Raw genomic sequence first — 72089 nt, forward strand, 5'->3', positions numbered from 1 at the left:
CTTCCATCCAACCACAGTTATTTCTAGAGTTAAACGTGGAGTTCAGAAATCTGTATATCAGACAAGGAATGAAGAATCTATCAGGCTTTAAGAAATAAAGAAACCAGGGGCTTAATTCACCTTAAACATTAGGTTTCGAAAGGGGCCATATCAACATTCAAGGGTCCACATATTATTAGAAAAATTATTTGATATTACACACTTAAATAATATCATGCTCTAATTCTTACTTCTTTACCAGGCCTACAGCAGTCCTGCAAAGCAACAGGAAAGCTAAATCCTCTGACAGCCATATCTTGTATTTTACACTAAGAAGAGAAATGGTTAACAAACCAATCATCTGTCATCATAATGTCAAAAGATGCTGCTGACTTGCCTGACTTCAAGTGTTTATATATTTACTAAATTTAAACTGCCAAAATGATTGCATTTCCATTAGCCATTAGTCAGAAACACTGCAGTGATAGAGGTCACAATGTTTGCCATGGTGTGGACATGTTAAAAAAGTGTCCTTTCCCTTTTCACTTAGCCACTCAGCACACACTTAAATGTATCATGTGGAAAGCTTGGAGTTGTTTGCAGTTTCCCCAGTTTAACATCCCAAGACGGTTCTCAAAATGAGGTCATCTGTAGAACTGCTAAAATTATTTAGATAATAAACCTGAAAGTATACAGAGAAAGATTTCCTATTTCTGCTATGGGTTAGTAGAAAATAAATTATTCTAAAGTTGTAAAAGATATGAATTACATAGGCTATTTGGGGGAAAGTTGGAACTTTGCTATTTTTTTCCTTATAAATATATAATTGGTATTCTACAATTTGACAGGATCAAGTTCAAGATGTTACATTTAATTTGCTTGTTTTTCATACTACTATATGATGCTCCTACATTTTTATGATGCCAGAAGTAAATACAAGTAAATGAGAAACAAAATCTCATCTGTCACAATAAAGTGTTTATCTTTGAACCAAACTGTGTATCTTCATTCCAAATCCCTTTCCTCGACTTCCCGCTTTTGCCTTCAGTTCCAAGAAGAGAAACATCAAGCAATACATAAATGTCAGAGATTAATTCACTGTTTGATTAAATATCCAGTAGAAAGTTTTTGATAAATCATAGAGCAAATACAGCAAAAAATTTAAGAATTCCTCCCTCTTTCTATATATGTGTGTGTGTGTTCAGCTATATAGAGACAGACAGGTAATGGATAGGTGTAAAAAAAAATAGATATAATTTACCTATTGATCTTGTCTTGTGTGCTCTTACAGATCTTCAAAACTAGTTTTGCCAAGCAATGAGAATTCTTGACTACTTTGGGAATTTTGTTTGTTTGTTTGTTTGTTTGTTTGTTTCTAAAGTAAGAAGGTAAAGAGGCAATACCACAGAGTCTATTTGAAGTATAAGAAAAGCAAAAATGAAAAGAGGAAAGATATTTGTATTTTACACAAAGTTTAAGAGCTAAAAAGTAAACATTTTAATATTCACAAAATTCATCATCATTGAAAGAGGAAGTCAAAATCTCAGAACAAATTAAATAGTTCCATTCTTTCAGTGTAAATTATCCCTACATTCTTAAGGATTATGTTGAGATCTCTGATTAGTGAGAACAACACAGATTAAATAAAGTATTTATTCTATTATTTTCTACCACTTCCAAGCTCTGTGACCTTTCTGTAGAGTGGCCAGTAAATGGTACCTATTTTCCTTCTCCTTCTCCTCCATCTTCTTCTTCTCCTTATAATTTCTTGTCCACCCAAAAATCATATTTTGCTCCCCACTTATCTGGAAGAAAGTTCATTTCATACCAGAAAAATACTTGACTGGCCACAACATGCCACAGAATACCTAACAAAGATCACTAGGTGAAACTTCTATGTGTGTGGCAGGGAGGTGCGGGAGTGGGGATTCATTTTTACTGGACACCTTTTTCAACTTAGAAAAGAAGTATTTGTTTTCCAAAATCTACTGATTTATCTGGAGCATAACAAAAATTAAAGAAGACTCCAATTCTTTTTTCATGTTTCAAAATGTAAATGACATATAAACATCCTGCCACTTCTACCTTTTCACTTTAGTGGTACGGTTTTGAGTTAGCACGGCTAGTGTAGGAATGCTAAGGCTACACTGACCCTAATTCTTTGTCCAGAATATATATAACCATGTTTTGAGATTTTGGAAAAACTGCAAACTTCAGTCATCCACATTAATAGAGAAGAGAGATATAATGGGTTGCATGAGTGAAACCAATGTTTTTGTTCCTACTGTAATAGGTCAACTGAAATTATAATTAGAGACTACCCAGGAGTTCCACCAGAATTAAAGACCTGTCACCATGTTCACCGAATTTCCCTCTTTTCCAGGGGTTAGCATTTAGCTATTAAAAGAAAATAATCCTTCATACATCTAGTAAATATTCCAAGTGGTTTTAAATGTCATCTTCTCTTTGACAAATTTGGTTGGTGCCACATTGATCACTTATAGCATGTAGATAAGTGAGGTCAACTTTTGCATTAAGGGCTTTTTTGTTTTTCTTAACTATGGCTAACACTGCCCTCCCTAGGTAATTCCAAGAGTATTCACAAAAAATATGCCAAATTATTATTCGTTTAGTAAATACTTTCTACCATAATAATATATATACTATAACCATTATAAAGTGAAATTTTGGAATATAGACTAAAACATAAGTGTATTTTTTAATGTTTATTTATTTTTGAGAGAGAGTGTGCAAGAGAGTGGGGCAGGGCAGAAATAAAGGGGGACAGGATCCAGAGCAGGCTCTGTGCTGACAGAAGTGAGCCAGATGTGAAGCTCAAACTCACAAACCATGAGATCGTGACCTGAGCTGAAGTCGGACGCTCAAATAACTGTGCCAGACAGGTGCCCTATATAAGTGTATTTTTGCTTCTTTTTTTCTCATTTTTAGTTGATCATCATTTAGTTTTAATTTGGTATTTTGTAAACAAATTACAAATAGAAACTCCATTCCTTTCCCCTTTCTGAATGCATACTCTTTGAAATGTAACTTCAATGTTTCTTCCATTAGAAAATGTAGTCTATTATCCCAATTCTAAAATCTGGGTTGGTCTCCTGACTTGCTTTGACAGATGGAATGTGGTAGAAGTCACACTGTGCTATTTCAAAGAAACATTTGGGGCCTGTCTTGAAACCTTGCCCCAGCCACAAGAACAATCAGAACTAGCCTTCTGAAAAATGTAGAACAGAGACCAGTCATCCTAGCCACAGCCACTGTAAGCCAGTTAGCCCCCAGCTAATTTGCCAAATAATCATAAACCCATGAAGAAGCCTAGCTGAAATCAGAAGAATTTCTGAGCTTAGCCCAGGCTAAATTGATGGCCTATAGAATTGTGAGCCAAGTGTTTCTTGTTTTCAGCCACTAAGTTTTGGAATGGTTTGTCATGCAGCAAATGCTAACTGATACAAATATAAATATTCAAAACAAGGTGGAGACAATTTTAGTAATGGATTAAATCAAGTTACAGCAATCTTCAGAATTCATACCAGCACTGATTTTACTTTTATCCTTAAGACAAAGACTAGAAATTAGTCCATCAAAACTGGAAACCAAAGATGAAAAAGAAGATTTTAGAGTTTCTAATAATGACAACAAATACCTGATTTATTGTTTCTTTGTTTTTGCATGTAGATGGTAAATAAGTTAACAGATCTAGGATATTCATGATCTTATGTATTTTATACTACTTCATATATAACAAGTTTCTTACGTTTAGCACAGAAAATTGATACTGTAGTAGTATCTTCTCCCTTGGTATGTTTCATTGTAATGAAATCCTATAGTTGTAGCTTGAGTTCCACCAGAAGACAACCTTGAATCTAAGTGCTGAATGGAAATATTTTAATTTTGAGATCAAGGATATAGCCGTACAAGAGTGGGAGAATGAGATAGGAAAGGGAAGTTAGCCAGATAAAGGGAGATTATTAAGCTAACTAGTAATGTGGACGAATGGAGCTTATTTATCCTAAAGACACACATCTCTTATCCAAACTGACTGATATGGAAGTTGGGATATTGATACTCTGACTCTTGGTCAATTATTGGGTTAGGCTGTTCCTGGGAGTTATCAATTGCCCATCACTTCTGCCTGCTGCCTAACCACAAACCAAGCCTCAGAGGTCAAATGAACAAAAGACATAAATTCAAGAGCTGGCAGTTTGAAGTCCAAAGGTGTGAACTGAGATAGCAAAGGTGTGAGGATGCAGGTGGGATGCCAACAGCGTCTGCTACTACGATCACTTTACAGATTCAGCCTAGGGTTTGGTTGAACCTATTCAGGTTAAAAAGAAATCAAGCTTTGAATTAGTGTTTTTGTGTTCTTTGGATAAATACAAGTAGTGTGATGGCTAGATTGTAAGGTAGTTCTATTTAACTTTTTGAAAAACCTCCACACTGTTTTCCAAAGTGGCTGCACCCCTATGTTTATAGCAGTATTACTTACAATGTCCAAGATATGGAAACAGCCCAAGTGTCCACTGATTGATGAGTGGATAAAGAAGATATGTTACACACACACACACACACACACACACACACACACACTGGAATATTATTTGGCCATAAAAAGAATAAAATCTTGCCATTTGCAAGGACATGGATGGAGTATAATGCTACATGAAATAAGTCAGACAGAGAAAGACAAATACCATACGATTTCACTCATATGTGGAATTTAATAAACAAAACAAGCAAAAGGAAAAAAGTAAGAGAGAAAGAGAGTGTGTCAAAGCAAGAAACAGATTCTTAATTATAGAGTACAATCTGATGGTTATCAGAGGGGAGATGAGTGGGGGGGTGGGTGAAATAGGTGATGGGGACTAAGGAATGCACTTGTGATGAGCACAAGGTGACATATGGAAATGTTAAATCACTATATTATACACCTGACACTAATATAGCAGTGTATGTTAACTAACTGAAATTAAAATAAAAACTTAAAGTAAAAAAAAAAAAGAAATCAAGCAAGCAGTTTTCATTGCATTGGGCTCCTCGAATCTTTTCTTAACCTTTTGAAACTACTATAGAATCAGCATGTATAATGCAAGCAAATCTATATACAGCATTGATCTCAGATTTCTTATAGAGTTTCTATTACAAAGAAAATGCCATGAGTTCATGACCTTTTCTTATGAAAAGGCACATTCAATTTAAACTCTTTATTATATTTTGCTCCACTAGCTTTGCTTGAAATTACCATCACTTTGCACATTTAATCTAAAATACAGCTCTAAGGGTCTCAGTTTAGGCCCTAGTCCCCTAGTCTTTCTCACACAAATCACTGTGTCTTCTTCCTCCTCACTCTCCTCAACATAAACATGAGCCTCCCATTCAATTTCCATTGTCTTTAACCAAACTATTTTCTTCCCTTAATTAATTGATTTCACCATTCCTCTTTTCCTGGCTACACTGTTATTTGCTGAGGAATTACTTTACAGTCCCTTTATTTCCTCAGGTCACAAAGTTATGGACATAACGGCAGCAAAGAGCCCAGATATCTAGGAAGAAGAGCTGGGGAGGGAGATGCGGGAGACTCTTCATGGAAACAGGAAGTGAGAAGGCATGTAGAGGGGAATGTGATGCCACCAGCTTTCAAGATAGTCAAGGTAAATGATGATGCAATTGTCGATGACGTTTTGCTTCCTGAAGCAATACTTTTCACTACGCTATATGTGAGATCCATGATTCTGAGTTTCTGCTTCAACTGATTTTACCAAAATAAACCCAGATTTACTCATTTCTTTGATTTTCCTTCATCTATTGGTCTTTTTCTTCTCATGCTTGATGCATATGAAAAGTAAAGCTTCCCAAGTACTGCTCTCTAACTCTACATTCTCACTTCCTGAAACATTATCAGCCTAACCCAGAAGGTAAAACTTTGACCCTCGCTCAAATACAGCATGTCGTTTGCTATCTCCATTCCCCACACCATTAAACAGACTGCTTCTCCGGCTAGAATATAATATTCTCCACACCTTTATGGTGAACTCTTAGTTTTTGACACCAACATCAGTCATAGCTTCCTTGGCAGGGCCTTTCTTGACATTGATAGGTTGATTATATCACCTTCTTTTTTTGTACTTCCTCTGTATCACATGTTCTACTTAAATTGTAGAATCTAGTTTACTGAATAGTATAGATTTGTTTTAGTATTAGTCTCCCAACTAGACTTGAAGTTCCTAAGATCCAAAATTGGGTCTTTTCTTTTAACACCCAGAAGTAGGAAACATCTGTTACATGGTAAGAATACCATCAATGGGGTTCATTTTTGAATTAGCATTTTATTTGCTTCTCAAAACTTTTTATGACTCTATGACTTTCTACTTTGTAAAATTCACACAGAAGTCTCCACTTAAATATTTTACTCTCCTTTAAAAGGGCATATTCAGCTTCTCCTCAACCTCATTTGATTCCTTCTCTTTCAAATTAAAGAAAACCTTGCCACCTATTTTTTTTAATAAAGGAAATGATTACTTTCCTGATTTGAAAATATTACATAATTAGGTCCATTTCTAGAAGCTATTCATATAATAACTGTGACCATTTCTTCCCTGTAAGTTACTATAAGATAGCAATTGTATCTGTTAAAGTGCTTTGTTTTCTGTCTATTTTAGTAATTTGGATGAGAGAAAGAAAAAAATGGCATATCCAAGCAGTTGCTTAGTAATATAATTATCATGATCAACATAACCTTAATTCTCTTTTTCAAAATATTGTTTCATTATACTGTTACTATGACAAATTATGTAGGTAAAATCATTGTGGTCTAGTAGCTAAACACCATATGACACTCAAGACATTAATGTTCCAATTCAGTGCTTGCACTTTGTTGTGTATCCTGAAGTTTGCTTAACTTCTCAGGTCTTTGATTTCCTTACTAATAAAATAAAATTACTGGTACAGACAATCTGGAAGGTTCATTATAGCTCCTAATGATATCTAATCCTAAGACACAATGTGTATTCCTTTGCCTTTTCTGACAGCACTAGATCCATATGCTGTATATATAAATTATGTTGAATAAGTGACTTTATGGAATTGGAACTTAAGTTTCTTTGATTTTAGAAAGAGTATGAAAGTAAAGAAGGCTGCTTTTATCTACTTAAATGAGAAAGAAAAATACCTAGGTGTATATAGGCCAAATAAATGGAAGCCTGGAAGAGGACAGCTTTTAATTTGGACTGTATTTATTTAGGTTGTGGCCATGCAGATGTCAATGACATCTTTATTTTAGTAATTCTTATTTTTAAATCTATGTAAAAGCCAAGGGTAGGATCTAGATTCTTTAAATAACAACAACAATAATAATAGTAAATAACAACAACAACAACGATGAAGAAATCCAAAGAGGAGGAGACGTTAACAACTGCCTGAAAAGAAAAAAAAAAAAAAACAGGTGCCAATTTTCAAACACCCATTAATGTGAAAATAAGCTGAACAATCAAGAACAAGTTTTTCTTAAGGAACAAGTACACACAGAAGTCTAGTAAATTATAAGAGTTTATAAAGATCTACGATCATGAATACCTACAAAAGTCCTTTAATTAAGGATGCAGCAAATACCGGGATGCTATCAGGGTAACGAGAAATCTAAAGGTGACAAAAGATATCTAAACACTTACTTTGTTTTTGTTTTAACATAACTTTTTTTGTAAATATTGACTTTCTTCCAAAGCCTTCAGTTAGCTACTTCAAACTTAATAATATATAAGGATCCTAAAACTTGCATTTCAGAGATCAGTAAAATTATAAAGAGGTCAAAAAGACCTTTAGATAAATTTTTACCTTAGAAAATAATTTGAGGACTAACCTAAAGTTGAAGAATTATATATTACATAATTTGGCACATTTAACATAAAAATAGAGACATCGTGCAGAAAAAAGCATTACTAAATTTACGGAAGATATTCTGCAAATGTTTATTAGTGGACCAATACATATTTCAGTAATATTTGAGAAAATGATAAACATAAATTAAATTTTGTCAGTTCTTCAACCGATGAGAATTTCCTTCAGTATATCACTCCTTAATCACAATCACAAATGTTAGTACAAAATGAATTTGGATGTACAACTTCTATCTTTCGCTCCACATATGGTCTAACGGATAAACTATCAAGTAAATTCTTATGTGAAAAACACTACTAAGAGAGTTCTTACTGACTCATCCTGTCATGGTCTCGGCCTATCTTAGACAAATGTGTAATTGTTTTCTACAAGAAATGTCAAAAACAAACAAAAAAAAAAAGTTTCCTAAGCAAGTATCTTTCAGATGTCTTAAAGTCAGTATTTTCTATTTACGAGAGACCTGGGGAAGATGGCGGGGTAGGAGGACACTGGGCTCACCGCCTCCTGCTGATCACTTAGATTCCACCTACACCTGCCTAAATAACCCAGAAAACCACCAGAAGACTAACAGAACGGAGTCTCTGGAGCCAAGCACAGACGAGAGGCCCATGGAAGAGGGTAGGAAGGGCGGAGAGGAGAGGCAGTGCGTGCTACACAGAGGACTGGCGGGAGGGAGCCGAGGCAGAAGGGTGGCCCACCGGCCAAGCAGAGCCCCCGAGTCGGGCTTGCAAAAGTGAAGAGGCCAGACGGAGTGTGTTCCAACAGCAAGCGGGACTTAACATCTGGAAGGTTATAAGCTAACACATCTGCTCGGAGAATGGGAAGGCTGGAAGATAACAGGAGGGAGAGTTGTTGAGCCCCGGGACGACAGAGCTCAGTTTGGCGGGGAACAAAGGTGCTCGCCAGCGCCATCTCCCTCACCCATCCCCCAGCCAAAATCCCAAAGGGAACCAGTTCCTGCCAGGGAACTTGCTTGCACCGCACACACACACCCACCTCCATGCTTCGGCGGATCCATCCCTCCAGCGGGTCTGACTCCCTCCCTGTGCCACAGGGCCCCTCCCGAAGAGGATCTCCAAAGGAAAAGTGAGCTGAGCCTACCCTCCCGCCCCTGTGCACCTTGCCTATCCACCCCAGCTAACACGCCAGATCCCCAGCACCACAAGCCTGACAACGTGCAAGTAGCCCAGACGGGCCACCCCACCCCACAGTGAATCCCACCCGTAGGAGAGGGAAAGAGAAGGCACACACCAGTCTGACTGTGGACCCAGCGGTGGGCTGGGGGCAGATATCAGGTCTGACTGCGGCCCTGCCCACCAACTCAAGTTATTCAAGACAGCACAGGGGAAGTGCCCCAGAGTTCCACACCACTCCAGGGACTATCCAAAATGACAAAATGGAAGAATTTTCCTCAAAAAAATGTCCAGGAAATAACGACAGCTAACAAACTGATCAAAAACCATTTAAACAATATTAACAGAAAGTGAATTTAGAATAATAGTCATAAAATTAATCGCTGGGCTTGAAAACAGTATACAGGACAGCAGAGAATCTATTGCTACAGAGATCAAGGGACTAAGGAACAGCCAGGAGGAGCTAAAAAATGCTATAAATGACCTGCATAATAAAATGGAGGCCACCACAGCTCGGATTGAAGAGGCAGAGGAGAGAATAGGTGAATTAGAAGATAAAATTATGGAAAAAGAAGAAGCTGAGAAAAAGAGAGATAAAAAAATGCAGGAGTATGAGGGGAGAATTAGAGAACTAAGTGATGTGATGAAACACAATAATACACGTATAATAGGGATTCCAGAGGAGGAAGAGAGAGAGAAAGGTGCTGAAGGTGTACTTGAAGAAATCATAGCTGAGAACGTCCCTGATCTGGGGAAGGAAAAAGGCACTGAAATCCAAGAGGCACAGAGAACTCCCTTCAGACGACACTTGAATCGATCTTCTGCATGACATATCATAGCAAAACTGGCAAAATACAAGGATAAAGAGAGAATTCTGAAAGCAGCTAGGGATAAACGTGCTCTAACATATAAAGGGAGACCGATAAGACTCCTGACGGATCTCCCTACTGAAACTTGGCAGGCCAGAAAGGAATGGCAAGAGACCTTCAATGTGCTGAACAGAAAAAATATGCAGCCGAGAATCCTTTATCCAGCAAGTCTGTCACTTAGAATAGAAGGAGAGATAAAGGTCTTCCCAAACAAACAAAAACTGAAGGAATTCATCACCACTAAACCAGCCCTACAAGAGATCCTAAGGGGGATCCTGTGAGACAAGGTACCAGAGATATCGCAAAAAGCATGAAACCTACGGACATCACAATGACTCTAAACCCATATCTTTCTATAATAACACTGAACGTAAATGGACTAAATGTGCCAACCAAAAGACATAGGGTATCAGAATGGATAAAAAAACAAGACCCATCTATTTGCTGTCTACAAGAGACTCATTTTAGACCTGAGGATACCTTCAGATTGAGAGTGAGAGGATGGAGAACTATTTATCATGCCACTGGAACTCAAAAGAAAGCTGGAGTAGCCATACTTATATCCGACAAACTAGACTTTAAATTAAAGGCTGTAACAAGAGATGAAGAAGGGCATTATATAATAATCACAGGATCTATCCATCAGGAAGAGCTAAGGATTATACATGTCTATGCACCGAATACAGGAGCCCCCAAATATATAAAACAATTCCTCACAAACATAAGCAACCTTATTGATAAGAATGTGGTAACTGCAGGGGACTTTAACACTCCACTTACAGAAATGGATAGATCATCTAGACACATGGTCAATAAAGAAACAAGGGCCCTGAATGATACATTGGATCAGATGGACTTGACAGATATATTTAGAACTCTGCATCCCAAAGCAACAGAATATACTTTCTTCTTGAGTGCACATGGAACATTCTCCAAGATACATCACATACTGGGTCACAAAACAGCCCTTCATAAGTATAAAAGAATTGAGATCATACCATGCATACTTTCAGACCACGATGTGATGAAGCTTGAAATCAACCACAGGAAAAAGTCTGGAAAACCTCCAAAAGCATGGAGGTTAAAGAACACCCTATTAAAGAATGAGTGGATGAACCAGGCAATTAGAGAAGAAATTAAAAAATATATGGAAACAAATGAAAATGAAAATACAACAATCCAAACGCTTTGGGATGCAGCGAAGGCAGTCCTGAGAGGAAAATACATTGCAATCCAGGCCTATCTCAAGAAACAAGAAAAATCCCAAATACACAATCTAACAGCACAACTAAAGGAAATAGAAGCAGAACAGCAAAGGCAGCCTAAACCCAGCAGAAGAAGAGAAATAATAAAGATCAGAGCAGAAATAAACAATATAGAATCTAAAAAAACTGTAGAGCAGATCAACAAAACCAAGAGTTGGTTTTTTGAAAAAATAAACAAAATTGATAAACCTCTAGCCAGGCTTCTCAAAAAGAAAAGGGAGATAACCCAAAAAGATAAAAATCATGAACGAAAATGGAATTATTATAACCAATCCCTCAGAGATACAAGCAAGTATCAGGGAATACTATGAAAAATTATATGCCAACAAACTGGACAACCCTGAAGAAATGGACAAATTACTAAACACCCACTCACTTCCAAAACTCAATCAGGAGGAAATAGAAAGCTTGAACAGACCCATAACCAGCGAAGAAATTCAATCAGTTATCAAAAACCTCCCAACAAATAAGAGTCCAGGACCAGATGGCTTCCCAGAGGAGTTCTACCAGACGTTTAAAGCAGAGGTAATACCTATCCTTCTGAAGCTATTCCAAAAAATAGAAAGGGAAGGAAAACTTCCAGACTCATTCTATGAAGCCAATATTACTTTGATTCCTAAACCAGACAGAGACCCAGTATAAAAAGAGAACTACAGGCCAATATCCCTGATGAATATGGATGCATACATTCTCAATAAGATACTAGCATATCGAATTCAACAGCATATAAAAAGAATTATTCACCATGATCAAGTGGGATTCCTTCCTGGGATGCAGGGCTGGTTCAACATTCGCAAATCAACCAACGTGATACATCACATTAATAAAAGAAAAGATAAGAACCATATGATCCTGTCAATTGATGCAGAAAAGGCATTTGACGAAATTCAGCAACTTTCTTAATAAAAACCCTCAAGAAAGTCAGGATAGAAGGAACATACTAAAAGATCATAAAAGCCATTTATGAAAAGCCCACAGATAACATCATCCTCAATGGGGAAAAACTGAGAGCTTTTTCCCTGAGATCAGGAACACGACAGGGATGTCCACTCTCACCGCTGTTGTTTAACATAGTGTTGGAAGTTCTTGCATCAGCAATCACACAACAGAAGGAAATCAAAGGCATCAAAATTGGCAAGGATGAAGTTAAGCTTTCACTTTTTGCAGATGACATGATATTATACATGGAAAATCCGATAGACTCCACCAAAAGTCTCCTAGAACTGATACATGAACTCAACAAAGTCGCAGGATACAAAATCAATGTACAGAAATCAGTTGCATTCTTATACACTAATAATGAAGCAACAGAAAGACAAATAAAGAAACGGATCCCATTCACAACTGAACCAAGAAGCATAAAATACCTAGGGATAAATCTAACCAAAGATGTAAAAGATCTGTATGCTGAAAACTATAGAAAGCTTATGAAGGAAATTGAAGAAAATATAAAGAAATGGAAAAACATTCCATGCTCATGGATTGGAAGAATAAATATTGTCAAAATGTCAATACTACCCAAAGCTATCCACACATTCAATGCAATCCCAATCAAAATGGCACCAGCATTCTTCTCGAAACTAGAACAAGCAATCCTAAAATTCATATGGAACCACAAAAGGCCGCGAATAGTCAAAGTAATTTTGAAGAAGAAGACCAAAGCAGGAGGCATCACAATCCCAGACTTTAGCCTCTACTACAAAGCTGTCATCATCAAGAGAGCATGGTATTGGCGCAAAAACAGACACATAGACCAATGGAATAGAATAGAAACCCCAGAACTAGACCCACAAACGTATGGCCAACTCATCTTTGACAAAGCAGGAAAGAGCATCCAATGGAAAAAAGACAGTCTCTTTAACAAATGGTGCTGGGAGAACTGGACAGCAACATGCAGAAGATTGAAACTAGACCACTTTCTCACACCATTCACAAAAGTAAACTCAAAATGGATAAAGGACCTGAATGTGAGACAGGAAACCATCAAAACCCTAGAGGAGAAAGCAGGAAAAGACCTCTTTGACCTCAGTCGCAGCAATTTCTTACTTGACACATCCCCAAAGGCAAGGGAATTAAAACCAAAAATGAACTACTGGGACCTCATGAAGATAAAAAGCTTCTGCACAGCAAAGGAAACAACCAACAAAACAAAAAGGCAACCAACGGAATGGGAAACGATATTTGCAAATGACATATCGGACAAAGGGCTAGTATCCAAAATCTATAAAGAGCTCACCAAACTGCACACCTGAAAAACAAATAGTCCAGTGAAGAAATGGGCAGAAAACATAAATAGACACTTCTCTAAAGAAGACATCCGGATGGCCAACAGGCACATGAAAAGATGCTCAACGTCGCTCCTCATCAGGGAAATACAAATCAAAACCACACTCACATATCACCTCACGCCAGTCAGAGTGGCCAAAATGAACAAATCAGGAGACTATAGATGCTGGAGAGGATGTGGAGAAACGGGAACCCTCTTGCACTGTTGGTGGGAATGAAAATTGGTGCAACCGCTCTGGAAAATAGTGTGGAGTTTCCTCAAAAAATTAAAAATAGACCTACCCTATGACCCAGCAGTAGCACTGCTAGGAATTTACCCAAGGGATACAGGAGTACTGATGCATAGGGGCACTTGTACCCCAATGTTTAATGCAGCACTTTCAACCATAGCCAAATGATGGAAAGAGCCTAAATGTCCATCAACGGATGAATGGATAAAGAAATTGTGGTTTATATACACAATGGGGTACTCCGTGACAATGAGAAAGAATGAAATATGGCCCTTTGTAGCAACGTGGATGGAACTGGAGAGTGTGATGCTAAGTGAAATAAGCCATACAGAGAAAGACAGATACCATATACTTTCACTCTTATGTGGATCCTGAGAAACTTAACAGAAACCCATGGGGGAGGGGAAGAAAAAAAAAAAAGGTTAGAGTGGGAGAGAGCCAAAGCATAAGAGACTCTTAAAAACTGAGAACAAACTGACGGTTGATGAGGGGTGGGTGATGGGTATTGAGGAGGGCACCGTTTGGGATGAGCACTGGGTGTTGTATGGAAACCAATTTGACAATAAATTTCATATATTGAAAAAAAATATTTTCTATTTACATGGTGTCATAAATCTAATTAAATATAACCCCTGAAAAACGTGTTTAAAATAACAATGGATTTTAAAACTATGACAATGAGGCAAAGCAGGGAAGTTTCTTCCTATTTGGTACCACTAATTTAGTTGAATTACAGTGTGGTTTCTCTGCTCCCTGCCTAGAGTCACTGTACTGTCTTCTCAGCTGGAGTGAACTTTTTAAAATATTTGATCACATCAGTCGTTTTCTCAAAATCCAGAGGTCTCTGATCTCACTTACTAGTCTCTTGATAGCCTGTCCCTTCAACTGTCTTTCTTCCTTGACTCAGCACCAGTGACATTTCTTTGCTGTTGCCTGAACACACACACACATTGTCCTGCCTCAGAAACATTTTACTTATTCTTCCCTCATTTATGTGCTCTTTTTAGGTGTCCTTGTAGTGTACTCTTAGCTTTCTTCAGGCCTCTGCAAAGACAAAAACAAAACCAAAAGCCCTTATATCCCCTTCCTGACACATTTTTTCCCTCCTTTTCCTGCTTTGGCATTCAACATTGTATATGTCACAGGCTGACATCTTACCTACATTTTAATATTATTTTCTTTTCTATTCACTAGAATGTCAGCTTTCTATGGGCAGGGACTTTATCCATTTGGTTCATCACTTCTTCCCAACCTCGAGAATGATATTTGTTCAAGGAGTGAAATGACACTAGACTATGCATTGGGTATTAAATATATCAATAAGTATTAACTCTGTTGGCTCTTTTGCTCTCAGTCAAGTCATTTTCCAATTGGACCAGTCAAGAGTACATTTAATAGGGCTAGATTATATAGCCTAACGTTTGATGAAACCTGAAAAGTGTGAGTATGTTTACTCTTTGGTCTAAAACCTAAAGTCGACAGTATCAATATATAAGCTTTTGAGAAGGCAGCATAGAGTGGCAGGACTGGAGATGGCACCAGAGAAGCTGGATTCGAGAGGCCTTGGTTTTACCTCTTCTTAAAAGTGTGCAGTTGGACAACTCAACTGGACTCTCTGCGTCTTATTTTCCTTACCTACTGAATTGGACGAACAGAAATAATTGCTTTTTGCTTACCTCATAAAACTGTGAAATTCAAGTACACTAAAGCATTTTTATACATTGTGTACACTTTTTCTGGGCTAAGCATGCCTCAGGTTTACAAGTGTAAGAGAAAATACAAATTAAAAAATTAAAACAATCAGTTCTTCATAGTGCACGCAGGCTCCCCCCTTTGCTTTCTCAAAGCATTTACTTTCACAATTTTGTAATTATAAGATGTTTATCTGCTCTTTGAAATGTATGTACATCTTTTCAAAAGCTAAATGAGGTTTTGTCAGTTTTACAAACCCAGAATGTTTCCTCAAACCTAGGAGCCAGATCTTGGAAATGTAATCATGAAGGAAAATAGCACCCCTATCTCCCAGTTTCTAAGAGAAGATAAGAGCCTAAAATGTGGCTGGCATCTGGCTCCAAGTTGCACACCTGACTCTTGTCATAAAGATATGAGAAATTTATTTTTCTGTCGGATACAGACAATTACCAAACACAAATGGTCACTCCAACTACCAGGTGAATTTAGGATAAACTATGCATGAGAAAAGGGTGCTGTCATGTTCTCTTACTTAAGGTGAAGTTTTTATTTATCTTGGGTACAAATATACAATGACTTGTATGTGCATGGCCATACAAAAGGTGAAATTTCTTGCCGTCTTCATAGTCTCTTTTGATTACCTGTGATGTGTACCACATTCCAATTTATAGCATATTCAGTAGCACAATGGTTTTCTTTCTCTTCTTCTACCATTGGGAGAAGCCTTCTGGGATGGCAGAAGATTTTTGGTTCTAACTGTATTTCCACAACATAGGTAAATGAAAAGTCATATAAAAAAATAAAACAGAATGAGGGGAATTCTGCTCTCCACTTGGGAAGTAGCTGGCAGGAGCATTATTCCATCCTTACAACAACCAAAGCTGGACACATACAAGTTTACAACTTTTCTCAAATCTGTAAGACATTTTTAGTCACACGGTAACCAAGTAGGCCAATATCTAAAAAGCATTTAGCTGAGTTGTTAAGAAATTAGTAGAGGACCAGTGGGGACTAGGAAGAGAATGTGGATCCACTGAGGTTCATAGAGGAGGAGGTCAAACCCACTCTTAGGATCTAACTTTCTCCCAGGGCCTCACTACCCTCTCCAAAAGACTGGTAAGGGACCCGAGACAGCAAAGCACACTGTTACGAGAATGAAAAGACAAGCCACAGACAGGGCAAAGATACTTGTAAATCACACACATGGTAAAGAACTCATTTCTAGAATATATAAAGAACTTTTAAAACTCATCAAAGAGAAAATAAACAACCTAATAAAAACATGGGCAAAAGGTTTGAACATGCATTAGATCAAAAAAATGGATGGCAAATAAGCCAATAAAATGAAGCTCACCATCCCTGGTCATTAAGGAAATTCAAATTAAAAACACTATGAAATACTACCACATATTCATTACAATGAGTAAAAGAAAATCATTTGCTGGTGAGGATACAGATCAACTCAAACACTCATGAACTGCAAAATGGGACTGTCACTCTGGAAAGCAGAAACAGTTTGGCAGTTTCTTATAAAGATAGACACACATATACTATGTGATCCCAAAATACTACCTCTCCCCAAAAGAGAGAAAACTTATGTTCACACAGAAGCCTGTATGTGGATGTGTATACCAGGTAGCTTTAACCATAATCACAAAACACTGTAAAGAACCCAAATGTTCTCTAACCAATGAACAGATAAACAAACTGTACTACATCCATACAGTACAATATTATTCAGCAATAAAATGAAACAGAAACAAAAACTATTGATACACGCAACAACATGGATAAACCACAAATGCTTTTTCCTAATTGAAAAAAAAGGCCATATCAAAAGACTATAAACTGATTCTATTTATAATGACATTCTGGAAAAGGCAAAGCTATAAACATAAAGAATAGATCAGTGGTGCTATGGGTTGGGAGAGGAGTTGACTACAAAGGGATGAACAAATTCTTTGAGTTGATGTAACTTTTCTGTATCATGACTTTGGTTATAGATACATGACTCCACATTTGCCAAAAGTTACAAAATGGTACACCACAAGTAGTAAAGTTTACTATATGTAACATAAAAATAAATTTAGAATGAATTAAATATAATACTAATTTATCATCAGTTATTTATATATCTCAACTGTGGCACATTGAATAACATAAAAGTTTCAGATTTAATGAACTTAACTTACTTGCTTTTAGTGCACCAACAATGGATCAAAAAAAAAGCCATATCATTTTCAAACTGAGGACAAAATGGAAAAAGAACATTTTCAAAGAACATTTGGTTATAATCAAATTACTAAGTCTGACCTATTAAAAGGAGGTTGTATCCTATTTGAAACATCAGGCTTACCTTCAGTCTCCTTAAGCTAAGGAAAGGATAGTAGAGATTGAAAAGGTTGAGTCAGAAGGTGCAGAAATAGTTTTGGGTTGTGGGTATGAATTATAAAGGCAGATTAGTCAGAGTTGACTGATGGAGTTAAGGAAACGAAATTGTAAGACCAACATATGGTACAGAGATTTGAAAGAGAAAGAAATGGATTGATTGTAGTAAGCTGTTTGAGCTAGTGTAATAACTAATTAGAAAAACAAGAGGTTTATCGATCAAATTTGAGAAGGGGATTATTCTTTAAGCGATTCAAGCGAAATTTCTTTACAAAATGGTACTTAGGCTACAGAATTAACTGTCAAAATGTCTTATTTAAGAGAAAAAGAACTGGATAAATGTGTATCTGTTACAGCAAGGACTTCAATGAGAAAATTATTGATAGGCAAGGTGAAATTATCAATAATTAGAAATAGGGAAGTGGAAAATAGAATTCAGCAGAAAGCAAGTTACAAGCAACTGATGGGGAGATTGTAGAGTAGTTCTTCAGACAATGGCCAGGTTTCTCTAGCACATACAAAGGTCTGTAAAGCATGTAGTTAATTTGATCAATGTAAGCAGCTTAGTTCAAAGTAACAAAGAAGAGTGCTGAATTATCCCTTGGAATGTAAAATTTAAGCAAGGCTTTTGCTTTTGACTATTCAGTGTTGAACTGTATTTTCGTTATGAATAAAAAGCCAACACTCTCAAATGAAAATTCATTAATTTCATTCAAATTATACCCACACAAAAATCAAATGGCTATTCTGAAAGGCCATTATAATTTTCCCATTTGTCAAATGTTTACACAAATTTTTTGTCTACTTAACCTGTTTCAGCTCTCCAAATATAATTACATTTGGCCTTTTGTTCCCCCTGACAACATGTAAAAGTTACGTATTAAAAAAAGCACTCTCACACATTATTGGTGGAATTTTAATTGGTACAACAGACAAGGGGCTACCATTAAAAATATAGATTTTGCCCTCAAATATCTTCTCAGTACAGGAGTCAGATGCATTTAAAAAAATATGAAATGATACCTTAAGAGTTTATAACAGAAGTAAATATATCTAAAGCCTAGACTGTACTTTGATCTTACAGGTATAACAGAACTTTGAAGCTGACAATGAAAACTGGCCATATGAAAACAGTCTTTAAGAAGGAAAAAAGTGAAAAAAAATTACTAGAATTTTAGTTTTTTTTGGCGGAAAAATTCTTCCCTGTCCCTCCTGCCACCAGCGGCTCAGCTTTCAATTATTACTTCTTCTAAAACAAAAATTCCTACTCTGTTGGACTGTTTATTTGGCAAATGTCTCCTCAGTGTCTTCAGTGAGTCAAATTCTGTTTTAGACACAGGGGATACAGTGATGAATAAGACAAAGTCCTTCTCCTAATGGAGTTTACTTCACTAGAGGAGAAATCCTTAAGACAAATGAATCCTTAAACAAAATGAGATATTTTAGAGTGCTATGTTTAAAGTTGCAAGTAGAATTTAATGTATAAAATACCTAGCAGAGAGCTCAAAACTTAATAATCATCCCAAGAGTATTGGTTCCTTCTTTCCTGCCACCCTCCTTCCTTCCCTCCCCCCTTCTTCCTATATTCCACTGTTGTTCTTCCTTTTCTTTCTTAACTTTCACTGTTTTTGCTATGTATAACTTCTACTATGCTATGTATTCTCTTGCAACGTATAACTTTCACTGCGCCGATCCGCTCCCTGTAAAACACTTATTCTTCCGTGATTTGTGTTTGGAGGATGACTGCAAAAAAACAACTCCAATGCAGCAGTACCAACACTTAAAATTCAAGACTTTTCGTTGTGAAAGTGAACATCAATGGACCATCCAATTTCATACATCTATTATTAACCTCCATTATTAAAGCTGACGCTATTCTCAGTGATTAGAGTCTATGTGTGGCCTGACCAATTCTGACACAAGAGATTTAGGACCAATGACTCTCCACCCTGAGGGCTGCTGAAATCTCTCTCTATTCGTATCTGTAAAGCTGTTCTGTGGAAAAGCAACAAATGATTTAACTCTCCCTCTTAACATCTCAGTTATATTTTCACCTTTTTTCAAATAGAGAATCCCTTGGATTAAAAGTCCATCAAGCAAGAGTGCAGATTACAGCGGTTTCCCTTCCATCTACAGTCATGTCATACCATGTGAGGTGTAATATGTGGATATGAAAATCAATTTGGGGGCCCTCTCTGCTTGATTATGTCATGGTTTACGCACCCTGAACATTTATTTGTCACACGTATGTAAAGAGAAGATCATATATGGATGCTGCGATACTGAGGACAATGAAAAGAAAAGTATATATAAAATTACTTCTTTTCCTTGAAGTGCTTATATTTTCATGCTCTAAGTAAACATCCATGTTCATAGATAGAAATGAGTATAAATATTGTCTTGTTACTGTCTTGTCTTTTAAAATAGTTTATATCTTCCTTTGAGGTATCTTACCAACAATGTCTGCCTTGACTGATTTATAAAATATTAGAGAAAAATATTTCAAAGAATTTATCCTCCTTTTACTTCTTTCTAAAGAAGTTGTAAGTCAAATAGTTTCATGCATTAAAGACAGAAGATTGAGAGTTAAAGAATGATCTGGAGGGCGCCTGGGTGGCTCAGTGTGTTAAGCGGCCGACTTCGGGTCAGGTCATGATCTCGCGGTCCGTGAGTTCGAGTCCCGCGTCGGGCTCTGTGCTGACAGATCAGAGCCTGGAGCCTGTTTCAGATTCTGTGTCTCCCTCTTTCTCTGACCCTCCCCCGTTCATGCTCTGTCTCTCTCTGTCTCAAAAATAAATAAAACATTAAAAAATTTAAAAAAAAAGTTACTTAAAAAAAAAAAAAGAATGATCTGGAAACAAACGTAAGGAACAAAGCCAAGGAGAGACCGGCAAAACAGGAATCTGTGTTTACAAAGATATTACAATTTGCTTCAGAAATAGCCTTTGTTTAATGCACTGTGCCAATCCACATAATCCTGCATTATCATAGTCTTCTCTAGGACTGCTCAAGGCATGGATCACCACAGCAACTTATCCTAAATAAAAAATACCATGGTAGTGGTTTTAGGGGGAAAAAGCTCTAGGTGCTGAACCCATAGCTCTTCTCCCACACTGAAGCTAACTAAAAAGCTGAGCCATTTTACAGGTGTAAACATTTAAAAACATCCATATTAGTGTCTCAAGAGTTTAGCTGATTAAAAGTGATTCACAGCATCAATCCCCATTCCAGCCAAAGCCCAGTTTGTTCTCTCCACTATGAACATTAAAATCTCAAGCCTCAACCTCAACGTACTCTCACTCACCTCTGAACAAGTACATATACCTTTTTCTGACCTTTTTTTCTATAAGCCCCTGTCGTTATGTTCCTTCAAAATTTTACTTAAAATGTATCTCCTGTTTATGGCTTCTAAGCCAAAACCTACTTAGGATCTATCACTCTTACATTTTAATGATTCTCTCCACCCTCCGCTCTCCTCCTTATCCCTCCATCTTCTCTCTCTCTCTGTATCTCTCTCTCCTTTCCACTTCATCTTATGTATGGCACTTAGTTCCTTCTTGGGACAGATGCATACAGTTGGTGATGTGCATGCTTATATGTTCCTGTCACTTGAGCTTAAAGACATTTTTCTATATATCCCTTGTCACCTACTGATTGATATGGATAGCAGATGGCATTTTTAGAAGTATTATCAACTGCACAAAATATGCTGACATCTCCAGTAGTAAATAATCCAAGACAATCACAGTTTAGAAAGCATAGTTCCTGCTTTCACAAAAAAAAGAAAAATCATACTTAAATAAGGTAGATCTTAATTTAGAATGTTCTAGAAAATGATCCTGGTACTTACAGTAAGAATTTGCAGAGAATATTTTTCTTTCTATCATTTAAAAAAAATATTTGCTGTGTGCATTCCAATCACTATCCAAGGTATTCAGGAAGTGAAGGTGAAACACAAGGACCTTGTTTTTCTGAAACTCACATTCTTTGCGTAGACAGAAAACATACACAAGGAAGAAAATATGTAAATAAGGTAATTTTGATACTGATACTGAGAAGATTTAGGGACGTGCTAATAATTGACAAGCTATATGTATAGTGAGTATGTGTGTTTGCAGGACGAGGTATGTGATGCTATTACTGTCCTGCCCCATAACTCCTTGGCCTTTGAGTTCACCTGCAACTATGGTAGATCACCATCTGGAGCCTCAAGTACCTGCATACTTCTGCATCTCTGCCTGGGGCTTTCTGTGGCAACACTACAGTGTGCTTGACCACGCACAACTCAGAAGTGTAGGGGGCAGGGTTCACTTCAATCCTCAACCAACAGGGCATGAGAGTTAATATATAAATACCATAGGTGGCTTCCCCCCTGATGGGACAATTCTAAGGTGTGTCCCATAGTTTCTTAGTTTTACAAAAGGATTTACCTTGAGTTGCTCACAGTAGCAAGCTACTGATTAAGACATATTATAGGGATGCCTGGCTGGTTCAGTTGGTAGAGTATACGACTTTTGATCTCAGGGTCATGAGTTCAAGCCCTGCATTGGGCATGGAGCCTACTTAAGATAAAAATCGAAAAAGACGTATTTTATAGGTTTTGTTCACTTACCTGACTTTCCTCATTCTTTGACTTGTTTTTCCAGAAATCAACTCCTAAATAAACTACCTGTGCTCAAGTCCTTGTCTCAATATTTGCTTTTGAAGGAAACACAAACTACCACAGTAAGAGAGGGAAATTGAAAACGTTGAGTGATTAAGAAAGATCACACTAATGTAGTATTATTAGAAATGAGATCTACTCACTGTCTCGTGAGTTCGAGCCCTGTGTTGGGTTCTGTGTTCACAGTGCAGAGCCTGCTTGGGATTCTCTCTCCCTCTCTCTCTGCCCCTTCCCCACTCATGCTATCTCTGTCTCTCTCCAGATAAACTTAAAAAAAGATATATTAAAAAAATAAATGAGATCTAAATGACAAGAAGTTACCATCCATGGGAAGATCTGGAAAAGAGAGTGCATGGTGGAAACGAGAACAACAGCAAATCCCTGAGGTAAGCAATGTTCAATGAACATGAAGAAGACCACAGTGGCTAGAGTCGAGTGGTAGGCAATGATGTCAAAGGGGAAAGTAAGAGATCCATTTTATAAGACTGTGTAGGTGATACTGAGGAGTTAAGGTTTATAATTATAATCAGTCTTTGTAAGGTTTTAAGCAAGAAAGTGATATAATATGATTTTTGAATAAACCTCATGCTATTGTTTTGAAAATAGATTTTAGGGAGACAAGAGTTACAAACTAACAGGAGAAAACCAAGAATACTTATTATGAACTATAGTACAAGGCTAGATGACAGAAAAATGTATAAGATTCTTTTAATGAGGAGAAATGGAGATAGAAAGAAACTTCATAGTCAAGATACATTTTTGAGGAGAAACCAATAGGCTCACTGACAGATTACATGGAAAGGCAGTACAGAGAAAAGAAAGAAAGCAAACTCCACTAAATATGAACAGCCACAAGGAAATGAGGATATGGCAGAAGATATACGTTTGGGAGAGAGTGCCATCTAACAATTTAAAAACATGAAAGCAAATGTGACCCTCCAGAAGAAAGTAGAAAGCCTGAGAAGAAAACCTGAGAAAGAGTTTAAACAACTACAAAGTAAATTTAAATGGAGAAGTTGGCAGGGTACACAGAAGACCAGAACTATGGTTTCATGGACACACACAAAAATGATACATATCAAGAAATACCAGGAAGGGGGAGGTGTCCAACTATGTGGAATGTTGCTGGGAGTATGAATAAGAGGACAGAAATTCAATCATTTGCTTTGTCAATTTTCAGATCATTGATAAAAGCAGTATAAGTTAGTGGGCATGAAAAATATATTGCTGAATGTTTAAGAGAAAAAAGAATTGGAGGATGTTTCAACAGGGAAGAGAGGGAGATCTTTTTTAAGAACTTTGTTCTTAAGAAGAGCCGAGACATAGAGCAATGGCTGAATGGGGCATGTGGGATCAGTGTGACTATGCCAAGGAAAACATTATGCATTCACATTTCCTCTTCATGGGCATAGGAAGAGTACATTTCTCAGTATCCCTTGCAGTTAGGTTCCTACCATGAAACTGCATCTGGACAATGAGATGCTGGTAGAAATTATGTATGCAATCTACAGGCAATGATCTTTAAAAACATCTCATCAGTCTTATACTTACTTTTTCCTTTCAAGGGCAACTTGAAAGTCCTGTGTTCCATGCGGAGCAACCAAAGAGCGAAGGCAACCTAGTTTTCTGGGTCAGTCTTGAGGAGAGCCTCCAAGAAGAGCCATGCTACTCATCTTAGACTGCAACATGAAGAAAAGATAATTGTTGTGTTTAGCCACTGAGTTATACAAGTTCAATTGTTACCTCAACAGAGCTAAGCCTATCCTAATATCCCAGTAATGTTTTTAAGATTATTGATAAAATACCATTTTGCATACTTTAGAAAATGCACTAGTAGGTAGAAAGACTTGATACTGCAGGACAGAAAGTATGTAATTGCAAGAGTATTATGTTCAAGAAGATAAGAAAGTCTGAGGTCAAGAGTGCAATTATTGAGGTTGGCTTTAGAAGTAGAGGCACTACAAAAAAAGAAAGGCAGGGAATGTGAGTACAAAAGAAATGACAATGATAAACTTGGTCAAAGGAAGCTGAGGAAGTTTCTCCTTTACTGCTTCCGCTTTGTTAGAAAAAGTGAGATAAGAAAGGGAGGGAGTAGATGCGAAAATACTGGTTCTTTGAGGAGGGAGGACAACTTATAAAAATTATTTGAAGAATAGAAAACTAAGCATATTAAGAAACTAAAAGAAGACTGGAAATATTGTGTATATTTTAAATGTGTAATCAAGAATGTAAATTATATCCAAGTAGAATATTTGCATGTAATTAAAAAAACTTTTTAATGTTTATTTCTTTTTCAGAATGAGACAGAGTGTGAGTGGGGCAGGGGCAGAGACAGGTAGACATAACATCCAAAGCAGCCTCCAGACTCTGAGATGTCAGCACAGAGCCTGACACAGTACTGCAGTGCTCAATCTCACAAAAGGCAGATGCTCAATCGACTGAGCCACCCAGGTGCCCCTATTTGTGTGCATTTTTATGCTGATTTCAGCTTCCTGGCTAAAGGCATAACTTATTTGGATGGATGGCTTTAGCCAGGCATGTATAATGGAGAAAGTGGAGCATGAATATTACAGGTAATTGCATAGTACTGACTTTAATTATGGATGAAGGAATGTTACCTGGGTAAAAGGTGAATATGGACACCCACAGGCAATGGACAGTAGATAATCTATTGATGAGAGGCCTCCATAAAGACAAATAGTTGCTGAATTAAGAGTACTAGTACAAGTGATCTAGTAGAATAAGAAAGGTTAAGAATGTAGAAGGCTTCAAATTGAGATATTAAAATATTTCACTTATTTATTGATGATTAAGAAGTCATATGCATTGCACAATAAAGGACAAAAAGGTTTTCCTTATGCGATCTCCTGGGGGAAATCACTCTCATTCTCACAATCAGAAAAACTACTACTTCTGTGCAATTTACTTGCTTTTGTTTTATGGATAGTGGGAAATCTGTAAGTTATTAGAGAGGGTTATACACATGGCAGAAACATGAAAGTTATTTCTGCTAAATGTGGTGCGATGATAATAAATCTTAGAGACCAAGAAATAACTTGCAGCTTATCTTATAGAGTGTGGATCTGTGGAAATTAAAAATAAGAGAGGCTTAAAGCATGAGAGAGGGCAGAAGGAAAGAGCAGGGTGTTAGACAGATGGAGAAGGCACCACCATTTGGTGTCTTTGCTATATTAGATCAGGAACACTTGGGTTATATAAATGTTACACCCAGGATACAGGCTGCAATAGGAAAAAGAATATCATCTACAGGTATAGTTAGGAAAATTCACCTCAAATAATGTTTCTTACCTAATTAAGAGGGCAGCACTTGGGAGGAGCCCAGGCAAGTCACACCACAGTGCAGTGTCATCATCAAATACAGAAAATGGACAGATAAAAATGCTCCCTGATTAGATATGCTACAAATAGATCTCGCAGGTATTGTCTTCCCCATAGCTCCTCGATAAATGAATTGCTAAGCTGGTCTAGAGCTTAGTAAATGATAGGAACCTAGTAACATCAATCTAGTAACAGGAATCTAGTAACAGCAATAAAGTAGAAAGCAAAAGAATGAAAGCAGCCCCTATGAACCACACGGAAGAAACAAATACCACACCTATTTATGATACCCATTGTTCAAATAAGCAGAAATCAAAAGACATGAAGAGCTTGTGAAATAAGTTCTATATGATAAAACTACAAGAAACACAAAGGAAATAAACGTTTGCAAAATACACAAATAAAAGGTAATCAATATATGTTATGTCATCTCAACTAATTCATGAAAATATGGATTTTTGAGACAAGATTAGATCGTGAGATAGTGAGAAAAGAGAAGTTACCCAGAAAGGTGACTGAATAAGATACAGAAGCAAAGGTTAGTTAGCTACAGTATGGACCACAGGAAAGTAATGTAAATATAATTATGATGATAAAAAGTGAATGATGTAAGAATCATAAAAGGACAAAATCATAATTCCCAAATTATGGAAATAATAAGGAGGACAAATCTGAGATTCGCTCCAAAAATGAATAGGGAAAGAATGAGAATATATAAACAAAAAGAAAATAATAAATGTGTAAGAAAGAAAATGAAAATTCAGTATACATAAAATTTGTGATCAAGTAAAGGTACCAAACGAATTAAAACAAACACTACAAAGATACGATAGTAAATTCAATTCTGAATGTGAATAAAGACACAAAACTATAGGTATAAATTCAGGGATCCCAGGTCCCAGATGGAGCTGTTAAAAAGGGAAATAGCTCTAGATATAGTCTTGAAATATGCAGTTATTATCAACACGCTGAAATTAAATACAACAATCCAGGCAAGAAGAGGGAAAAAACAATCACTTCACACCTACTAGGATGGTTATCATCAAATAGATAAGAGATAACTGCTGGAGAACAGGAAACCCTTGTGCTTTGGTGAAAATGAAATTGGTACAGCCACTATGGAAAAGAGTATGGAGGTTCCTCAAAAATATAGAAATAGAACTACCATATGATCTGCAATTGCACTTCTGGAAGAAATGAAATCTGAATCACAAAGAGATATTGGCTCTCCCATGTTCATCACAACATGTTTACAATAGCCAACATATGGAAACAGCCTAAATGTCAACAAACAAATGAATACAGAAAATATGGTATATACCATCACTGGAATATTATTCAGCCATAAATAAGAAGGAAATCTTGTTATTTGCAACAACATGGATGAACTTGGAGATTATAATAAGTAAAATAAGCCAAACACAGAAAGACAAATCCTGCATAATCTCATTTATATGTGAAATCTAACATAGCCAGGCTCATTGAAGCTGAGAGTAGAAAGGTCGTTGACAGAAGCAAGAAGGAGGAGGAAATAGGGAGATATTGATCTAAGGGTACAGAGTTTCAGTTACATGAGATAAATAAGTTCTGGATATCTCACAGAGAGCATGATGTGCTCTCTGACAGTTAGCAATATTGTATTATATAATTGAAATTTGCTCAGAGGGTAGATGTTAAGTTTTCTAATCACAACTGCAAACACACACACACATACACACACACATACGCAGAAAAAGAATGAAAATAGTAACTATGAGGAGATAGATAACTTAATTAGCTTGATTGTTGTGATCATTTCACAGTGTATACATGTATCAAGACATCACGTTTCATACCATAAGGATATATAATTTCTACTTGTCAATTATAAAGCTGAAATTCTTTTAAAATCACTTAAAGAAAGAAAATCCTGACTGATTTATCTATTGTTTTAAATTCAAGAGAAGAAATGAAAGAAACAATATTGTATAGTTTGGGATGAAAAAAAAAAATCCTAACCCTAGAAGAGGGTTGTTTACATATGAAATGTCATATGTGCAGAATTTAGAAAACTGATCACTCAACTTTGAAGGAATATTTGGAGGTAATCAAAAACCCTTAAGTACAAGGGAAACATGAATTGGTAGAAATTATCAAAACTATGTAGTAAAATTTTAATTTGAAATAATTGTTATAAATGTTATCACAAAGAGAAATCAAAAGCATCTTCAAGTCTCAAATTACTAAGAAAAACATTACAAAATAATGTTTAAAATTAAGATAAGATACTGAGTTTGGAACTCTGGATTATACCAACGTCTGAAGAAAAGGTATTAGTTTCTTTTCTTATATGGGCATGGAAAATATCACACGGTCTAAGTTTAACTCTTAACATTGTCAAATAAGAAAATAGTAACTCAGTATTTGTTGAAGTTTATCTATTACTTACAATGTATTACCAATACATTTTTCTTAATTGAGGGATTACTCAAATTTAAAAAAAGAAATCTTAATTTCTCTGGATTTTTACACATATTCACATATGTAGCCACCATCCATATCAAGTTATAGAACACCTCCAGGGTCCCAGAAGTCTTTCTGGTGTCCCTGCCCAGCCAGTAGCATCCCCCCTACAATGATAAATACTATTCTATTCTAATCTCCATCACCAGAGGTTGATTTTGTTTTATTTTTTTTAATTTCATATGAATGAAATCATATAGTGTGTACTCTTTTGTGTCTGATTTCTTTTTATCAACATTATGTCTTTGAAATTAAGCCATGCTGTTGCACCTATTAGTGTTCTCTTTTTCATTGCTATGAAGTGTTCCATTGTGGAAATATAGCACATTTTGTTTACCCATTCAACTTCTAATAAAAATTTACATTGCTGCCAGCTATTATGAATAAAAGTTCTATGATCATTCTCATATAGGCCTTGTACAGGGATAAATACTTTTATCTGCTGGGTATATATCCAGGAGTAAAATAAGTTGCTTGAGTTGCTGTGTAGCTGAAGTAAATACTTTTACATATTTTCCCAAAACAACTGTGCAAATTTAAATCATCACAAGCAAGTGTTCTAAAATTCCATATCCTTGATAATACTTGATAATGTCAAGCATTTCAGTTATCCTATACCCAAAAGAATTTTTAAAAAGTTTTGCCTTCTGGGGCGCCTGGGTGACTCAGTCAGTTATGCGTCCGACTTCAGCTCAGGTCATGATCTCACAGTTTGTGAGTTCGAGCCCCGCATCGGGCTCTGTGCTGTCAGCTCGGAGCCCAGAGCCTGCTTTGGATTCTGTGTCTCCTTCTCTCTCTGCCCCTCCCCCACTTGTGCTCTGTCTCTGTCTCTCAAAAATAAATAAATGTAAAAAAAAAACATTAAAAAGTTTTGCCTTCTAAGTGACAAAGAAAAAGAAAAACAGGTGAAGTAACTTAGAAAAAAAAACAAAAGGAGAAATAAAAATAACATCAAGTAAACTAATAATCATAAAATACCAAGCATAGCATTTATTTCAATTATTATAAAACCTTGCTAAAACCCTGTGTTGAATACATCAGACACCTCAACTCCTGTTTTAGAACGCCTCGACAGAATATGTATTGATGGCTCATCTCTCATTATAGTTAACTACCAACCAGGCATGGACTTATTGTTTAAACTTCTAAGAAACATACTTTAATTACCACACTGGTAAAGGAGCAAACAAAAAAAACAGCAAAAAAAGATTATCTGAAAGTGGACTTTGGAGTATAGCATGAATGCACAAGCACCGGAGGGGTCAGGGAGACCAAACCCCACTAGATGCACACAGCCTAAGTAGAACAGCTGCTGCAGTGAAACTACACAGTACCCACTGGGAATTCTGGAGCTGGAATTCTAGTTGTTCTTTCTGCTTAGGGTCATCAGTTGTAGCAACTGATTTACGATGTAGAAGATCACTTGCTTTCTCCTCAGTTAGCAAATTGTTAGGTTGCCATAAACCCAATCCCTCTAATACTTGCATAGGTATAGCCAAGATAATTTAACAATTTAACAGAAAAACCGGGTACCTGTGTGCTGGGGTTGTGAATAGGTGATTACAATGCCAAATACAAATTTAAATGAAACCAGTATTTCCCATGTTTATGTCCATTATTATGAATATTTGAACACTTATACCCAGTAAAAAAATAGTATTTCTGTACATCATTTGTTTCAAAGTTAAATAACATTAAACTCAGATTTAAAAAATTCTTAATGTTTATTTTTGAGAGAGAGAAAGAGACAGAGTGCGAGTAGGGGAGGTGGAGAGAGAGAGGGAGACACAGAATCTGAAACAGGCTCCAGGCTCTGAGCTGTCAGCACAGAGCCTGACACGGGGCTCGAACTCATGGACCGCGAGATCATGACCTGAACCGAAGTCAGACACTTAACTGACTGAGCCACCCAGGTGCCTCAAACTCAGATTTTAAAACACCTTAGTAAAGCCATACCAATTTAAAGAACTTAGACAAAATCACATAGATCTCTATTCCCTGCCAAAACCACAATATTTGTTTTTGCTTCTTTTAACACTAAAAATATTTTAAAGTATTTGTGCTCCCATTCAGATTTTTTTTTTTTTTTGGAAAAACAGGTCATGTACCCAACAATATGGCCATATGATTCCACAATATATTTTGACAATGCTGGAGATGGTCCAGAAAGATTTCATCAGCTTACTTTCCCTAATGAATTTAATATCAGTGATTACATGTTTGTTGCTTTTTTCTATAAAAAGAAACTTCTACAATAGTAAAATACTATTTCATGAATATGTAAGTCATGTTCAAGGCCAAAGTCATCATTACTTTGGATAATGCCATGAACTCTTGAATCCTATTGTGGCATCTTATAAATAACTCAGCTAATTTTTAATGTATTCCTTCTGTATCTACAATGCATTACCTTTATTTAATCTTCAGCAGTAATATCTAATACACACACAGTAAAACTGAATGTGATTTCCTTTTGCCACTGACAGTAACAAATAGTTCTTGATAATTATGATCCATGTGTAGCTCCTTCTTTCATTAGAGAAGAAGCGCTTACAATGCCAGATCAACTGCTAGAGCAGTTCTGTGTCATCAATCTCAAACCACTTGCCAATGTTGGGAACACGCATATCTCCACAGAGTAATATATCTGTGTCATCTCATTGTCATATATCCCGAATTGTTTAGAAAAGCAAACTAGAAAGGAAAAAACAAATATAAGCATTTTTCTGCTCTGTATGAAATGTGAGATAAATGAACATTGACTGAGCCTGTATTTTCCTGTGTGTGTGTGTGTGTGTGTGTGTGTGTGTGTATTAGTGTGCATTTAGGCACATGTTATAGCTGGGAGGGGAGGTATGTTTACTAGTGTGTACATTTAATGTGTTTCTTATATGCCATAATGTTCCATCCACAATTTAACTACCAAAAACTGCATGGGGAAAAATAACAGAAAGCAAAATTTCTTTTTCTTCTTCTCTTAGACAATGCTAAAAGAGCCACTTTCCCTGAAAATTAGCAAATGATCACGGCGACATTTTTTTAAGATGTAGAGTCATGCTGATACAATATAGGCATCATTACTATAGCTGTGATCCTGAGGTCTTATCATCACTGGAATCCACTTTTCCTAGTTAAATTCTCTCAGAGGGACTATTTGGGGTTCAAACCATCTTTTTTGATGGACATACCAAATAACCATGTGGAACACATAAGAAAGCTATAGGCAATATCCCTGTATTATTTGAATTAAGAGATTAATACCATTAAAATAAGTTAGGAGATGAGTTAAAGAATTTCTAAAGATCCAAATATATATCAAACCATATTTCATTCTTCCTTTTGTCATCATTATGATATGGATATTTCACATGAAAAATAAGAGTATATTTATTAACACTAGCAAAATAAAAGCAAGAGAAATCATTTACACTCCATCTTTTTCTGAGCACTTGGATACAGTCACTTAAATTCTCTATGACTCAGTTTCCTCACTCAATTTTTATAAAGACTGGAAAATCAAATGGCATAATATCTTTGGAATCATTTTATGAAACTGTAATCAATGATACAGCTGCAATGTCATTGTTAGCTGTCTAGTTTTAAATCTTATCAGACATTTACAACAGAGCAAGAATCCCAAGTGGCCAAGACTATTTTAAAACAAATGCTTGTGGAATTATATATGTATTAAACAGGATAGACTGATTAGGGTGTATTACACACAACCTCCAATATCAGAGGCTTAACACAACATGCAAATTTCCTTGTAGGTCTGAGCAACTCTTCAGGTCAGCAATATTCCACATAGTGACATACCAGTCTAGGCTGATAAAAGTTTTACCATCCTCTCCCCATACCATCTGGAACATGAAGTCACCTACGTTAATAAGGGGAAAAAGTACAAGAGAGTCTTCCTATAGGAATTATATACTTCAGTATAGAAGCAGGCCTAATTAACTTTCCTTCACAATCCATCAGCAGAACTAGTCACAACAGTTCCACATAACTGCAGAAGAATAAGGGAGCATGGTCCTCTTGTGTTTCTTGAAGGAGAATTGGATATAGGAGACAACCAGAATTCTACTACAAGCTTCATTAATTATGGTAACATTTTAAATACCCCTAAATTCAGTTGCCCATTAGATGATTTGATATAACCATTTGTATCTTTCTGTTCTGCACAGGTAATTCAATTAGAAAAAAAAAAAAAAACTGAACGACCCGTAAAAATAAATATGCTTATAAAATAAAGGTGACAGATTAACTTACAAATATAATTCAAGATTTGATATTTGTTCTGTACCAACTTGTTCTATATCTTAGGCCAGGCATGGGAATCCAGGTACCTCAGGTAATTTTATTGCCACAAGTAACAACACGAAACCTTTTCATTTCCCAAAGCCCCAAAACCAATCTAGATGCATACTCATACATACATGCACACGGTTTCAGACAACCTGCGTGTCCATTTAAATGGAATAATGTAAAACACTAAGACACCATTACAAAGAAATCTGAGAGGCTAGCAACAGTTGTAGAGAAATGTCCACGCTATAAATTTAAAGCAACTTTCCAACAATTCTTTCCTAGTGTGGACAAGCAGAACACTAGAGGGATACAAACCTGAGATAATACCTTGGCTGAAGAATACTGTAATAGAATACAAAATAATAAAGAAAATACAAAATGTAGACAAAAATAAATTAACCTGTACTTACTTTTGAAAACCTTTGTGGCTGGTGTGAGGGAGACAAGAGAGAGGAGGGTTACTGTGTAGAATGATTTTCACTATCACTAATCCCTGCTATCCCTGCTATCTATTGGCTCAAAGTTACTTTTTCTTCATGGCAGCATTGTATATGCTCGTACGGATGTTGACTATGGTAAAGTAAATTAATAAACTCTTGTCATATACTATATTTAGTGTAACTGGCAATAAGGCAGCAGAGGAAAGGGTATATATCTACAGGAAGACTGGCCTAGAAGGAAGCAAACGATTCCTAAGCTTACTCTTGTATGGAAAAGCAAAGGACTGTCCACAGGTGCTCTGAAGGGACAAAAAATACACTAGTGCCAGTTGTGGGCACCTTCCAACGTTTGAAAAATCACTGATTTCTGCCAAACACCATGGCCTGAGACCAATCATCCAAGCATGGGAGACAATCACCCACAATCCCGCAGAGAGAGAGATAGAGAGAGAGAGAGAGAAGAACCACTGACCCACTTGTCATCATGAGACATTCAGCATCACGTACTACTCATAATGCAAGACATCGTTTGTTTATCAAGTTAAAATTTATTAGAAATTTTTGCTCATCTTGCAGAACACTTGCAGAACAAGTTACTTGCAATCCAAAGTTTTACTGTAGTTGATTTCCCTTAATACCCAACTGTGTTTTTTTTTTTTTTGAAGTCTCAAATAATCCCCCAATTGTAGCAGATCTCACTAAACATTTGTTGAATGATTGAATGTGCTGGCAAACTAGAGATATGTGACAGACCATAAGGAAAACAACAATTTAGGTTAAATACTTTGCTCCCAGATTTAACTTGAGCTCCACACAATACTAATGGTTTCTGGATAGCACAAAGCTGTCTTATAAAGGACTATCTCCCTACATTTATAAGGTATATAAATCCTAAGAACAGGGATTCTGGAGTCACACTGCCTGGGTTCAAATTTTATCACCACCAGTTCATTCTTAAGTGACACTAGGTAAGATACTTAAGTTTTTGTGTCCCAGTTACCTCATCTTTTAAATGAGAATAAATACTATCCACCTCAGAGATCTGTTGACAATATAGTTAACATCTAGAGAGTACTTAGAAAAGTGCATCACAAATTGAAGCACTTGGTAAGTGTTTGCTTTTATTGTTTTCTGTTCTCTTCTAAGGTGATTCCTTCCATATCCCTAAGGCATTCTCAGTCCTCCAGCTTGGAATTGTAAAAGGATAACACATCGGGAACAATGTTACCACTGGATGGTTGTTTCCATTGATAAGAAGAGATTGGAAAGGGAGATCACAAATTAATTGCAACTACTCACACTGCAATTTCAAAGGGTTAACTGTTGAGGGAACCATTTTTCCTTTAGCAGGCTCAGCCTCCTATTTCATATTTATTCTCCTCTCCTCATAAAGGGGCATACACTTTGGAAGAGGAAACAAGGACCACAGTCTAGTGACCAAACAATATAGAATCTCTACCAAGATTTTACACATTTGTTAGGTAAAAATCTCTTGATAATTGGATAATCAATTTAGAACTTGAATTAAAGAACACTCTTGAAACTCCAGAAAGCAAAGTACTTTGCTTATCTCCTTATCTCCGCAATGAGGTAAAATTACCAAAGATAGGTTGTATCATTTTCCTTTGTTCCATTTATGAAAGCAAAGTGTTAGACATGTTCAATCTAGAATATTGTCATAATTTATCTAAAAAGGCCAAGAAAATTATTGTCCTTTTAATAATCAGTTAAGAACTGAAAATTACTTAGCAGTATTTGCTGACCTGTACTAAATTTTAATTTGATCTGAATAAAAACCAACTAACAATCAAATCAATTTGATTTGAATGATAATAAGCCTCCCACTTTGAAAGTACTAAGTAAATCTAGACTTATTTAAGTATTTAAAATGAAGTTTAAAATTAAAAAATACATATTTGTTTTCTCTATATATGAATATTCATGGCAATAAAATCACAACTAGAATCAGACTGAAACACCATTTTAATTTATAAAGAAGTGAAGCGGTACAGAAACAGGCTTACTATTTGGCTTCTTGCAACATTTCTGCATTCTAAAAAAAGTTCCTTATCCAACTTCATGAGGTTTTTTTGAGAAATTTTTAAGATATACCCAAAGGAAATTATTTCCTCTGCACTATACCTCATATCTAATCTATACACAGCATTTCATGTCAATAAGGATTTTTCACTGTTACTAGATACATTTATTAACCTGTTCCAGAGCTTAAATAACACTTAGTTCATTTTTTTCTGTGCATCTAATTTTTTCAAGGTAGAATACGGGAACTTAGCTTAGTTACGAAAATTCACAACAATTTAGCCATAAATTTCTAGTTAGTCAAATGAGAAAGTTTGAAGACCAATAGATATCTCTGTATCTGAGCTTCCACCTATGCGGAGTGCCCAAACAGGAAAAGGACTTAAGTAAGGATAAGAAGTAGAAAAAGACATACACTACTGCCAAATATTGACCAAGCATTCATTTATGCATTTTGCAACTGCTTGCTCATTTAACTGTTCCAAAAATCCATAGACTTTTTCAATTAAAAAAATTAATGTTTATTTACTTATTTTGAGAGAGAGGGAGAGAAAGAGTGACTGGAGGAGGAGCAAATAGAGAGGATCCCAAAGAGACTCCACGCTGTCAGCACAGAGCCCGGTGCAGGGCTCGAACTCATGAACACGAGATCATGACCTGAGCAGAGATCAAGAGTCAGATGCTTAACCAAGTGAGCCACCCAGGTGCCCCTGCAATTTTATTCTAAACTAAGATTGTGAGGTTTAGTGAAGTACCAGCCACCCAGTTAAATGTGAATTTAAGATAAACAACAAACCAATGTTTCTATGTATATCTTTAAACTAGATCCAAGCCTTGAAGGTTAGCTTTTACTTTCTATTTATTATTTTTTAATTTTTTTATGTTTCTTTATTTTTTGAGAGAGACAGATCATGAGTGGGGTAGGGGCAGAGAGAGAGGGAGACACAGAATCTAAAGCAGGTTCCAAACTCTGAGCTGTCAGCACAGACCCCGACACAGGGCTTGAACTCACAAACCATGAGATCATGATCTGAGCTGAAGTCAGACGCTTAACTGACTGAGCTACTCAGGCGCCCTGAAGGTTAGCTTTTAAATATGCGATATTAGATGAGAAAATCCTGTGTGTTTGCATGTGCCTGCATTGGGTGTGCATGCACAGGCGCAGATGCTCAGAGGTGGAGGGGGATGGTGAGGAAGGCCAAATGCCTGAAATCATGTCACAGATGGACCTGCCTGCTCTGCTTCTGTTGAGGCTGGCCTGGGTTTAGGCTATGTACACAAGTTAATAGTCTTCCTTAACTTTTGAAAGAAATGTTCTCTGTCTAATCTGGTAGCCACTAGCCACATGTAGCTATCAAACAACTGAATGTGGCTAGTGTGACTAAACAACTAAACTTTGAACTTTATTTAATTTTAATTAATTAAATAGCATAAACGTGTACCTAAATGTTTACTGTACTGGACAGTGAACATCTAGGCCCAAAGGTAAATTAACAAATGGCTGGAAATGCAGCCTTTCAAAGACAATTATATTTACATATTTATAATATTTTCCTGAATACAAAGGACTCTAAGTGATTGTGAATGATCAACAAAGAATTTTAGTTTGCAAATCCAAAAATCTTACATGTATTTTAGACCAATGATTCTTGAAATGTGGTCCCCAAACCAGTAGCAGCAGCATCACCTGGGAACTTGTTAAAAATGTAAATTATCAACCCTGCCCAAACTTAAATCACCAGACTTGAAGGTTGGGGTCCAGCAATTTGCTTTTAATAAGCATCCCCAGGTGGTTCTAATGCAATTTTGAAAACCTCTGTTGTAGAACAGTAAGAGTGTAGTAAATCACTGATAAAATAATTATTTACCACAAGTTACTTTCTTCAACAGTTATGTAAATAATCATATAACACTTTAAAAATATCTTTCAGATGTCAATGACAATGACACACATTTATTTTATGATTTTGTTTAAAATAACATGAAAAAGCCAAGGAGGCACATCTTCCTAGGCTGACGGATTACTTATTCTATTGGCATATTTCCTGGGCTTCTAATGGCTGCCCCAGTGAGAGGAGTTTCTGTCAGATATTTTGTCACACAAAACACTGCAGCAGCTTGGGGACTCCTGCCAACAAGGGTTTCTTAAGGTGTATTGCTGCTTTGGGGGTAGAAAAAAAAGTCTCTAAGGAATCATTTGGTTTTAGGACAAATGTGTCTAAGACTGTTCAGTATCAAAGCAACTATGTGAGAAGTAAAAACTTAGTGTTAATCAGCCATTTTTATGTCTAGCACATTACTGGATAAAACCAGTATCCCTTGTATTTTCTTTCCATTTTTAATCTTTGTTTTCCTTCAGTAAACTGACTCAAATGAGCCATGATTTAAAGATCATCAGCTTCTAACTTGTTTTTTTTAATTTTTTTTTCAACGTTTATTTATTTTTGGGACAGAGAGAGACAGAGCATGAACGGGGGAGGGGCAGAGAGAGAGGGAGACACAGAATCAGAAACAGGCTCCAGGCTCTGAGCCATCAGCCCAGAGCCCGACGCGGGGCTCGAACTCCCGGACCGCGGGGCTCGAACTCCCGGACCGCGAGATCGTGACCTGGCTGAAGTCGGACGCTTAACCGACTGCGCCACCCAGGCCCCCCATCAGCTTCTAACTTGTAAAGGGCCAGCATTTCATTACAAAGCAAAGTTCCAAATCCATTTTGCCACTAAAAATAGTCCCATCTCATTTTTCATTGAAAGTGGACTTGGCTATTTCCATTTTCTTTATATTTTAATGAATCACCTTTCACTAAATGCCAGAGTAAGGTTAAGGTATAAAAAATATGGGATTAAAATCAAGTTAATGTGGGTGTGAAATCCAGGATGCATAATGTCCGTGTGCCCTTAAGGAATTTAATTTCTCTGAGACTCAGTTTCCTCATCTACAAAAATGGAAATAACACTTCATTCAGAGAATAATTATGTGAATTAAAATAAATAAATGTGGAAGTCCCTAGCTCATATAAGTCAAAAAAACTTACCAAGGAAGATCTGCAAGAAAGGAGACATTCTTATCACTAAAATGGTTATTTCCTATTAAAAAAGCCAACATATTTTAATATTGTTATTAGCTGGAATATATTATTTTACTCTCTTGATACTTTTTTCATTAAAAAACAATTAAACTAATATATCCCACTTCTCTTTTTAACTGAAGGTTTTTATTACTCTCAAACATTTCTTCTCAGATAATTACATTTCTAATGAAGATACTTAGTTTCAATTTCATTTGATCCTTAGTGCATGCTTTTAGTGCTTGATGGTTTATGAATCTATATTCCTTTAAGCTTATGAATTAAATACTTGAGAAGATACTTCCTTCTATTCCATTCTTTTAGTGTTTCATTTTTTCTATTTTTCAGTTTTACTGAGGCATAACTGACAAATAGGAACTATATATATTTAAGGTTATAACTTGATGCTTTGTATACACTGTGAAATGATCACCACAATCAAGCTAATTAACATAATCATAACCTCACATAGGTTTCAATTTTATTTTTCTTTTTTTCTTTCTAAATTTCTTTCTAAATTTCTTTCATTTTTACTGTTATATTTATTTTTGAGAAAGACAGAATGTGAGCAGGGAAGGATATTTTGAAAGATATTCTTATGTGAATGTTACTCACTAGTGTTTTAAAATATGAAAATCTCATCTGTATTGCAGAAATGGAGTAAGTGAGCAAAGACTTGCCAAAGAACTCCCTGATAACAAAGAATTAGAATGTATACCTAAACCAGATCAATAGCAAGGGAAATTGAAATAATGTTATGTCATCAGTATGTGCCAGAATGTAGTTACAAGAACAGGAATCATGATTTCTATCATTAATTTGCATGAATACAAATTGTGACCAACGCAGGAATATAATCTGTTGCTTTTAGCAGATGTGTGTACATTAAAATTGTGAGTTCCATTTGAGAGTTAGATCTTTCATTGATTTTTATTGTGGGTGTCACATAAAATATAAATTTTAGCATTCAGGAAGACTTAAGGATCATCTATTATAATTCTCAAAATGTTTTGTTTTTTAAGTTTCTTTTTTCTTTTCTTAATGATTATTTTTGAGAGAGAGAGAGGGAGAGCATGAATGGGGGTAGGGGTAGAAAAGAGGGGACAGAGGATCTGAAGAGGGCTCTGCACTAGCAGCAGAGAGCCCGATGCAGGGCTCGAACTCAGGAACCATGAGATTGTGACCTGAGCTGAATTTGGATGCCCAACCTACTGAGCCTCAAAATGTTTTGATAAAAAACTTTTGCCTGAAGAGGTTAAAGCAACTTGCTCAAAGTTACACAGATAATTAATATAAATTCTAGGACTAGAATCCAACTGTTTTCCCTCATCATCTAGTTTAATTTCAATTCAATTAAATAAATGTATTAGTTTTCTAAACTTTATCAGGTACAGGGGATCCAGCGATAAAAAAAAAAAAAACTTGTTATCTATTATAGACTAAATTGCTTCCCTCCAAAATTCATATGTTAAAGCTCTAACCCCCAATGTCACTGTATTTGGAGATGGGGCCTTTAAGGAGTAATTAAGGTTAAATGAAGTCATAAAGGTGGAGCCCTAATCTAATTGGACTGATATCCTTGTAAGAAGAGAAACAGACACCAGAGATATCTCTCTCTCTCTGTGCACACACAGAGAAAAGGACGTGAGAAGAAGCTGTGAGAAGGCAGCTGCCTTCAAGCAAGTTAGAGGTCTCACTAGAAAGGAACCTGAAATGAATCTTGATCTTACACTTGTAGACCCCAGAACTATGAGAAAATGAGTTTCTGTTGTTTAAGCCACACAATCTACAGTATTTTGCTATGGCAGCCCAATCAGATTATGACATTGTCCAATACAAACACACAGGGCTATTAATTTTGTATCAGAAAATCAGGGCGTCTGGGTAGCTCAGTCTGTTAAGCGTCTGACTCTTGATTTCAGCTCAGGTCATGATCTCATGATTCATGAGATCGAGTCCCTAGTAGGGCTCCGTGCTGACAGCATGGAGCCTGCGTGGGATTCTCTCTCTCCTCTTTCTCTGCCTCCCTCCTGCTCATGCACGTTCTCTCTCAAATAATAAATAAACACTTTTAAAAAAATCGGTACAGCACAAAAGAAAGAACAGTCATTTTCACTTGGACAAGTAAGATGGAAGAAAAAAATTGAACAGAGATTTTTGTGCTAAGTTTTGAGAGATGAGTGGAAGTGACAGGGGCTGAATTGGAGTGGCTCTGCCATGTGATCTTCACACCATTTCATTTTCCTCTTAAACCATAGGAAGACTACACTCCTCCTCCTGGTAAATCTAAATGGATCATGTAATCAGTGCTTCCAAAGGAATGTGGGTGATAGCAACAAAAGACACACCTAGACCTGACTCTTGAAATAACCATCCTCTATCTATGTTCTCTCTCTTGTGGCATCTTGATAATCCAAATGGATTAGATCCTACAGAGAACTCAGAAGCCTCCAGGGTAGAGAGGATCCTCAAATGGAAAGAGCCAGAATGCCATAGTCACAGCCTAGTGGAGACCCTTTACAGCTAGATAATCTTTAGTACACTGTGCACAAGGTAAATAAACGCAATATTGCATTGATTCTCAGGTATTTTTCCTCTCTACATTTTAACTTCTCTGTAATAAGAATGCTTCTCAAAATAAGGGTGATAAGGAAACACTGTGCTATAGTTTAAATGGGAGAATTCATTTTCTTCCTTGGCACTACATAAAATAATACATCTTACAATAGATGGCAGCTTAGATTTGATGAAATGTAATAAATCTTCATATGTTAAGGCAATGAGATTGTGGGGGCTTTGTTATAGCAGGGAGCATTAATTACTCTATTAAAAGGGGAGAGTGATTCCCAGATAAAAAGAACAGTGTCAGCAACCACCTAAACTTAAAACTGGTTGTTTGCTTTAGAAGCTGCAAGTGGTTAGGTCTGAGCAGAGTGTAAATTATGGAGTGGCAAATGGCAGTAACTACTACCAAGCAGAATGTGAGTGCAACTAGCAAAAGCTTTGATATTTAATAATGCACTTCCTCATGATGGTGAACTGCATAATCAGGAATATTTATTTGAGTGATGTTTGTGGCTTTTTCACTATGGTTTCAATAATGGAAGCATATTTTAAGAAATATTTTGAGGGCAATAAGCCAAATAATTACCATAAATGGGCTGCTATTTTACTCGACCACTTATTAAGAATACTTATACATATGATATAAAATTATTTTACTAAAATTAAGGTTATGACATATAAATATTTTATGTTAACAGAGTTGTTTTCATATAACACATTTCACATTGCAAAGTGTCTTTGTTAACTCTACATTTTTATCCTTAGCTTTTGCCTGGAAGAAATGCAATCTTAACAGATATGTTGATCATTCCTGTAATACAAAGTAGAACCTTAGTTGCATGCAAATTTCAATATACAAACATCAGTGATCACAGATGCAATTCAAACTGTATCCCTCCAGGCCTTAAAAGAAGTTCTTTTCAGTGAAAGAAACAATGTATTTATACTTTTATTTTAACCTGAGGCAAATGACTCTAATAAGTTCATAATAAAATAGTAGAAATACTGATATATTTTCAACATCCTCTGAAAAAAAATTTAATGGAATTAACATGTACCTGCTTAGTTAAAACAATAAACTGAGGAGTCATGCTTGTTTCATCACATCTGTGTTTCCCAAATGATTTTTTGTGCCAATAAAAACATGGTAAAGTGAAATGGAGAGGAGCCATTGAAACAAGAAGCTAAGACATTCCCAGGTTGTTGGATTTGGTGTTGATTCTAACAGCATCCCCCAGACTTTCAAATAATGACTTCCTCTTGTTCTATATAGTTTTGATCCACAAAACAATGTTTTACTTTTTGTACTGTGATTAAATACATACATACATACGTTGGTCTTGTTATCAAGTGAACAAAATGAAACTTAACTGGAGTCTATAACTATGCCAATCTCTAGGATAATCTAGTCTGAGGGGTTCAAGCTGTTTCTAGGGATAGAGAATAAGGCAGATGGGACTGATGGAGTCTGAGGAGGTAAGATGTCAAGTTCTATGCTATTTCACATGAAACCAAACACATCTATTACTACCTATTTTATGTGTTGGGATATATATGAGATGTCATTTAAAAATTATTGTGTAAAAACTTCTAAGCTATTTATATCCCAAATGTCAATAAAGCACAGTAATCAACAGGAGGACTAAAGAGTCAGTCTGCATCGAAAATCCTCAACCAGTACTTGCTAACTGCAGACACCTAAGTGAACTGCACTAACTCTGGATCTCAACTCCTTGTAAAATGAGTTAATAATTATTTCTCACAGCATAGATTTGAGGATTAAACTAAATGATACATGTAAAACTATGCTACACCGAGTTCATGGCTGCCTGTCCATGACCAGACTACAATGAGTTAAGGACGTTAAGCCAAAATGTAAATCAACTAGATCGCTAAAAACATGGTTTCATTCAGCTAACTTCTCGTTTTTCACAGTACAACTTTCTCAAAGAAGGAAGCAGTGCACTGAGTGTTCATTCTAGCACAAGTCCTTATCTAACTGAAGCTTGGCCTTTTGGGAAGCACAGAATTTTATTCATTTGTTTTCCAGCATTATTGAGATATAATTGACATACAACATGATATAAATTTAAGGCATACACTGTTATGATGTACAATGTGATGATTTGATCCTTATATACTTCAAAATGATTACCACAGTAGGGTCGGCTAACACCTCCACCACAGAACCACCATTTCATTTTTTGGTGAAAAAATGAACTCTTTCAGTAACATTTTACTCTTTCAGTAACATTCAAGTACATAATATAGCTTTGTTACATTAGATACTCAGAACCTATTAATCTTATAACTGGAAGTTTGTATCCTTTGGTCAACATCTCCCTACTTCCTCCATCCACCAACCCCCAACCCCCAGCAACATCCATTTTACTCTCTGTTTCTTCGACTTCAGCTTTTTAAAATTCCACATATAAGTGAGATCATGCAGTATTTGTCTTTCTCTAACTTATGTAGCATAATGCCCTAAAGGCCCATCCATGTTGTTGCAAAGAGCAGGATTTCCTTTTTCTCATGGCTGAATAATATTCCAGTGTGTGTGTGTGTGTGTGTGTGTGTGTGTGTGTGTGTGTGTGTGTGTATAAAACAATCTGTATCATTTCATCTGTAGATGAATAGTTAGGTTGTTTACGTATATTGGCTTGTGAATAATGCTTAAATGAACAAGGGGGTGCAGATATATTTTGAGGCCCTGATTTCATTTCCTTTGGATACAAACCAGAAGTGAGACTTCTGGGGCATATAGTAGTTCTATTTTTAATTTTTTGAGGAACTTCCATATTGTTTTCCATAGTTGCTGCACCAGTATACATTCCCACCAACAATGCACAAGTATTCTCTTTTCATATTCTTGCCAACACTTGTCATCTTTTACAGTTTTGATAACAGCCATCCTAACAGATGTGAGGTGATAGCTCTTTGTGGTTTTGATTGCATTTCCCTGATGATTAAGTGATGCTGAGCACCTTTTCACATATCTGTTGGCCATTTGTATGTCTTCTTAGAAAAAAACATATTCAGGTACTTTGTCCATTTTTACTAGAATGTTCATTTGGCTACCGTGCTGTATGAGTTCCTTACACATTTTGGATGTTAACCCCTTATATGGTAGATGTTTTGCAAATACGTTCCTCCCATTTCAAAGGCTGCTTTTACATTTTGTTGTTTCTTTTGCTTTGCAGAAGCCTTTAGTTTGATGTAGTTCCACTTATTTATTTTTGTTTTTCTTACTTGTGTTTTTGGTTCATATCCAAAAAAGTCATCACCAAGACAGATGTCAAAGAGCTTTTCCTCTGTATTTTCTTCTAGGAGTTTTACAGCTTCAGGTCTTATGTTTAAGTCTTTAATCCAATTTGAGTTAATTTTTGTGACAGGTGTATAATAGAGGTACAATTTCACTCTCTTGCAGGTGATTATCCAGTTTTCCCAGCACTGTTTATTGAAGATCCTATCCTTTCCCCATTGAGTATCCTTGCCTCCCTTCTCAAATATTCATTAATAATAGTTTTTTGGGGGGGCTCTCAATTCTGTTCCAATGGTCTATGTGTCTATTTTTATGCTAGTACCATATTGTTTTGATTAACATTCATTTGTTATATAGTTTGAAATCAGAAATTGTGATGCCTCCAGCTTTGACTTTTGCAGGATTGCTTTGGCTATTTGGAGTCTTTTGGTGTTCCATGTGAATTCAAAAACAAAACAAAACAAATTTTTACTTATGGGAAAAATACTAATGAACCAAATTTTAAGAAAAACTTTCATGGCATCCAGATAGCTCAGTCAGTTATGTGTATGGCTGAGGTCGTGATCCCAGGGTGATGGGATAGAACCTCGCATTGGGCTCCGCACTGAGCGTGGAGCCTACTTGGGATTCTCTCTCTCCCTCCATATCTCTCCCCTGCTTGTGCTTTCTCTCACTCTCTAAAAATAAGTTTAAAAAAGAGAAAGAAAAACTTTCTACTTCTGTGAAAAATGCCACCAAAATTTTGATAGGAACTTCACTGAATCTATAGATGGCTTTGTGTAGAATGGACATTTTAACAGTATCAATTTTTCTGATCCATGAACACAGGGTATCTTCCCATTTATATGTGTCTTCTTTAATTTTTTTCATCAAATTGTTACAGTATACATATCTCTCACTTTCCTGGTTAAATTTATTCCTAAGTATTTTATTGTCTTGGGTGCTACTGTGAAAAGGGTCGTTTTATTTCTTTTCTAGATATTTTGCTGTTAGTATATAGAAATAACAACTGATTTCTGCATTTTGATTTTATATCCTGCAACTACTGAATTCATTGATTAGTTTTAACTCTTTCTGGTGAACTCTTTAGGCTTTTCTATGTGTAATATCATATCATCTCCAGAAATAATTTTACTTCTTCCTTTCTGATTTGGATGCCTTTTCTTTTTCTTATCTAATGCTTCAGCTAGGACTTCCAGTAAGAGTGGTGTTAGTGGGTACCCATGTCTTTTTCCTGATCATAGAAGGAAAACTTTCAACCTTTCACCACTGAGTATTATGTTAGCTGTGGGCTTATTATATATGGCCCTTCATGTGTTGAGGTTTGTGTCTTATATACCCAATATTTTGAGAGTTTTTATCATGAAAGGATATTGAATTCTGTCAAATGTTTTAATATGGATTTACTGAGATGATCATTTAATTTTATCTTACATTCTTTTAAAGTGATATATAACATTTACTGATATAGGTATGTTGAACCATCGTAAGGTGTTTGGCAGAGACAATTCCTTACCATTCAGCTCAGTTTGAGTTTATGAATATGTCAGCAGGTCTTTGGACAGTCTTTGGACAGGTAAATCTTTGTCTTTGGACAGGTAAATCTTTGTCTTTGGACAGGTAAATCTTGCTATCAGGGTCTATTTTGGGGTGAGGCCACTGCTTGAGTTCTGATGTAAGGAGGTGCCCCTGGCTTACAACAGCTGGGTAAAACTGCTGGCTTGGTTCCTTGCCCAAGTGAAGCCACAGGATGGGCTCCATAGGTGCCTGAGTTTTCTGGTCAGGCTTCCTGGATGATAAGCCTGGGTACTACACTCAGATTTAGGTACAAATGTGGATTAGCGTCCCTGCTCTGGAAGGGCAGGAAAACATGTGCTAAGGCTTGCATGTCTCACTGTTTGGGGACATGAATCAGACAAGACTGTAAACTGAATTTCCTGGCAACACAGGGCCACTGGCTTTGCTCTGCTGATGGAGAAAGCTACCAGCTGTGCTCTCTGTTCAAGTGCCACTATAAGTAGGCCTCTTGGATGGGATATACTGCTTCCTATGTGTTCTAGTTAGGTTCTCTAGTTGTGCAAGCTGAAGGCTGTATTCAGCAATAGGTAGGGCTATGAATTAGTTTCCCTGTCTGGAGAGTGGGAGAACTAGCTCCAAGGAGAGAAAGGATCTTTGTGGTCTTCACTTAAGCCAACTCAAGCCCCAAGATGCCTAGCTGAACAGGGCCACTGGCTTTGCTCTGTGGATAATAAGTTTTGCCCGGTAGACTCTCTGCTCAAGTGCTGCTAGGATACAGGCTTCCAGGGGTTCTGAACAGCCTTTCTGGTGGGGTAGGGCCAAGGAGCTATACTCATTAGCAGGTGGACTATGACTGAGCTCCCCTGCCTGGGTGGGTAATGGGGGTGTGTGCAGGGGACCAGGTTTCAGGGCTTTCAAGGTTCTTTTTTTGAGGACCAGAATCAGGCAGACTTGTGCTCTACCATCTTCCCTAGTCAAACCATGCCACTATCTTGGCTCTTCAGGTAAGCAAAGACACTGGTTGGGACTACTACATGAGTGCTGCAGGTAGGAACTTGGTTGGCTCAGATACAAGTGCTGGTTGTTTCAAACCCCTCCCCCTTCTCTATCACAATCAGATTCCCCATGGTCAAGCCCCATAGATTCCTCCATGATCCCCATGAGGTAAGACCAGAGTAGGATCTCCCAAGAAGTGACGCACAACAATGGGGAAGCTAGATGTCGACCCAAGGCCCTCTTCTACCACTTCAGGAACCAGCAAGCGAAACCTCTAAGTATGGTGCTATGGAAGCCTGGGCAAAGGGAAATGTGGTTACTGAACAGCTGCTCTTCTAACCCTTCTAATTTAGTCTGTCTTGGTTTCAGTGATACAGGGGAGCTCTGACTCCACCAAAGAATTTTCTCAGTTTTGCTTTGTCCATGAATAGTTGAAGTTGTTGTTCTTCTGAAGGGGAGAAAAACTGGGAAAACCTAAGTCACTCCAAGAATTTCTTGTTTAAAATTCATCTTATTATGGCAGCCATGTCCCAAAGCAACAGATTCCAATTTATCTCTAAAATACCTTGAAGACACACTCACAAAAGATTTTTCAGAAAAGGTCATATCACCATCAAAGGCTAAAACTGTCTGAAAACCTGGTCCCATAACCTGGGAGGACTTTCTAGTAAATCTCATTGTGATGAAGTTGGAATCTCTGATCCCATGACCTGGAGGCTGATGCTGTTTTCTTCTACCATGAAACTAAGAATAACAGTTTTGGAAGCGTTCTAAAATAGCCAACACTAACATGCTGCATATTATTGCAATCCTTTGTCACAGGCAAAAATAAAAGCTATTCCTGTTATCCGTCTGCTTCAAGACCTGTATGCCCATAATTCATTGTGCTTTTTTTCACTTAGATTTCCTTTTCACTTTCTCCATAGCTCCAAGGCTTTTTTTTTTTTTTTTTTGAGCTCTTGGTTATTGAGATATGTCCCTAGATCATCACTCCCTTCACTGAATATGCCACCCACTTCACCCACAGAAGGAACTACTTCAAAATACCAGCTGTTCTATCTTCTCATAGTGTACTGCTTATGCTCCTCTGTTGTATCTCAGAAGACAAAGTTTTTGTGTTTGAAGACCACCTAAAGGGTGCATATAGCATTATATCTTTTGATATTTCCGGTCCGTTGTATTTTTTAATGATTAGGTAAGTCCCCTTTTTAATTAGTTAATTTGTGCTTGCAAATCGAAATAAGTGAATAGTATAAAAAGAAATTATGGAGCCAATACATGTATTTTTAAGTTTATCTATTTATTTATTTTGAGAGAGAGAGGACACATGTGTGAGTGGGGGAGGGGAGGAGAGACAGGAAGAGAGAGAATCCCAAGCAGGGTCTGTACTGTAAGACCAGAGCACCACACAGGACTGAAACCCATGAACCATGAGATCATGACCTGAGCCACAGTCAGATACTTAACTGACTGAGCCACCCAGGTGCCCCAAGAGCCAAAGTATTTTATAAAATATATAGAATACTTGTCAGATGTTCATGAAAATTCTAGATCTACCGATCCATCTATCCAAATGAAATATAATTTTTAATAATTAAATGAAATCCATGCAATTAACCTACTTATAAAATCATATAAAAATTAAAAGATCTAGCACTTAATCTTAATTTGATAATTGTTGCCTACAGCATATGCTAAAGTAAAATCCTTGTAGGCATTAAAAGATGTTGTCAAAATAGCTTGAATAAACTATAAATCATAGCAAAGTTCACTCATATCAAAGTTCCAAATAAAATATATCATAGGACTTAGATTAAAAATATATAGGGGTTAAATTCATATTTCACTATATAGTGGATGTGTAAGTGAAAATCTTACACACTCCATTTTGACACCAGTTCTTCAGAGTAACTTGTTGAAAATGATACAAAATTTAGTAGGTTGTTATGAAAATTAAGTGATACGAGATATGAAAGACACCTTGTAGGGTATCTGACCAAATATAGTAGAGAAAATTCAGGTAGAAAAGCAGTGCAGTTGAACTGAAATAAAAGAGGCAGAATGGCACTTCTGAAATCTCTTTGAAATATGAAAGATGACCCTTCTTATAATAACATATACTGTTAAACACTTATGATTTTGTGACTAAATGTGGTGGACATGAAAGTGCTGCCCAGATCTCCTTCAGAAATGACGGGTTGATTATTATCCCAGGTGCTGGAAGTACTGCTGGTGGTTGACAGCTCCCAATTGTCAAGGCTGCTTCATTAATTACCTCAGCTGAAGAGAGAGCCTCAGTCAAGGTCATTCATCTATTCCAGATGGCCTGCATCTAATGACTGATCCACGAAGGTGTATAAAGACTCATTCCTCCCATCCAAACTCAAGACTTTCCTGAAGATTCACCCCATCTACAGAACTCTCCATGGATTGGCTAAGGCTTCCACTGAGATTGCATTTCTGCTCAACTTCTCCCTCTGCCTAATCCCATTTTTGTGAATTTCCTTCCATGGTGTCTATCTCATGAATAGTCTCTAATGAACTTAAACTTCGAATCAGAGTTGGCTTCCTGGGAACGCTAATCTGCCAGAGCAATACACACAATTTATAGCTATTATCTCCTCAATTCATCGCAAGCACCATTACCATCATCCCCAGAAGTAAACTGAGACATGAAGAGGTTACTGGCCCAGTGTAATGAAACTACTACCCAGGACTCATACCTACATTTCACACCAAATGTAATGAACTAGGCCAGTGCCATATTCATTCTATCTCTACTTCTCTCTTGTTCTTTAAGAGCCATCGAATACTGGAGATAATATAATATTTAAGCTTCTATCCTAGCGAAGCCATATATTTCCAAGTGATAACTGTGCCATAGAAAATCCCTTGGATTGAGTTCGGTGTTTGGAATAATTTCAATCAAAACACAAATGTTTCTGTACGATGAAATTATTACTAAATATGTTACTGAGTTTATAAACTCCTGATCAATACCTTCAGGCTACTGCAGTAGGCTTTTCCCAGTTAGTATCAAAGCAGATCTTTAACATTTTGAAGTTGAATTTCTTTTTAAAACTTTTTCTCCAAGTATGGATTCCAGCCAAAACAAAATCCTTGAATGTTAGAATATTACAAGTTGGATTTATGGTAATTACCAGAGGCATTAACAGTTGGGTAAAAAACAAAAACAAAAAAACCGGTCCTCATGAGTCCTGTGACTTAAAGTTGTAAAGGACAGGGTTCAATTTATCTATTTTTAAGTCTAAACGTTTTTATGTTTATTTATTTTTGAGAGAGAGAGAGACAGCGAGCAGGGTATGGAGCAGAGAGAGAGGGAGACACACAATCTGAAGCAGGCTCCAGGCTTTGAGCTGTCAGCACAGAGAGGGGGGCTCAAACTCGTGAACCATGAGATCATGACCTGAGCCAAAGTCTGATGCCTAACCGACTGAGTCACTCAGGCTACCCTACGTCTAAACTTTTGAGTTATTTGTAAATTGAGACATAAACTATGAATTTAACTTGTTTTCTTAGATATTTTCTATATTCATTTTCCATTATGCACAACAATAGTCTCCATTATCTGACGTGCTCATAAGATTTTTTTTAAACTGAACTGTGTAGTAATTTTGAGCTCCTTTCCTGAATGATATAGCTGGGCTTAGGTGGTCCTAGAAGGTTTATTAGCAAAAGATAATCAAGTTAAAAATGTTCGTTATTATTGGAATTATTGCTTAATCTGAGAGACATATATTGTGGTTGAACCTAAAGGGGAATAGGTCCTGACCACACAAACATGGTGAAATATTAGTTCTTTAAATATTTGAGGTCAATGCTCACCATCAAAAAGCTTTCCTCAGTGACCTTATGGCAGAAGTCTGCAGTTGGGAAATGGAATTCTCAGTCCAGAAAGCTTTAGTATTTCTAGTCATTATATTAAAAGATGAGTAGGTAAATGGGCACTTACCTCTTTTGCCCTTTAAAGATTTCTGTTCTGAGAGAGCTTATAATCTCATTGGGAGTAATATATGTGTTTTGTGTTTAACATTCCTCACTGCTGTTAACTCCCTGATGTGCACAAAATAGCTCCAATGTGCTGAGGGCTTAGTGTGCCTTAAAGAAAAATAATCTCTAAAACACAACAGCCCTGTAAGTAGGTATTATTTTTTTTAAGATGAGAAGCCTGAGGCTCAAAAAGTTAAATAATTTATATGACCTATATTGTAAGAGAAATTTGATGATGCTTGCTAACTTGAATTTATTACACTTTATCTTGATTTACCAAGAAAACTATGATGATATATGCATTTACATAATGAATATATTATCATACATACTTACACAAACACTAACACAGATATATTGTGAGGTATATGAGCTAATCTTTGTATCCACTCCTGGTATGTCCCTATGCCACATTCATATAGAACTTTTTTCTTTCCTGAATTTTCCATACATTCTTACACTTTAATATTTTTGCAAATGCAACTTGCTAAGGCCTGAGATAAGAAAAGAATTTTGTAGAAAAGGGGTTTTCAGAGTATATGAAGAAAGATAACAAGGCTGACCTAAGAGAAAAGCAGGAGAAATAGAAAATTGAGGACCACATTTAAGACATTAGATTTTATTTCAAATGTAAGTAGAAATGAATGAAGAGTTTAAGCAAAAAATGAGATAATCTTATTTGAATGTTAACATATCAGTTCACTGGGTAGAGACTGGATGGATGAGGTTGGATCACAATTAAAAATGGGGGTAGGAAAGACGTTTATGGTGCATATAAAGGTCCTCTAACAGTATCAATAGTGGGTAGTAAGAAAGGATCACTAGTGTAATACTCATAGCTGTCAAGTTATAATAATACCATGAATGGAGGAGGCCTGAGTAAGAGGAAGCTATGTTTCAAAAAATAAAGGTGTGGGTCCATTTTTAAGTAAACAACGCAAATACCAGGTATATGTAGAAAAAAAAACCTTATGCAAGTTCTGCTTTTTCTACTGAGGTATCCCACTCAACATACTGAAACTTTTTCATAATTTATGAAGTGACTAAATTTTCAGATCTCCCTTTACAAAACTATGGCAGGATTCACATGAATAGAGAGAGGAGAAGTAAACTAACGTTCTAATCCGTAGTTCTGATTGAATTGGTTCACTTTGTAACTGATGTATGTTTATAGAGATTAAAGAGAGTTTGTTGATACCCTCACAATGTGCCTAATTTTCTGTTAAGTTTTACAAGTGGTGAAAGAGCATGTCTGAAAGGATCAAAATAAAAATGAATAGACCTTACTCTAATTTTATTTCATATACTTTTTAAAAATTCCAATGATTATTTTCCTAAGCACAATACACAACATTAAGTAAAAATGAACTAAAGAAGAAAATGTAAAGACAAAGGACCTGGGATTTGGATAGACAGCCCTAAACAAAGAGTCAGTTTGCATAAATCACCACCAGAAGATTCAAGAAAACCAGAGAAAAAAGAGACAAGTAAAACACCTTCTACTGATCATTTGTTTTGTTTAAAAGATTATTCACGAAAGCATAATTGTGGATGATTTAGTTGGGCCCAGAAAATGCATAAAGACTTTAGTAGAGTTATATATACACTATATTCCCTTCAACGAGTTTTGTCAAGCCTCAGGTAAAAGGAAAGCAACTTGAGAAACTGTGGAGAGTAGGCAAAACTGATTTTCAGCCTGCCCCAGTGTATCAGCTATCTATTATTACCACACACTGAATAACAAACACAAAATCTTGGTTACATACAACACAATGCATTTATTTTTTTACGCATCAATGGGTAAGTTAGGGACCACCTGATTTAGGCTGGACTTGGCTGGAGCAGCTCTGCTTCATGTATCTCTTTTTCCCTGTTGAAATGACAGGCTAGCTCAGAAACATCCTCATGGCAATGGCTGAAGCACAAGACAGCAAGCAAAAAATCCACGAAGCCCTCTCAGACAAAAGCTCACACCAGTCAAGCTGTTATTTTCACTGCATTCTGCTGGCCAACACAAGTCACACAAATCTGAAAATCAAAGGATAGCGAAATATATACACCCCACCCCTTGAGTAAGGAGAGGCAAGAGTAAGTAAATCTTTCTGAGCAATAATATAATCTACCATACCTGCTTCTCTTCTGTCAGCCCCTTTCTTTAGCTCTGGGGTAAAAGTCAATTAACAAGAAATTGAATCACAATATAAGAGAGTTGCCATAGTATCTATCCATTGGAGAAATATTTCCGTTTTGCAAAAACAAACATAAGACAATTGTAATCACTGATGAGGTCATTTCAAATATCTCCTGGGAGCTATACTTCTGGAGAGGGCCTATATATAGAGCATACTGGACCTGAGACAGATGAGCCCTGAACACCAAGAAAATTTTTTTTTATTTCCCTCTCTATTTCACTTCTGGATTATATTATTTAAATAAGCCTTCCTTTCTCTATTTCTGCTTCAGAAACACTCAAACTCTTCTGCAACAACAAGAGCAAATCAAATGATGTGCTCACTATAGTTGGCAAGCCACCAACTTATTAGGCTTTACTGGCCTGGTGAAATGTTAGTACTTTACTAAGAGAAAACCATAACATCATAATTATAAAATAATCCAAAACCTAGTCTACTGAAACTGCAACATTATCAGTTTCATTTTTTGTTTTTTTATTAGCTATGAGGATTCAAATTTCCAAAGACCTTTGGGCTTTGTAACACATACACCATACTCACAAAGATCTGCAAACTGTCATGGATACTGTTTAACATGTCTTATTGAGATAGGAGACAATGTCTTTTATTTTTCACTTGGGTAATTTATTTTTTATGTTATACCTACAAAACTTCCTGAACTACTACCAAATACACACATATGCCCAGAACTAAATTATTTCCTTAAGAGCCATTTAGGACTCTGAATTCACTGTTAAATCCATCCCTCTGCAGCTTGTACACATTTTCTGTAAGGCTTACCTTCACATGACCGCTTGACAGAAACATACGATCTCTCTCTCTCTCTCTCTCTCTCTCTCTCTCACTGTTAGCTCTCATTTCATTCTTTAAAGGATAAGTCTCTGATATAATCCCCATTTCACAGATGAAACCTGTTAGAGCTATGAATGAGTGGATAACTTATCCAGAGTTTATATACCTACTAGTTTGTACATTTGATATTTTAAATACATGTTAGTTTAACTCAAAAACCCATCATTTCTCCACATGGCAGATTTCCATAAACTCTTTCAAAGAGGGAATTAGATGGTGGTGGCAATTACTATATGGATAGTGGAAAGCCATCACAATAATAGTAACAAACATAGCTACATTTTATCAAGCACTATTCTTTGTCGGGCATAATGCTAAACTCTTCAAATAAATTGCCTTTTTTTCTCCCAACAATTCTGTCATTTATGTTTTATTATTCTCTCCTTTGTATGATGAGGAAACAAGCACAGAGCTCTCAAGTTATTCTCTCAAGAGCATACTACTAGCTAACTTTGAACCCGGAGTTAGAACTACTAACTCCATTACAGAACCATATGTCATCCTAGAACTATGTATGATGATGTGTCAGAAATAACGTGAAGGACCAAAATGTCATCTGTGACATGTAGACTACACAGTTGTGCCATGCTAGCACTTTGTCTGGTAATACTTTATATACTAATGTCCACAGGCAGAAATTAGAGCAGGAAGTTATCAGATATGAAAAGTCAGTCCAAGACATCAACAACTGAAACGTCAGGAGGAAATCCCCAGGGAGAAAAACCCAATGTGAGTTTTCTCATCAGATGACAGTTTTCTCATCCTCACTAGCAGGGATGGACCCCAAGGCATAGGAGCCCCACAGCAAGTGATAATGCCAGGCTGGAGGAAGGCAAAAGAGAAGGTCTTGCCATCTGGCCTTTCCCCGCTCCTCTCTCCCTCATGAAACCTTGACACCCCGGACACAGACACAGCAGCTAGGAATTGTCTGGGAAATGAAATATGCATGTTTAGTTGATTAATTTTGCTTCCTATTAAGCAATGAAGAGAAAAACCACACAAAATACATAAGAAAAACAAGGAAAGCTGAATATTGTAATCAATACAGTGAGGAGACAAAACCACAGGCAGAATGTCATAAAATTAAATTCTAGCCCTGAGACGGGCTAACAGAAACCTTTGGTCTGGTCATTTATCCTTCCACAGCCTCAGTTTCCAAAACTTTAAAATGGAGGAGGAAGATGTGGAAGGTAGTCAAATGTCATTCAATTTTCTTTGCAGCATTACAGTTCCATTTTCTATGTTTTTGAAAGTTTTCAGAATTTCTATTAAAAAAAGACATTATTCTCTCATACGAGTTAAAAATCAACATGAAAATGAACCACTCTGCCCTCGTATGTATGCAGCTCCATGTTTTATTATATTTGTTAAGCCATGCAACAATCTAATTAGCCACTTTCCATAGTTTTGTGCTATGACTCTGCCCATGTACACACTGGGACTTACTGTAGTGATAGAGATACTTAGAATTTCCTCAAGTAAATTCTGTACTTCAAAAGGTCCAAATTCAGCTTTTAAAACATATAATTGTGTGATAATAAAAATAAGCCTCTTCTGTGTTTTTGTTATTGGCGTTACTTATTTTAAGCATGGATAGTCAATTAGATTTTCAACCTACATTTTTTTCTCCCCCGTTACCTAGGATTTCCCTGTCTTCTAAGATGAGCAAACACTATAATCAGTTTCTCTCAGGCTTGAAATTATCAGTGTTATAACTTGAGTTCAGATGGCACCCTCCGTCCAAATCCTTGCTTCAGTTATTTGTCATGAAAAATTACTTTTGGGGGCTGAAATCTCTTACTGCTCTTTAGCCCAAAAGTGAATTATTTTAAGGAATTTAACCAAAATACATCCAGATAAGGTTTATGGCCCTGCTAAATGTTATTTTAAATAAACAGAACAATTTCCTCCCAATTTCTTTTGGGATACATAGGTGAGCAAAAAGAAAACCTCAATTTATTAGGCAATTATTCTTTTCATTAAATTTTTAAAAACTTTCCCTTTTTTAATTTTCTATAAATTTCTCCCTCTATCAGACATGTAACTTTGTGAAACCACCACAGCACTAGATCGGTTGACTGTGTGAGGAACAGATAATACTCTTCCTTTGTGCCATGCAACATCTGAGATAAAACTCAGAAAAGTGGTTTCAAAGAAACTGTGTTTCAGCAAATTTAATAGGTTATATACATATTTTTTTTCAATTAAAAGATGAGAGATGGGTACTGTCGAACTTCAATTTGGATTTTCTGTATTATACATACTGATAATATATGAGCACAATATTCTTCATAGAAATTAGTCATGAACATGAACTTGCACAATGTTTTAGAAACATTCTCAATCCTTTGAGAACCATAACAGATGCTGAATTTACAAAGGGAAATTCCCCTTACTGTTATAACCTCCAAGTCTCCTACACGAAGTCATTTTTCCACCATTAAAAAAGTCATTGTCACATTTTTTTGTTTGTATAGTTGCAAGAAAAAATAAATATTAAGAAAATATGTATGCATTCTCGAAGACAGAGGGAAATAATGAACTAAAAAAGACATACCAAATAAGGGCACCTGGGTGGCTCAGTTGTCTAAGCATCTGATGACTTTTGATCTTGGCTCAGGTCATGATCTCACAGTTCATGAGTTTGAGCCCCACATCAGGCTCTGCACTGACAGTTCAGAGCCTGCCTGGTATTCTCTCTCTCCCTTTCTCTGCCCCTCTCCCACTCTCTCTCTCACTCTCTGTCAAAATAAATAAATAAACAAATAAACTGAAAGAGACACACCAAATAAATTATTTTTATTATACACTATTGATACTGTTAACTAAGTGTATGCTTTCCCATTTACAGCCATAAAACCAGCTTATCTAATGAACCTGATTTGTTTAAGCACAACTCAGAATTGTCGAGGTTTAGAAGGCCAGAACAGGAAGGAATATCCAACACAAATTCCTGATCTTATTACTGAGGAAACCAAGTAGACTGATTAAATGAATTGTCCCAATTCCCTGTCCTCTGGGTGGCTCAGTCGGTTAAGCATCCAACTCTTGATTTTGGTTAGGTTGTGATCTCATGGTTCATGGGATGAAGCCCTGCATTGGGCTCTGCACTGACAGCATGGAGCCTGCTTGGAATTCTCCCTGTCTCTGCCCCTTGCCCACTTGCATGTGTGTTCTCTCTCACTCTCTGCCTCTCTCTCTCTCTCAAAATAAATAAATAAACTTAAAAAAATAACTGAATTGTCCCAGAGTCCACTGATGATTTATATTTACATTCAAATCAAAAACCTGCTTACCCAAGTGAAGCTATGGCACAAGTCTTCTATAAAAGAATATGCATGTTTCATAATATATTATTCCTACCCAAGCGTTTTGTGGTAAACACAAAGCAATGCATTACTCAAGGTTGGGGGAATTAATTTGTTCTTAATTTAAATAATTTCACTTTTTGTGATTTTCCTTCTCCTTTAGAACCCAATACAAAGCTCATTCATCCACTATTTATTAAGCATCTACTATGTACCAGGCTATGCTCTAGACAACAGAGATGAACAAGATTCATGGTGTTCATTATATTCAGGTACGTAAATGGATATGTTTGAATTACTGATTTCCATTTTTTCGAAAATCATTCATATTCTATTCCCATTTCACATTGTGAAAAATTTAAATTTCCTTTGTTAGGCCCAAGCTGCTCACTATAAAATGTAAGAGATCACGGTCATTAACAGGTATACCAATACTATGTTTAAGAAAAAAGTAAAAATTAATTTGATCACTGTAGACAAAGTAAACCTTTCAAGCCTCTCTTTTGATATCCCCAGTAATTTAGACTGATTTTACTAACCAAAAGTTTTTCTCTAAAAACACTAGATAATGATACTATTAGTAATTCTATGGGATAATAATTATCATTTCTAAAGGGATTTACGGGGCGCCTGGGTGGCTCAGTCGGTTAAGCGGCCGACTTCGGCTCAGGTCATGATCTTGCGGTCCGTGAGTTCGAGCCCCGCGTCGGGCTCTGTGCTGACAGCTCAGAGCCTGGAGCCTGTTTCAGATTCTGTGTCTCCCTCTCTCTGACCCTCTGCCGTTCATGCTCTGTCTCTCTCGGTCTCAAAAATAAATAAAAACATTAAAAAAAAAGTTAAAAAAAAATAAAGGGATTTACAATTCACCAATTACCTACAAATACAATAAAAATCACTTGAAAGTACAGCTTAAATATGGATGGCAGTGGGTAATTACACTGCAATGGACTTTAATCCATTCCCTTATCCTTTGAGAATCAGACTGTATTATATCATATTTGTATATACTAATTTGTATTATTGTTGGGCATTTACTGTATTTATCTCACTCAAATAAATGTGAAAGATAGACATGCCATTTGATGCTACTTTTTAGTGAAGGAAACAGGCTCAGAAAAATCAGATAATTTGCCTAATTTGGGAAATGACAGTGTTCTGATTCCATATTATATTTCTAGAGGTAACTAATATTTTCATTCAAGTTAGTCTCTACCAATATTTCCCCAAGATTAAAAATTACTAACTTAATGTAACTTTGTCTAGCTTTTTAAGGGGCCTTTTAGCTTTGTTTGGATCTTTAAGCCATTTTATCAGCTTTGCTGAATGTTTTCAACCCTATAGTATTTTCCTCAATTCTATATTATGATTTTAAGGCAATAAATGATTACATATATACATAATACATGGTTATCTACTTTTCTAATCCTTCTCTTTCCTCAAAGCTCATTCTTTTTATACCTACAGAAACAATTAAAAAATATATGTCCATATAAAAATGTTATCTCTTTCTCATAAATGTATTATTTCCCAAAATGAAACTTCTATTTCTTAAATCATTCTGAACATTATGTTTTACTTAAGACAGAATTGAGTGTAAACTGTCACTGTATTGATTAATGGACAGTCTTCATTCATCGGCAGAAAAGTCTCCCCTGTTCCATAGAAAGTACCTACGCCCTACCTTATGACTTACCAATAAAAAATTCATTGCACCTGATACAAAAACAGAATAGAACCATGTAAGGTTATTTCTTCCCTGTAAAGAAAGTACATCTGTCATTTAATATATATTCACTAATTACCATTGCATTGTGTACTTAGATATTTGGAGATTTAAGTCTATATCGATATCTGTTATCTCTACCTATAGTATCTAATTTACAAACAAACATATATGTATATGTGCTTCATGTACTTTATTATTTATCTCTAAATGTTAAATTTTGTGGTATGGGCTACTGATTTTTGCTGTTCAAGATAACAAAGAAGAGACACAGGATGAGAAATTGAGGAGTCAGGGAAACTCAGGAAACACTTGCAGGGCTCTCAGATACAGCAGCAACAAAATAATAGATGCTATTATACACAGTTGCAAAGGGGCTAAAAGAGCCTAGAATTGGATTGAGTAGGAATGGGGTCAGGTTTCCAGAACTGGTGCTTTCTAAGCTAGCTGTTAAGGATATGTAAAATTTAATCAGAAAGAGAAAAACAGAAAGGATATTCAAGGCAGAAATAAAAACATGAATTTAGATGAGGAGGTCTACAAGAACAAGGAATAATCTAGGATTGACAGTGATTTGATAATATCTTACGGTCTGGAGTTGGAGAGTGGGTGATGATGAGGCTGGAGAGAAGATAGCAGATGTCACAGAGGTCCTTGTTTATCCTTCTGATAAGACTGACTTCCAGCTTTAACATTAATTTGAGAAAGAAAAAAAAACTGTCATAAAGGAAGAGAATAGAAGGGCAAGGCTTTTTGAAAAGAATCATACAGGGATACAGAAGTTAGATTGTTAACTTAAAACTGGATCTGGCTAGAAAATGCCAACCTATCTTCTCTTGTATTCTTTCCAAATAAAAACAAAACAAAACAAACAAAAAAACTTCAACATACCATGAATTAAATTAACTGAAACTAATTGGTAGAACCTATAAAGAATCTCACTAGTTACAAAGGGTAATAAAGCTTGACTAAGAAATCATTTGTAGCCTGAACCTAAATCCTTCAATATTAGGTGATTATTTAAAAATAATGAGGTATTGGGCGCCTGGGTGGCTCAGTTGGTTAAGCGTCCGACTTTGGCTCAGGTCATGATCTCACAGTTTGTGAGTTGGAGTTCCCCGTCAGGCTCTGTGCTGACAGCTCAGAGCCTGGAGTCTGCTTCGGATTCTGTGTTTCCCTCTCTCTCTGCCCCTCCCCTGTTCATGCTTTGTCTCTCTCTGTCTCAAAAATAAATAAAAAATTAAAAAAATAAAAAATAAAAAAGAATAAATATAATGAGGTAGTTCTATATGTGTTATCATGGAAAGCAAATGTATAGTATATTACCAAGAAAAAACAAAACTGAAAACAGCAAAGTAATGTGTATAGAATAATCACATCTTAGAATAATCACATCTTTGTAAACACATTGATGAAGGAGAGTAACCATGCATTTATGTATATTTAAATATATCTACAGAAGTACAAAGAATATTAAAGAAACATAACAATCTGGGGCAGAGAAGACATCAAATTTCTTTATAAATCCTTGTATTGCTTGATTTGTTATAGCAAGCATGCATTATTCTTTATGTTTAAAATGTACAAATTACAAAAGCATAAGAAGCATAATACATTAAAATATGAGATTACTTATTAAAAAAATAGAAAAGTTGGTAAATGCAATACTCATTGAAAAAAGGTTAACAAGTTTTTATGTTCTTTAGAAAAAAATAATTTAAAGTTCAATTTTAGAAAGAAAAAATTAACTGGAGAGAAGCATAAAAAAACCCAGAACATTTAAAGCAAAAATTAATAAATTAGAATATGGAAAATCAATTACAATACAACATATAGAATACTTGTTTTCTTAAAATATTTCATGCATAGAATATTGGCCAATGACATGATAGAAAACAGTGATAAATAAAATTTGAACCAAAAAAAAAAGAAAACACGACAGAGCTGTTGAAAAATACAGAGACAGAGGGTGCTTGGGTGGCTTAGTAGGTTAAGTGTCCAACTCTTGATTAAGACTCAGGTCATGATCTTGGGAGCCCCACTGGGCTTCCCAGAGACAGCACAGAGCCTGCTTGGGATTTTCTCTCTCCCTCTCTCTCTGCCCCTCCCCTAGAGCATATGCACACACACTCTCTATCAAAATAAATAAATAAACTTCAAAAAATAGAGACAGAATACATATATTCTATAATCTCAAAAAAATATTTATGGAAAATATAAATTACCTAAATAAACATAAGTAGAGAAAACTGAACCAACAAATTGGCATGAAAGAAATAAAACAAGTACACAAAGTTTCCAAATAGGTTCTAAAACTGTATGTTATATTCTCTAATGATAATTCCTATGCTAAATAAACCATTTAGTCTTTTTGTTTATGTTGTTATTTAAATTCTAGTTAGTTAACATATAATGTAATATTAGTTTCTGGAGAATTCAGTGATCCACCACTTACATATAAAACCCAGTGCTCATCACAAGCACCCTCCTTAATACCCATCACCCATTTAACCCATTCTTTGCCCACCTCTCCTCCAGCAACCCTAAATTTGCTGTCTATAGTTAAGAGTCTGACACCATTTAGTCTTATGGAAAATAATGGAAAGCCAAACAATTTATTTTTGAATACACTACAGCTAGTTTGTCAATAATTGACAAAGGTAATAGACATGCATAAGTTCACACACATACACACATTTACCTAAAACCTTAATTCCACAATAGTCCAACCTCAAACAAATTCAAATAAGAATACCTGATTTCATGAAAACAAACTCAATTGTGTATTTATCTGTTGAAAAAAATAGGGCTATCTCAGTAATGAAAAAATAGCTCAATATTAAGAATTCTACAAATATAAAATAAGGACACCTCTGTATCATGATAAATAATATCTTTAACTACTGGCAAATAATATTTCAAAGTGTGGGAGAAGCAATGAGTAAAAGTGCCCAAATATGATCCTGGGAGCTCACTGCAGTTTGCCAGACAACAGATTGGCTGAGACCCAAGGTATTCTCTTCTCTCAGGTGGAGGAGATGTATTTTCATTCAACTCCAAGATGAGTTCCTACTACTGAAAAGAGGGGCAACATACCTGTCATGAGCCTCAGTGTTTTCAGAGGTAGGGCAGCTAGCTTTTCCAGACAACACTGATGCCCTAGTACCACAACAATCTGTTGTAGTCACACTATGAGGCAGGCCTAAATACTATGGAAGAGATAGAAAAGAAGATAAATTTGGGCCAGAAATGCATTAGATTGTGGTTCTAAGAAAGTTTCAGCAAAACTGACAGGGAGTTCTTGGGCCCAGATAAGCTGTCAGAGGAGCCCTGTGTTTCCCAAAATGTCTCTGTCCTGTATCCTCCATACTCAGTCATTGGCTGGGGGCAGCTCATGGGAAGTGTAGCCTTGGTGCTAATACCATGATGAATTTCAGAGGGCAATAACTGGGGACCTCTGTCAATTAATTATAATCCCTGTAGTCAGACATACGAGAGGCTCATTCTCATGGATGCTACAGTGTGGTTTTTTAAATAAGAGAAAGCCATGAGAATTTGTATATATTTGGAAACCCCAGAAGATTAACAGCAAAACATTTATTATTTAAAAGATGGTTTAAAACTCATCTACAGGGCTGGTGATGTTATGAATTGGGACGAAATTGCTTTGCAGGTAAGTATGTGCTATAAGGTATGATGCAGCAAGAAATTTATTTGTTCATGATAGCGTACACCCAAGAAGAATAACAATAAACCAACACCACATATAAGCCTTCCAAAATCTCATGGCAATCTGTCTAGCTTTCATATGCTACACTAATAAGGAGGAAAATGGAGACAATGTATTTTAGATAGATTATATTACAGCAGTTTTAAAATAGCAGAATATTAAAAACAAAGTCTACCAGAAAAATATAAATGAGTATATATTTGCATATATGTAATGAAATATTATAGTTATTTAATAAATAATTTTAAAGAATTTATGCTGAAATGGCAACATTTTTATAGTTAAGTGAAATATAGAAGTATATAAATCTGTTTCTAAAGTGTGATCCCAGTTATACACAGACAGAAAAGCAAATGCAAGCAAATAAACATAAACATAACTTCTCAGGGTTGAATTAGGAATAATTTGATGTTTGTCCTTTATGCTTTTTTGCTCTTTCCAGATTTCTCCATTACACATGAAATGTAAAATCAGAAAATAATTTTGTAAAATAATTTAAAATGTAGAAAGTATATAATAGGAATATAATCATCATTGATGCTCTTTGTCAAATATTTCTGGTCTCCCCCTTCTGAAAACATGGTAGTAATTCACTTCTTGGTGACCTGATGGTTAGGTCAAAACAGTGAGCTAAGAGGAATAGTATGGTATGTCATTTCTAGGCTGGGACATTCAATTGCTGATGTAACATACTCTCTGCTGTGATGACCAGAAATATTGAAACTGAAGGCTGCTTCATCAGCCTGAATACCTGAGAGACTATCTTGGGCAAAGCTTCACTGCCAACCTCTGATTGCCATGTAGTATGGATGAGAAATTAGCCCGAGTTTCTTTAAGCACTGAGGTATACAAGTTGTAGTTTCTTTAACATAACCTAGTCCATTATGACTGACATAAAATTGATTCCTAGAAAATGGGTACTGCCATAATGAAAACCTCAGACATGAGACATTAGCTTTAGGACCAGATGGCAGACAGGGAGAAAACTATTACAACGAGGTGCCTACAATTAGAACACAGACAGAAAGAAGAGAGAGAGAGAGAGAGAGAGAGAGAGAGAGAGAGAGAGATCTCAAAAATAACTATCAATAATACTTCTGGTATATTCTTGCCAAAGATGAATAATTCAATCTAATCATGAAAAAACATCAGATATACTCAAGTTAAGAAACATTCTACAAACTAACTGGCAGTACTCTCCAAAATTGTGAAGGCTATGAAAGAAAAAGAAAAAATGAAAAACTGTCACAGATTAACAGAGACTAAGGAGATAGGACACTTAATACAATATGGGATCCTAGCTTGGATCCTGGATGAGAAGAAAGACATTAGTGGGAAAACTGAGGAAATTTGAATTAGGTCTATAATCTAGTTAATACTGCTAATTTCCTGGTTTTGATAATTATACTATTGTTATGTAAGATGTTAATATTAGGAGGAGCTGGATGAAAGATATATGTGAACTCTAAACACTATTTTGCAACTTTTCTGTAAATTATTTCAAAATAAAAAGTTAAAGAAAAAAATGTCGTGGGAGGAGGGCTTAGTAGCTTTGTCAAAAATGTTATACAAAGGTGAATAAAGAATTCTTCATGCAATTCTCTGTGTGTGTGTATATATGTGTACCTGGAAGAGCTGGAATAGAATAGAAAGAAATCACCAACTTGTAATAAAAATGTTTATGATTCTTTGAGACACAAAGCAATAATGAGGATTCCAAACTACAAAACAAAGCAGAATGAGAAAGCTGTACAGTCCTCAAGAAGGGCTTGGCCTCAAGTCTTATTTCAAACATGGACAAAGATGATAATAAAAAAGTAAAAACCTACCAGAGGACGTAAAAGAGGTTTTAAAAATCATGTCCAGGGAGTACCTACTAGGAAAAAACCTGGAGTCTAATCAAAGAATATTCCCTGCATTCATATGTCTGCCCAGTAACATTTCAGCATTGCTAACCACTTTACACATCCCTATTTGTTTATTTTCCCAAAGAGAAGTGCTTACTGAGTCAATGAACTTGCTTCTTCATTGCATAAGGTGGGGATAAATGGGGAGATAATTTGTGTTTCCTTTTGTTAATAGATTCTGCCACAACAGAAACCTATGTAAGACAACCACGCATCACTCTCTGTGATAGAGGCAACCGTATAATCATAGACATTGATAATGATGCTTTGACAAAATGACACCTTTGGTTTATTTCCTCATGGAAGATACATAGATGTATTTTGTATGAAAGAAAGAGGTTGAGCCAAACATTCAGTCATCAGTTGGTAGGGACTGTCAAATACTACTGGTTCATCATTAGGGCTGTTTAACAAATACTTCTGGGTATTCTCCCGTTTGCGTACATGGTAAGACTGAACTTTCTGGTCTCTGTATGGTTGAATAGGAGTTGTGTCACTAGATTTAGCTGTTCAGTTGTGGGTAGAAGTAAGATTTTTCACTACACCTGGCTCATTGCAGATGTGCACAGGGATCCACAGATCCCTTTCCCCACTTTGCTTATGACCAGCGATATTCCAGATGTTGGCTGCTTTGTTGGCTTGACTCCATGCATGACCACCACAAAGAAAAAACACTTCCCCTATCCATCCCCAATGACCCATTACAGACATGTGGAATAAATAAGAAAACAACTTTATCATCATCATCATCATCATCATCATCTTTAGAGAATTGGGGATATTTTGTTACTGCAGAACAGCCAATCTATCTGACTGAGACAAAGTAAGCCTCAAATTGCCGTGACATGTTCCTGTTATTTAAATCTTTAGGGGTGCATGGGTGGCTCAGTCAGTTGAGCCTCCAACTTCGGTTCAGGTCTTGATCTCATGGTTCATGAGTTCAAGGCCCATGTTGGGCTCTGTGCTGACAGCTTAGACCCTGGAGACTACTTTGGATTGTGTGTCTCCCTCTTGCTCTCTCTGCCCCTCCCCCCCCACTCACTCACACACACACACACACACTCTCTCTCTCTCTCTCTCTCTCAAAGATAAACATTAAAATTTTTTTAAATAAATCTTTAATACTTAGTTCAGACTATTATGTTATGCTTTCTACTGAGAAGAACACAAAATATTCAAGAGTTGAAATATTCCAAGTTTCTGGATATCTATAACAGCAAAGGATTCAGTACAGGATAGGTACTCCATAAATATTTTTTAGTGAGTTTATATATTAAAGCCATATATGTATGAATGAATATACAGAAGAATGAAACAAATATAAAAACAAAACATACTGAATGCGTCCTGGAGAATGAATAGCAGTGAACAGCACAAGAAAGATATGTAAGTTGAGGTTAGTATCAATGTAAAAATCTAATAGTGAATAATTTCACACAAAGAAGACATAGGCAACAGTGCCTAAGATTCAGGCTCCAAATCATTCTTGGAAAATTTTATAAGAAACAGTAAATTTATGCCATCTTCACAATGAGTCCAGTTAATGGAAGACATGTTCAAATGCATGTTTAAAATGTTAAATTAGGACGTTAAAACAAAATCAAAATGAGTATGTGTGTGTGTGTGTGTGCTTGTGTGTTTTCACAACTAGGCTTACTTTTCTGTCATATATTAGGGTTAAATATCATAATCTACATAAAGTTGCCTATAAGAAGGTATATTTACCCCATGATATATAAGGGAAAATAAGTATCAGTAACTGCTAAATATCATACATCATTATGACTGCATTATTTCCTATTACCTTTCACTTTTGTGAATTAGTATACTAGTAGAATTAAGGAAAGTAGGTCATTGCCTATGTCCAGATGGGCAAAGAAGTTTAGCTTGTGGAAAAGTAGGCCAATTGCACCACAATTAAGACATCTGCCCACTTATTTATTGCTGCATTAAAAAAATAACCTTCGAGTTTTCTTCTAGCCCTATTGTCACTACAAAGTTTCACTAATGACATGGTCTGCCAACCCAGAGAGCTAACATTTTAACATGTATTACTTGATAACTGTCATATTTCTTTTCCATTTTACATATTCAATAAGTAAGAATCCCACGTAAAAATTAAATCATCACAACATTATTGTTTCTTTGCTGAAAACTATATTTCAATGTGAGATGCAATCTGTAATTGACTCAATTTAATTCAGCCAGCTGTTGTGTTTTAAGAACAATTTGCGTCCTTCAGCTTTTCTTTTCCATTTTCTCCCTTCCCATGTTTGTAAGTGAAAGAGTTATTTGGTCAGCAGGAAACATTCTTTAACATCAAATATTTAAAACAATGGAGCCACTAATTTGAAATGGTATCCATGCTGGGCTCCTGCAAAGAACAGAGGATTTGAGTCACGAGGTAAATTTCTGTGGTTTGCTAAGAGGTGCATTAACAACAATAACACAATCAGAAAGAAATTAAATACACTTTGAAATTTGTGAGGTGTGTATATAAAATATTACCACATGTAAGTCTTCTCTTTTTATAATCAAAATTTCTCCTGAAAAATGCCATGAAACTACTACTTTAAAAAGAGTAAGAAAGAAAAATAGCAAAGAAAAATAACAGAGCATGTAAGTTATTCTACTCCTTAAAAAAATCAACAACATGGGGCGCCTGGGTGACGCAGTCGGTTAAGTGTCCGACTTCAGCCAGGTCACGATCTCGCGGTCCGTGAGTTCGAGCCCCGCGTCAGGCTCTGGGCTGATGGCTCGGAGCCTGGAGCCTGTTTCCCATTCTGTGTCTCCCTCTCTCTCTGCCCCTCCTCCGTTCATGCTCTGTCTCTCTCTGTCCCAAAAATAAATAAACGTTGAAAAAAAATTAAAAACAAAATCAACAACACAAAAACAAATAAGACATGTGGAAACCAGTAGCATGTTCTATAGCAAAGGCCACATTAACAAAACAAAATTACATGGTTTGTGAGTTCGAGCCCCATGTCAGGCTCTGTGCTGATGGCTCAGAAACTGAAACCTGCTTCGGATTCTGTGCCTCCCTCTCTCTCTGCCTCTCTCTCTCTCTCTCTCTCTCTCTTAAAAATAAATAAATATTAAAAAAACAAAGTTAAATTTGAAACGTTAATAAACTTTTCTCACTAGTATGTGTGGTATTGTTTTGACATTTAGTATAGCATCTAGCTTAGTGTGTTCTATATAGTAGACATGGAATAAACATTTAATGAACTAATTTAAATGAATTTTTACTTAATTTTTTGGTAAACACATATAAACTTATTCTCTCTCAACAATATTTGCCCTTACTCATTAAGTTATATTTTGGATTGTTCTTGTAGTAAAATATTTTTCCCTAAGGGAAAAATATCTGAAGGAAGGGCATAGACTTTAGCAGAGATTAACACTAGTACTCTTTCTGTACAAAAAGAATCCTCAAAAATTAAGTAATGTGTCTTCTCACACCACCTAGCTCTACAAATAAATGCTGATATTATCCAATGTTCTTACTATTTTATATGTCCAATTTAACTCCTGACAGAACTTTCTCTCAATATGAAACATTTTTTTGAAGTATATTCCAGGAGTAGTTTTTCATGGGGATTTTTGAGCTTTTAATTTTAACTTGATTTGTAGGGCCGTGGTTTGGAATAAGCACCTGAGCTATGAGCATCCTTTCAATACAAACTAAGTGAGTAGTAACAATCCCCCAGACCTTCGCCCATTCACAGTGGAATAAGTATAGTATAGCTGCACATTTCAATCAATCAATCAATGAGGATTCACTCCATCTTCTACATGGGAGACATTCCTAGGTATTGAGGAAATGAGATAATAAAAGGGGGGTATTTTTTGTCCTTGAGAAACTTCTAATATATACCTGAGGAGGTGGGAAACTGGAATATTGCTCCATTATAAATGAAATAATGTTTATAGAAACCACTGTGATCTTACTGACCTTGGAGTCTCGTGGAGCTTTGTTCCTCATTTTTGGTATACACTTCAATTGGTTATCTTACTGTTTTTACCTATATCATGCCATACCCTTCTTATTACAGTGCAAACTTCTTACAGGCACACACTGTGAGACATTTCAAGATTTCTGTGGGCATTCCTACAGAGGACTTTTCAAACTATTGTGAGGAGTCAAGAAATAATGTGAACCCTTCATGAAATTCTCTGTGGCAGTATGGAATTTTCTTTCTAGCTCACCTTCTCTGTTGAACATCTTTTCCTTAACCTCTAGAGGGATATAGCATCCTCAGAGGAAAAAAGCATGAAGAGGTAGACCTAAAATAAAATAATGCTTTGGGCTTATGTTATCAGTAGTTGTCAGTATTAGCAAAAGAAAGGTAGGTTTGTCTGCTTTGAAAAACTTAATGGATCTAAAACCCCTTGAGAAATACAGAATTCGAATCTATTTTTCCCTTCCAGGAAAGAGCCAGGACAGTAATCCAGTACCTAGGAAGCCTTGTAACACTTACAAAGAACCTTGATCCTGATGGGTGAGGAAAGACAAGACTGGGAGAACCATAGAAAGAAAAAGGAGAGGGAACTCCAGCTGAGGTGGATCTTAGATGTACTGAAACAAAAAAGGAAAAAAGGAATGTTTACCCTGTCCTGTGAATTACATATCCACCACTCTTTTGTTTTTTTTTTGTAGCAGACTCTGTAATAGATATTTTTCTTCTGTTATACCTTTGTAAACTTTGTAAGGATAAACAAATGATTATAAAGAGCATCTATAATTTTAGACCTGAAAAAAGCACAAAATTGAATTTTAGAGGACTCCTGTAATTAATATTTGAAATGAAGAAACTGAGACCAGGAAAAGTTAAGTTTCTTGCAGACTATAAAGAATTTATGTTTAAAATAGACTAAGGACAAAGGGCCAACAACCATATTTACCTTATCCAATGTTGGTGATTTTTTCCCATAGGGGTGTCCTATTATCATAGTTTTATTCTCTTTTACAAAACACACGTAGAAAGAATAAATGCTTCTTCATAAATTCACTGTCTCTGAAATTAAAACTAATATTTAGCTGTATGGGAAAAGGACAAATAGAGAATGCAGGATATCATTTCCTTCTTTTTCTACAAATGTTGTTCCCTCAGGTCCTTTGTTCATAAGTTATTAACGGTAAAGCCTGGTCAGATCTGCTTGTCTCATAATTTGTGCTCTCAATAACTTTTCCTTGTTTCTACTGATGGAGATCTCGGTTTGTTTGTTTGTTTGTTTGTTTCAAATAATTAATTGTTTCGGAGCACCTGGGTGGCTCAGTCAGTTAAGCATCTGACTTCCGCTCAGGTCATGATCTCATGGTCCATGAGTTCAAGCCCCACGTGGGGCTCTGTGCTGACAGCTCAGAGCCTGGAGTCTGCTTCAGATTCTGTGGCTCCCCTTTTCTCTGCCTCTCCTCTCCCTGCACTCTGTCTCTATCAAAAATAAACATAAAAAAATAATAATCCTTTTAACCAAGGTCTAATATTTCATCTTCCATAAAGTAATTTTGTCATAGAAATGGGTTGAAACTGCATATATGTATTAGCTGAAGTGTTAGCTTATAAACACATAATATATTTTCTGTAGCCATAAATGTAAATTTCTTCACAGTAGGGGTCATTCCCTTTTCCTTTTGAAGAATTAAGTATGCATCTCTGCAGAACAATCTGATATAAAAGGATGTGTATATTAAATGTATGCTGTCATCCCAAGGAAATGTACATATTAATATTTACTAAATTTCCCCTACTCACTATACTAATGACTAGTTTAAAAGGATCCCCCTTACTTTTTGGTTTTTACAGTGATGGCTTGCCAATAGGGGATGGAAATATGTCCTTTGCATTTATTTTAGAGATCATGAGGCATCATCTTCTCTATTCATTGTTAACTTTTCCTCTTAAATTTGTCATTTTTGAATTAAGCTATTACTCAAACCAAAAATAACAGAAAAAATACTCCCATAAACTTCTATACATAATCAGACTAAAGTTCTTCCTATGAAATTATTTTACACATTACCTCAGGCAAAGCCTAGATCTATTCCAACTGTGGTAATTGCTAGAAGTGTTATTAGTAAACAGCTAGAATTAAATCCAAGTTCAACACAAAGCAGTATTATTCAACTCGGCATTTAAACAAAAATCTTTTGTGCTCATCATGTGTTTGTTAAACATGCATATGGTGTTTCATTTTTAGCTGGTGACAAGAGAAGGAAAACAGTGAAAGAAGGAAGAATGGACCATGGCAATCTAATGACTTACAACTGATTTTTTAAAAATAATAAAATCCTTTGTAGGCAAATAACTGTTGTCAGATTCATTAAAAGAAACTCAATGTTTCGTGATGTTGTCATAAATAGAAAATATTCCTATGTTCATAAAAATTTCAGTGAATGAATAATTACATAAATTCCTTAGGGTCTCAACCCTCAGAAGACGAAAAAACCTCTAAAGTGTATTCACAATTGCTATTTACCAAGAAAAGTTTCCGTTTTTCATAGTTTATCTCTTCAGGAAACAAACTGTCAAAAAACATATTCAGTTACACCTACATTTTATAACCATTACTTTGTTTCAAAGTATTTTTAAAATGTATAAATTCACACAAATAACCTTTCTTTCAATACCCTTTAAAGTTATTTTTATACCAAAAACCCAACAATTAAAAAAAAAAAACCTAAATGCATCAAGTTGCATATATAAACCTACAATCTCCTTCCTCACAGGAAACTACCTTTAAGTTTCTTGTGAACCACCCAGAAATATCCTAAGCACACAATCTTATCTTTCAAAAATCTTTTATTTAAATGCACATTATACACACTCTTCATATGTGTATGTGTGTATAGTCTTACATTTTCTTAGAATATGTTTTATATGTTTCAGTATCAGCATATAAGAACAGGAATCGTATTTGTTTCAACATGTAATATTACAATTGTAGCTATTAAAATTTTTAAGCCAGGCTATGAGTACAAAATCTTTAGGTCCATTCCAAGATTTTACTACTAATTAACAGCACTGAAATGGCAAACATTTCACACATTTTTACATGATAAGTTTCAATCATGATTATAAAGATATGTTACATAAATGAAATGACCACATTAAAATATGTGCATTTAAAAAAATTTGATATCGCCAAATTGCACTCAAAATGATTGTTTCCTTCTTTCACTTTTTTTTTTCCCCAACAGAATATGTGCAATGAATTATAAACTTTCAGATCTGTGACAATATAAACAAAAAGTTGTGCCTCCAAATTTTATTCTTCATTCTTCTACTCAGGGTTTTTCTAAAACACCTGTTCATATGCTGCATATTATTTTCTCTGTAAGTTGCATATTACTATATTTGTCCACTTTTTTATTGTTTTAGGTTTCTTATTAATATGAATTAATGGCCTATCAATAAAATAAGTCCTTCACCATACATCTAACTAATGTTTTCGTATGTTTTATTTGTATTTTGATATTGTGCATGTTCTATTTTGCCTTAAAGAAAAATTTTTTTTTCAACGTTTATTTATTTTTGGGACAGAGAGAGACAGAGCATGAACGGGGGAGGGGCAGAGAGAGAGGGAGACACAGAATCGGAAACAGGCTCCAGGCTCTGAGCCATCAGCCCAGAGCCTGACGCGGGGCTCGAACTCACGGACTGTGAGATCGTGACCTGGCTGAAGTCGGACGCTTAACCGACTGCGCCACCCAGGCGCCCCAAGAAAATTTAATCCCTCTACTAGCTGAGCTCTTTATGCCAGATCCCTATCTATAAAAGGGGGGTAGGGCTAGTGTCATAGATTTTTCAGAAGGATTAATAAGCTAATCCATTTAAAGGTTCAGAAAAACACCTAGCACATATTAAGTACTTTGCAGCTATGAGTTATCATCATCATCATCATTACCGTCACCACGG

Source organism: Acinonyx jubatus, chromosome X, assembly GCF_027475565.1.
Source record: "Acinonyx jubatus isolate Ajub_Pintada_27869175 chromosome X, VMU_Ajub_asm_v1.0, whole genome shotgun sequence".
In the NCBI taxonomy this organism is placed as follows: Eukaryota; Metazoa; Chordata; class Mammalia; order Carnivora; family Felidae; genus Acinonyx; species Acinonyx jubatus.